Source organism: Gallinula chloropus (genome assembly GCF_964237585.1).
Source record: "Gallinula chloropus genome assembly, chromosome: 1".
In the NCBI taxonomy this organism is placed as follows: domain Eukaryota; kingdom Metazoa; phylum Chordata; class Aves; order Gruiformes; family Rallidae; genus Gallinula; species Gallinula chloropus.
In genome coordinates this window covers 70124461-70188789 of record NC_140085.1, presented here as the reverse complement: position 1 = coordinate 70188789, position 64329 = coordinate 70124461, and the positions used below count along the sequence as shown (strand labels likewise).

Sequence of the window (64329 nt, the reverse complement as noted above, 5' to 3'; positions counted from 1 at the left end):
TTCTGCCCCCTCAAATGCAAGGCTGCTGGATCCATGCTGGGGGAGGTCTGTGCTGCTTTTGGTTGGCTTCACCTAGCGCTGTAACTGATGGTTACAGCCTGAGCCTTGTTCCCTCAGGAGCCCTTCCCAGCAATGCCAGTTAGTGATGTGAAAATGAAACTTTGGTGACGAGTGAGAGACACGTTTCAGTTGCCTCTCAGGTTTTGTCTCCTGGCAGGGGCAGGAGTGGAGGGGGAACGAGAGCAGATCCCGCAAAGCAGGCGGGGGGGAGAAGGGGAAGCTCAAGTGCACACCTCACATAATGGCCGTGAGGGAGCAGAGCTAGTCTGACCTACTGGGATCAGATGTGGACTTCAGAGTAGGGTGAGGGATGCTAGAGTGGGGAACTGTCAGAGTGGCCAAGCCAACCTAGTAGTAGATGCCATTTAGGTGTAATGTTGCACACAGTTCTTGACAGATAGATAAAAGCTTTCTCTGCAAGAGGTGGTACATCCTGGTTGGAGAAAGCAGGCATGGACACTCATGCAGCTTGTTACTCGTTACACACAAATATTCTGCATTGCTTTTTCAAAGACTATGCTTTGAAATTATCTTTTTTTAAAAAAAAGAAAGTTTCTGTTACTGCACCTGAGTTCAAGATGTCATTACACCAACCCAGAGGCCTTGCCAGGTAAGGGTATAACCACAGCAGCCGTGTTCTACCACAGGGTCAGATTTTTGATGTATGGTACATTAGTGTCAGCCATTCCCTGAGGGGTATCACCCCCTCCTCATCAATCACAAGTTCCTCTGAATGTTTCAGGACAGGCAGAATCAGCCAAAACAAGTATTTCAGTAAGTAATTAAATTCATGGGAGGCAAGAGAAAACCCCCCAGCTCATCCCAGGTACCTGAACTTGCAATACTCACTTCAGGGAGGCCAGTGCTGCTGCTGTGGGAACAGTTTACTCACAGTGTTGGACACAGAGATGCTTGTGCAGAGAACCGCCACCGCTGAAGGGGGAAGAGTGTGTGGGACAGGGATGAGCCCCTGGTCCCGGGGAGCAGGTCATGCAGCGGGCAGGTAACACACACCACAGCCAGAGGCTTCTTCCCCCACTGTTCTATATAAACAGGTACCATTTCTGATTTTATTTCGTCATAACATACAGGTAATGCTCATGACACAACAAGATGAGAAACTCCCATCCCTCCCAACCACGTGAACAGCTTGCCATACACCGAGGACGTGATATTCACACTGAACACGGACACGCTTCCCCCTCGCGTTCTCCACTTTTTCTTTCCAAGCTTCTGCAGACCATTTCCAGCATTGTTCAGCTATGGGACACCAGTTTGGGCAGGAGCACCCTGCCACACAGGAGCACCCTGTCCCGCACAGGACATGGGGTTAAGGCTTCCTCCTACAGGGACCTGTCTCCTAAATATCCAGAGCCTACAGTTGTGATTCGTTCAGTGACTGCAGCGTATTGGCAACCACGAGGAGCCAGAAGACCAGATTTCAGTTCCTCAGAAGGTGATTAGCCATACACAGAGAGAGGGGAGAACAAGTGTGAAGGAGCCCAAAAGCTGGGAAGATTCTGTTTCTGCTTCTAGGGATTGGTTTGTGTTAACCCCCATTAAGTGGTTTAAGTCACAGCCAGGGGCCTTCACAGAAGTCTGGCTAAGAGCAGCGCTGCTCGATGGTTTACGTAGGGATATACACACACCCGGTGTGTGTATGTGCTGAAAATAGTTGTGAGGGAATCCTTTTCACTTGATACGTAAACAGACACAAGTGGCACTATGGTTAATGAACAGCCAGGACCTGACATGCTGCCCAGTGTGGTGTCAACCTCTCCCTTGCCTGGACCACCCCCTGCTGCCAGCAACCCCCGTGCAGGGCACAGACCCAACCCCTGGGTTCAGCTACTCCTGGTGCTACCCCCCCCCACCTCCACCCCATGTCTCCCACACTTCTTAGGATCAAGTTTCTCAATGCTGTAGCCTTCAGTGCTGCTTTCAGCACTCTGCTGTAGGAAAGGGAAGTCACATCCTCGCCCCAAAACAATGACAAAAATCTTCTCCACTTTTCAGTATAGTAAAACCTGAGATTTGAGTCACAAACTAGCTAAACAGACAGTAAAAAAAAAAACCAAAAACAATCAACCAAACAACAAAAAAACCCACAAAAAGGAAAAAAAATCCAACAAAAAAACCCCCAAAACCCCCCAAACAACCAAACCATATCCCAAGCTGCTGACTTGAATTAGGGCTTCAGTTTGCTGCTGACAAATGATGTCTGGTGTTTTCTAAAGCCGCTGGCCAGGGTTAAGAGTTTGTTACTCAGGATTTACAGTTTTCAGCTGCCTCCACTGACCCACCTGGGACTGCACGCTGCCCCGGTGTGCGTGTGCTGAAGGTGACCGAGGTACCACAGGAGCAGCTCCCATCGCTTTGTACCATCCCCTCCCCCACTGCTGACCCCCAACCTCCTCGTGGCAGCGCAGGCCCACATAACCGTTTGAGTGGCAGCACAGACAGCGAGCTGGAGGGCAAGCTGCTGGTTCACCCTCAGCCACACCACAAGAAGGGCCCTGCCTGACCTGCTGTGAAACACCCCCCAGGCAGCAGGGAAGGGATGTCTCCGTGAGCTGGCGTGTCCCCTGTGTGGTGGGGGTGAGGGTGCAGTACCAGTCAGCAGCAGCACAGCTACATGTGGCTGCAGGCCTGGGGAACCAAGCCCCTGTGCTGGGACAGAGGACAACAGCCAGGATCAAGTTCCTTTGGAGGCACGAGTGCAGAGGGGGAGCAGGCTTCACAGGATAGCTGTCTCTTCCCAACCCCCCTTTCTTTCACACTGCGCTATGAGATGGGATGCTGGGGGTCCCCTTCTGTTCCCCTTGGGCAGCCAGACAGACCCCTGGCTTTCAGCTAGGGGTCAACAAACCTCATGAGAAGCTTCTACCTTTGAAGCTCCATGGTTGGAGTGAGGATGTTGGGATGGAAAAAACCCAACCCCTTGAATTGCCCCCACCCCAACTCATGACTGGAACCGCACCTGAAGAGCAGTTCTTCAGTGGCCCATCCCAGCTCAGTTTTAGCTTTAAAAAAGCCAAAACCAGGCCTCCAGAAGCCATCTACTGAAGCGTCAACTGCCAAGAAAAGGATGTGGTGACATACCAGATGCTTCTCCTGCACGTAACCCTAAGTGTTAACCACTCCATTTACAGCTTAGAACCCAAAGCAGCTGCCCCTCTCCCAGAAGCCAGCTTACCATCAGCAATACAAATACTGCTTATCTTCGGTTTCAGAAGGCTGGAGGGAAGCATGGGGCACTTGCTGAGCCAACTGAAACACTTGTGCGTAGACAGCTTTGAAAAACCCCCTTAGAATAAAATCCGCTGTGGCTAGTCGGTACTTGTTCACATTGCTTAGGAGCTGACTCCCAGCAGCTGGCAGCCATAAAGCCCTACTTTACCTTTTTTTTTTTTGTATTTTTGAGGTACTGGGTTTTAGGGTTTTTGTCCCTCTGAAGCAGCTCTCTAGCGAATCACCTAAAGCCTATCCGTTAGAGCAAGAGTTACACCAGTATTTACACCTGGCTGAACGGCGCGTGCAGACCAGCCTTGCTGTAACCAGTCCCTACGTCCTTTGGAATCACTCCCGGTCTCCTTTCTTACAGGAAGGAGGTCTCCCTCCCTCCAGAGGTTGGCTCAGTGTCAGGGCTAAGGTGCACCGGTGAAGATGTGGGGCAGGAGGAGGGAAGAACAAGACTAGCTGTGATGGGTAGGAGTGTGTTTCAGTGGACCCCGAGAAAGGGCCTGAGACCAAGTGAGCTTCCTTTTTAACAACCACCGCAAGGGTGTGTGATCCATTGCTTGTCATCGCTTCCTCTGTCAGGGTGAGATCTTCGAAACGTCCTGCCCTTCTCCAGGAAAGGGGAGGAGAAGAACCCACCAGCACATTCTGTCTCCCCAGGCAGATGCTCGCTTGTCACTTCTTAGCTGAGTTACTCCAGTTCCTGCGTCCACACTGAAGCCTCGCATCTCTTCCCTCCCCCCCACACCCCCTTTTGCACAAAGTTTGTTCTTTTCAGATTTACAGGGACCTCTCAAACGCTGGGGGAGCGGCCCAGAGGGGGAAGCAGCGCTGTCAGGCACGCAAGCCTGCTGCCCCCCCCTCAAGACACTTCAATGATTTCCATGCTGCCCGAAAAGCTCGACTGACTGCCTACTTTGCCCAGTTCTTCTCTGGATCTGTTGTCTGACATGATGCTCTCCCCAAACTCCATCTGGCAGCTTCTGCGCTTAAACTGCTTTTCAAAGGAGCTTTCCTCGTGCCAGCTCCGCCTGGAGTCACCTCGGTCCCCCTGCTTTGGCCTCCTGCGCACGGCAGAGGCCTGGTCACAGCCCGTGGGCAGCTGACTGCAGCTGTAGGCCGAGTAAGCGGCGCTGCTCCCGTAGATGGCGGAGGCAGAGTAGAAATGCGAGGACTCGGCGGCAAAATACCAGCTGTTGGTAAGGGAGGTGGCTGAGGTCTGCGGAGCCAGGATGTCCGAGTGCCAGCCTTTGAGGCCCAGCCCGGCAGCAGACTTGGCCAAATGCTGCTGGCTGGTGGAGAGACCAAACAAGAAGTTCGTTCGGTAGTTGTCTTCCATGCTCCCGCTCCGGTGGAGGGGGTAGAGGAGCGACCGCTGCGCGGTGGCACTGCTGCCAGCTCGCCCCAGGTGTTGCCATTTGCTCTGGCTATCCACCTGCCGGGCGGTCTGGGGTTTCTTGGGAGGGTTTGCTTCCTCCTTGTCCGGGCTGGTTTCTGGGGTCTGCTCTGAGACCTCCTGAACTGGGGAGAACTGACACAACTTGCTGCTGCTCTCTAAAGCAGTGGCATGTTTGTAGTACTCCAGGGTGTCTTCAGAGGAGGAGAAGCCCTGAACTGACGCAGTCACGCAGTTGCTACTTGCCGAGTAGGATACTGATTTGATATCCAAAGAAAAGGAGCGCTTCAGCCTGTTGCTGTCCTCCAGCTTATCTAGGGAGACGTGCAGTCCGTTCATGCCCTGGACAAGTGGGACATCTTCCAGAGGGGACAAGTGTCCGCGCGGCACGCTGCCGCACTCCAGCGGCGTCTGTTCCGCCACCTCGGCGGTAGCGGTGATGCAGAGCTGGTTGGCGGAGAGGCCGCTCGGCCCACCTTCCGGGACCAGCACGTGCTCGCTGCTTTTCTCCAAGTGCAGAAGTTTCAGCTTACTGATGTGCCCAGGCTGCCCGCTCTGGTTCTTGAGCTTCTTCTCAAAGTCCAGAAGCTGGCCCAGGAAGTTGAAGTTGGGAGAAATGGTTGGCCTTTTCTCTTTCACGAATCTGGAAAGGCGGGACAAACAGAACAAGAGTTCATTGAAGGACCTGCTGCTCAGACCTCAGAGTCTCACAACAATCACTGCAGGGTTAACAGTCCCGTCTTAACTTCATGGGACGCTTGGACTGAGGTTCAGCCAAGCACGGGCAGCTTCAGGATGGTGTTGAAGGCAGCTTTTAAGCAAGATAACGCTGGATGCTCTCAATTCTCTCTATAGCTTTCTTAAAGGTGGCTCCAAAAAGGGAAAAGCAAGCACCTCTTACCCATTTATGGATGTCCACAACAAGGTTTGAGGGCATCATTTTCCCAACTTTACTTTAGCAGTGGGATCTCTGCTGTCTGTTTCTGACCAAGTTCTGCATGAACAGCATCGGAGCTCCAGCCAAGAGACCTGACCTAACCACCTTCCAAACCCTTCACAGGGAAGAAGCCCCGTGGGTTTTCCACTCCCCCCACATGCTGCTGTTATGGTGGGGAGCGGTCCCAACCCTGTGTTTTGTCCGGCAAGACAAAGAGCCCTGATATCTGCTGCCCTTCTGCAGCAAAGGCCAGGGATGTCTGTGTACACTGCTCTTGGCCCCTGCCAGGATAAGAAAGGAGCCAACACCACATTCAAACAAACAAACAAAGGGTGTTCTGGAGCTCCGTGGGGTTCAGCAGTGAAGGGGAACAGGATTAGCAAATCCCTGGGAGAGTTAATCTGTTTTCCAGCCCTGTAAGCAGCAGCCTGGCTCGCACACGCGTGCCACTCCGAGCACGCGCTTACGTCCTCGGTTGAACACGCCCAAGGTACAATGCATACTTGGAATGTTTTCCTGGCTCCAAAGGTATGAAAGGCGTCAGTATTAGAAGTCACGTCACGTCATGTCCTTCAGAGTTACCTGCAAAAGCAATACCTCCAACCTTTCTGACACAGCTAAAGTCCCACTGATTGCTTTTCACAGGCTCCAAGACACAAAGCTACCCAAATCCTTCCTCCTCTTTTCTTTTTTTTCTTTATTTTAAAAAAGCTTTCCTGGAACTATGAAGGTAGGAGATGACAAAGAGAATTAACAAGGGAACTATGTTAAAACCTCCAAGAGCTAAACCTAGTACAAACACACATACAATGTATCACTGGTAAAATTAAATAGGATTAAACCCCCAAAGAAATCTCTTGGGGGGTGTGTAGAGAAGGTGACTGTACAGTCATTGAGCACAGTGTGAAAAAAATTCGAAGGGGTGCTTGTGCATGAAGGTGTACACCAGCACACATGCAAGGAGGCACAAGAAAAAGACCAAATACAGCTTGAATTTATTGCTCTGTCTTTTTAAGTTGCCACACAAGAAATTATAGTGGGAATAGTTCCAGGATGACCTGGAAGTTCAGATTGCACAAAGTCATAGTGGAAACTTCCCCCATGAAGTGCCAACACTGGCAACTGGAGAAAACTAGTAGGTCTCCTTGAAAGAGATTTGTTAGCTTGGTATCCCACAGCACTGAATTTGGGGGCTTGTATTCCAGCATAAGCAATTTGCTCACAAGAATTCCTACAGTCTTCATTCGTGTTCACAGTTTTGTTATTTAAAGCAAGATCCTTCTGGCTAACACTGCAATTTCTGGCCCATGTTCTGGTAGCCTCTCCTCCTTTCTGCTTCCTCATCTCACCCCAAAATATTGGGCAGTCCTAAATTTAAAACCAGTGTTTTCAAAAACGCAGAGGGTTCAAGGAAGTCTGCTGCCATGCGGAAATCGCGCCCCACAGGGCGTATCCAGTGTCCCTAAGAGATGATGGTAGCAAACACACTGGTGATGTGGAAGGTGCTCGCTCCACCCGCTTCAGCACCACACACATTATTATAGCCATGCATCAGCAGTGCCAGCTACCAGATGAAGCCCACCAGAAAGCAGCCCATCATTTTCTGTACAACACAACAAAGAGGTTGAGAAGGGAAACAGAGACATCTCAGAAAGCTGCAACCATGCCACCTAGAATCTAGTAAGATGTTCGCAATCCGTTGGCTTTGACATGGGCAGGTGGGGGGTAGGAGGAGGGCCCCATAAAAATTCCCTGAAGCCACTAAGAGCCAGCACTTTATAATGCTTTCTGGTTGAGCTTAATAGCACCAAAGAAGCTTTCTTAATTCCTACACACTTCTACCCGCAGGCAGTTCTTTGAGAGCACTACCAAATAGATACCAAACTGAAGTCAACACCTCCAGCCTAGCATTTGTCATAGGCATGATTATAAATATCCTCAGTTCTCTTTCCTTAGTCCTACACTCTCCATTAGTCCATTCACTCTCTTCACTTCACAGAACTACAGACTGGTTTGGGGTGGGAAGGACCTTAGAGATCATCTTGTTCCAATCCCCTGCCATGGGCAGGGACACCCTCCACTAGCCCAGGTTGCCCAAAGTCCCATCCCAACCTGGCCTTGGACACTGCCAGGGAGGGCGCAGCCACAGCTTCTCTGGGCAGCCTGTGCCAGGGCCTCACCACCCTTGCAGGGAAGAATTTCTCCCTCATATCTCATCTAAATCTACTTGCCTTCAGTTTCAAACCCCTAGCCCTTCCCTGTCCTGTCCTACAGGCTCTTGTGAGCTGCCCCTCTGAACAGCTTGACGTGACATTGTCATACGCACGTCGTGACTGCACGTGTAACTGTACGTCCATACGCACTCCAAGTGTGTTAATGCGAGGTGTGTGATGGCTCCCCAACAGCACACCCTTGTTTTTGGAGGAAGCCTGCATTTAAAACAAGAGTGTGCAGAGGCCAGTGACCTACCAGATTAATACAACATGCCTGCCTCAACCCCGGTCATACAGCCTTTTTTTACCTTCACCTTAAGACCGAGCCCGTGGGCACGAGGATTAACACGAAGGGACGTTCCCCCCTTACCTGTAGGCTTCGTCTAAGGACATATCCATTCTCTTCATGATATACGCGATGGCGATGGTGGCAGAGCGAGAGATTCCAGCTAAACAGTGCACCAGCACGTGGCCATTGGAGGCTTTTGCTTTCTCTGTGTGACAAAGAAACGGGCAAGTGTCACACTCGGCAGCGTTACACCAGGATGGAATGTTTGCAAAGCAAGCGGCGTGATTCCCACCCACTCAGACCTCCCAAATGAACTGCTCATCCCAACTCTCATGGAAGCTTTTCCATCAGAAGGAGGGTGGCCAGCAGGGACAGGGAGGTGATTGTCCCTCTCTACTCTGCACTCATGAGGCCCCATCTGGAATCCTGTGTCCAGATCTGGGGTCCCCAATAGAAGAAAGATGTGGAACTGTTGGAGAAGGTTCAGAGCAGGGCCACAAGGATGAATAGAGGGCTGGAGCACCTCCCCTATGAAGAGAGGCTGAGGGAGCTGGGCTTGTTCATCCTAGAGAAGAGAAGGCTGCATGGGGACATCATTGCAGCCTTCCAGTGCCTGAAGGGAGCAGAGAAACAGGAGGGGAATCAACTTTTTAAAAGGGTAGACAATGGCAGGACAAGGGGGAATTGATTAAAGCTAAAGGGAGGAAGGTTTAGATTAGATATTGGAGTAAGTTTTTTACAGAGAGAGTGGTGAGGTGCTGGAACAGGCTGCCCAGAGAGGTGGTGGATGCGCCATCCCTGGAAGTGTTCAAGGCCAGGTTGGATGGGGCCCTGGGCAACCTTGTGTAGATCCAGGCCTGGAGGTTGGTGGCCCTGCCTGTGGCAGGGGGGTTGGAACTCTGTGATCCTTGGGGTCCCTTCCAACCCAGACCATCCTATGATTCTATGAAGCTTTAACTAAAGATCACTGACTTTCTGTAGCACCGAGTGCAGGAGGAACACACAGCTACACGCAGGAAGCAATGCTGCAGCAACAGCCTGCTGCCTTTTAAAGCACACATAAACCACCCTATTTAGGTGCCTGGGAAAGGTGACTGAGTGGCTTCTAAGTTTATGTGCAAGCGACAAGCCAGCGGTCACAATGGAACGATTGGGCCCGTTCAGATCTGGCTAACTCACTGCTCAAAGCTAAGGACAGGAGCCACAGGGACAGTTTCTTAATCTGCTCTCTGCAGACACACGTCAGGCATCTACCAGGTGGTCAGAAAGCAGACCTGTGCTCTTAAAAGGTGTCTTTGTTCCATAAGTGCTGGAACACACAGTGACAGAGTCTCTGTCATTTTACTTCTGTGCTTATAAAGCGATGGTGATCATGTAAGTAGATCCTTAGGGCGTTTTCATACCACCCAGAAAGCATTTGGGTCTTCTCCAGCCAAAGCAGCAAGGCAAACACACAAAGGAATCCAGAAAGCATTTTAGAGAGAGAATTTAAATGTTCTCCTCACCTATAAAATCGACTGATTTATCCAACCAAGGCAAAATCTTCTCGCAAAAGCTGTCGTTCACAGGCACTCTCAGGAAATGGGATTCTGGAATAAAGTCAGGCTTTGGACAAGTATTGCTGGCATTCAGGACGTAGCCAATATCATTCTGCTGCATCAGCTCCTAGGAAAGAGAGAAGTATTACGCCTAGAGAAGTCAAACGGTACCTCTGGCACATTGCAAAGCTAAAAACCAAACTGAAAGTCGTGCTGGAGTTGCTCCAGCTGTGTTAGGGACATTCTTCTGTGGAAAAACATCTCCTCAGCTTTTAATTTTACAGGCAACTTTTCAGGAGACATCCACAGCATGTCCACACAACATGCAGCCTGCAGAGCTTGTAAGAACAGAGTTAACACAGATCAGAAACGATGGTAGAAGACTCGCTGCCACTACAGAGCATCACTCCCAGGAGAGTGAAAGCTTTGCTACCTCGCTTTGAACTCTCACTTGCAACCTGACAGCACAGCCAAACACTTCCCATTAGCAGTTTACTGACCCAAATACGTGTTCTCTGGATCACCTGCCTGAGAATGAGGTTGCCCCATCACAGATACTGGTGAGAAACGTGAAATGAAACTGATGTCTCCTGTAGTCACCTCTTGACAGCATCAGGGACTTCCTTGTTTCTAAGGCAACGTGCCAAACTCACTCAGAGCCTTGAAAGAAAGAGCTGAGTAAGAGCTGAAGACCTTGAATTAGCCCATTTTCACCCAGCAGCAGCTGCAGTTTTACAGGAGTTCTGCTTTGTGGTTTGCAATTTAGTCTCTCATGTTTCAGTTTTCAGCCTTGAGTCCTCCTGCATCCCGGGGGTGGTCACAGGAACAAGCAAAGAGAATCAGTGTGTAAGAGTCAGCTGCTTAAGTGCACCAGCTTTCATGACTGAAAGTAAAATATTACAAGAAAGATGACTCTTTCCTGCACCCTGCCATACTCCCTGCATTTAGATTCGTGCAAAAGAGCCTCTGATGCCATAGGTACCTTTGTGCCAAAGCACATGAAACAAGTACTAGAAAAGTAGAGGTGGCTCCACCAAAACCTTCCACCTGCAAGTGAGCACCTCAACAGAGAAAAGCAGTTCAGCAGGTCAGAGTAATACCAATGGAATGGATTTTCTGGTCCATATATGATCTGTCAATGACATGAGACGCTGCGCTCGGACAGTGGTTACACCGACTGCAGACACTGGGGAGCTTTTGGCCAGATTTCTGTGGAAACTAATGTTGGAAACTAAAACAAAACATTAAAAAAATCATAATAAAAAAAATTTAAATCTGATTTTAATATTTTTGCTTTTACAGCAATTACACTAAAAAGAACAGTTAACATCAATCCGTAGGAGCAGCAGCAATAACAGGTTCTTACTCTGCAGGTTTCAACCGGACAGTCACCGGTGTGAAAACAGAGTCCTGAAGCCAGATGCTCATGTCTTCCCCACACATGCTGTTGCTGCCAGTATCAGGATATTCTGGTGGTGGGAAAGAGGGATTTGGCTATTTAGCCAAAGGGCCAGAACTCTACCTTGTTCGAGTCAGAGCAGTTTAAGTAACGCCTGATGTTTAAGGATACAGGCACACCTGAAGGTGCGTACCAGCACCTATGCAGATGGGGAGAAGGGGCTCTGTGCAGTTATTTACAGAGGGAAGTGCACACACCTGCTGTGGGCTGCATTTGAAACAGGGAATTCAGGGGAATCTCTGCTAAGCCAGCTGAATTCTGCTGTCTGGAGCAAAATGGGCAGCTCCTCCTCCAGATTTTCACCTGAAGTTCCTCTCCTCAGCATGTTCAGAGGTGCCTGAAGGTGTGGGCGCCTTCAACTAATGAACATATGTTGTATCACGAGCCACCATCCAAGGGGAACAGGAGCTGAGCAGCTACTCACAAATTATCAGAAGTACAATTAAGTATTTAAAAATAAAAAAGTAAAGGGGGATGGAAGGTGTCCGAGTAATTCTGAGCCTCCTGCTGCTTGCCCTGCTCGTCTCCTAGGTTGTGCGCTCAGAAAAGCTCAGCTTCTCACCAAAGACAGCAAATTCCACTGATTTTCCCTCTTCTCCCTTCCTTCACACCTCCCCAGCTCACCCAGCAAGCTCCCTGCAGCCCCATGCACCTTTCAGAGTCGACCTCATCACACCTTCCTTCACTGTGTCCAGCTCTCACACACCACTACACCCACAGGTTTAAAAGCATGTGCACTGTAAGGATGTAGTGGAGTATTTGGAATTGTCCAGAGAGGGAAGGTATTGGGAAGGGGGTTCCTGGCACAGGGGACTGGAGACTGCCAAGACCTGCAGTATCTTACGTGTGCGATACCCAGCATCGCTGCCACGCTGCCCTGGGCTACAGAGCTTTCCCCTTCCAGGATCCCAAGCTCCTCAACATCAACTTCTGTACAATAAATACCTGCCCTAGATCACTGAGCTGAAATACAACCCCAAACGGGCTCTCCCGCTGCTGGAAGGTGAGTGAGGAACAACTGGAAGAGCAGGAACGAACAGTACGCGCGAGGTCACCAGCGTTACCAGGTATAAAGGAGGGAGGCGACGAAGGCACCGCCAGCAAACGGGCTGCCATGACATGTGTCTGTTCAGAATACAGCTGAGGGGAGGTTGATGAATTTAGAAGAAGAACAGAAAACCTTACTGTTCCTTTTAAAGCACAAGCACTGGTGGGCTGCACGGTCCAACCATCACGACTCCCCAGCTATGCGAGGCTTCCTGGGGTGGAATTGATTAGTCAAAAAGGGAACGAGGAGGCTGCAGAGGCCAAGCCTGAAACCTCCCAGCCAAAAAACCACCCGAAAATGTGTTAGTGCTTGTCTTGGAGACTAAGGCTAGAAGAAAGAAGTTATGCTTCCTTCTGTTCCAAAGTATCAATCATTCCCCGTGCCACACGCTCGGGTGTAACAACCCTAACAGTGCCTTCATTGTAAGGCACCCAAGAGGAAGAAGTGAATTACGATGGGAGGAAGATCCAGAAATCCTAATGCTAACAACTTTGTGAAAGGAAGGTAAATGCTCTCTTGTCAGCTTATTTACATTTTATGACTTGTTTAATCTGAAAGTTAATGGTACCCTAAAAAATATTATTTTGTTCCAGGGAATAGAATCCAGGTCTGGAAGAGAAGTAAGAGAATAGTTATGTAAGCAGCAAAGCAGAAAGTTTTACAGTTTCCATACAGGTACAAAACATGAGATCTAAGCAGGAGGCTTGTTTGGGCTCATAACCACAACACAGATTTTTATTTTTTTTTCTTTTTTCTAACTTCCAGAGAGGCCACTGTGAGGTTAGAACTAGTTTGCCTTCCACAGAGAGCAACAGATCTCGGTAAAAGCAAACGCTCTTGCAACGCCACTGACACGTCGCACTGAGACACAAGAAGTGACATTCACTTTTCTGCTAGAAATTCTCTGAAGAACTTCCTCCTATTTGAACACTGAAAAAAAAAATCATGAACATTTTCATAATGAAGCATCTAGAAAGAAATCTCTAAAGGAAAAATAGAAAGAACCACCTAAGACTTTTCTGAAGTAAACATTCATGTTGCAAAAGGACACAAACCCAGCATTCGCCTTTGCGTATCTTTGATAAATAAAGCATTATCAGCAGAGATATTAACGGCAAATAGCTTTAGTATTCTTAAAAGGTCATGAATACAGCCTGTCCTGCAACAAGACAAGCATCTCCCTCAGAGATAAGCTGATAGAGATCCTGAAAAGATAAGCTCATCCTGATAAAACACGGTGAAAATTCACATCCTTGAATCAGTGAACCACGTACAGACTAAGAGTTCTTTCTGAAGGTACTTTTAAGGTGTTTAAGTTTCAGAGAAATCAGTATGTCCTGTCAATAGAAGGAATCTGGGAACTCACAGAGAGCATTTGAAGGCAAAAACAAGGTCAATATATATGTCTTCATACTTTTGGGAATCTTCCTAGAATTCTTCAAAAATTATTAAGAAAAAAAACCCCAACCCTCTGGGTTTGAATTACAAAAACAAAACACCCCACAACTACTCTAACCTTAACAGAAGGTTGGGCTCTTGTCCCCAGCAGCAGACAAACCAGTGAGGCCATTAAACCAGAGCACACAAACGTAACTGCTTCCCAGCTTCTGGACCACCCTAATAGAGACAGAACTGTGCTACTCAGCCCCCATCTTCATTCCTCACCCTCTCTTTTTGCATGGTCTTCACTCCCCAGCTTTCTTGCTGGTATTTCTGGGCACTCACTGCGGACAAAAATGTCATCCTTGCTCATTCTACCCCCCACCCAGTACCCCTGTGTAGGGGTCAGGCTTCCCCAGAAGCAAAAGCAAGCAGCAGAGCTCTGCTGAGAGCATTCCCAGCACGCTGGTCACTACCTACCACCAGCTCTGAGGTGAATTAAGAAACTGATGAAACTCAGGAAGCTGGGAATTGTCAATAGCTGGGAAAACATATAGTGCATTCTAAGAGATGGGAATAGTGATTGTTCCTACAGCTTCTCTTGGTTAATGAAGGTATAAAAAAGGTGCCATAATTAAAGATGGAAGCCACTTCAGCTCTTCCACAGGCAGGTACTGAAATTGAAGAGGCAAGCAGCTGCCAAGACACTAATGTCTACTTCAGTTCAGCCAACCTTTGACATGCTCAGAATAAAGCATCACTTGCTATTTCCTCAGAGAGGACAAAGGTACAAGCAACAAGCAGATCTGAAATCATAGGACTTGGTTTTGTCCTTAAACATGTAAGAGGACGTACCTTTGACATATGTGGAAAAGCTTCCAAAAATCAGCTGTCAAGGATAACACCACCAGGTGCTAAGAACTTACTGAACTTTCTGTGGACTGTATGCTGCTGTTTTTGTGGTTTTCCATGTGAAAAAGGGATGGACAGCAATCCTAGATCATAACTCCCCAGGGCACGTGAGGAAGTACAAATCTGACCAGTTCCTGGGGGTCCTACGTTAATTCTGAAGTATCTGCAGCTAGGGTGTTTCCTGATCTCTGATGAACACATGTCAAAATATTATCAAGACTGTAGATTAACTGGGAAGAGAGCCATTAACAGGTCTAAACTCTTCCTGTAGATGCCTCTGCCATGCTGTGGGTCACCAGTAGCACTTACAGTTTAACACCAGAACCGGTATGAAACCTCATAAGGCCAGCTCAGTGTCCAAAGGCAGAGTCGTTCCTGCAGCACTGGAGGCACAGGGGCCAGCTCCACTCCACACACATCAACACCACACTGATCCTATAGGATCAAAACATCTGCTCCACTCCCTTCTTGGAAAGGGCCGCCTGATGATAGGGGTTCCCTGGAAGTTATCTGCAGAGTCTCCTCCCCACCGCGCACGCTCGGTGACACGGCAGCCCATGGTCCTCGAGGGTCGCTGGCGGTGTCGGTGGTCGCACACCCGTGCTCGGGAGTCACGCACAATGCCACCCACCGTCTGTAGTGCAATTCACCTGTCCAGAACGACCTGCTGCATGATCAGCGTTCCTTGGCCTATTGTCAGGGTGGGGTAGGGCTGTACAAGAAACACAGCAGCATTGTTCCTTGCCATGGTCAGTTAGCTCCACCACCCCTTACCTCCCCTACCATTGCCTATTAACCTCAGTTGCAAAATTAAACATCAAAGAAGCCAATTTCGATTGCTCTGGTTACAGGTTTAGCCTCCTCTGGCCCTGTGGTGAAATTCCTGACCGCTGCTACCACTTGTGTTCCTTTCCCGGTGGGGCACACACACTGTTCATAGGTACTGGTTTCCTGCAAGGAGAGGGAAGGGAACAGCCTCTTTCATCCCTTTGGGATGACTCGCCACTTCAGAGCCACGGCGCTGGGGTTCTAGTCACATCCCAAACAGAGCAGCACGTCCCCGGCCCTAGAGGACAACAAGTTGCACCCTCACTGTGGCCTAGGACAGCACTTGCCATTCACACGTGGAAGCAAACAGCACAAAAGCATCTTTCTAAGGCTCTTAACATTTAACAACAAGGAATATTTTATCAGTTCTGTTCACTTAGTTCCTGCTGTCTTGGGTGTGGGGATCCCAAGTGACTTTTGTGTTAGACAAAGCAATCTGCTTTGACACCCACCTTGAGTGAATTAAGTTTGAATTGCTGACTTGGTACCTGGCAGCAAAGGCAGGGAAGGTTTTAAAGGACAAAGTAAGAACAAAGGCTGCTGACTACCCTCTGTAGATTGTTCTGCGTGCTCTGTAGAAGCCCAGTTGCCTTCCACATGACTGTTTGTGTCAAAGATCCCTTTAAACCAATTGTGAAAATAGCCTGTTAACCACCAGCTGGGGCGAAGGGAAAGCAGAAAACACAGTGAAAATTACAGTAATGGTCAAAGGAGATTAATTTCACCCAATTACAGGACTACTGGGACAGTTTCTGTCAAGCTTTATACACAGATTAAAAAACCCAGACAAGTCTTGCACATCATCAAGACAACAGAGCAGGGCGAAGTACTCCTGCCCTTCTCCCCCCACCCATGTATTTACTGCCAGCATGTGAAGGCTGCTGGAGATTCAACTAATAAACGGGGCCATCAGATAGCATGGGAGGTAAGAGGCAGCAGAAGTAATAAAGATTTGCTTGCAAAGGGCCCCAAAGTGTAGACTGTAAGCAATATGGGTTGGTCTCCTTATGGAGGTATGGAGTTTGTCATGTATTCCTGACAAACACAGGAATACAGACCTGCAGCAGTCTGAGACAAACTCCTTTAGACAACTGATAGTCCAGCACCCTTCAAGTGCTGCATTTGATGACTTTGCTGACTGTTTTAAGCATACCAAAACATCCTGGGCTATTCTACAGGAACAAAATTTATTGAACACACACATACTTAGAAACAGTAAAATTTTCTTAGTGCACTGCTGCCATAAAAGCTCATTTTAAATGACCCCACTGATTGTCCAGGTCTGAACATCTTATTAGGTGTCACAGATTTGTTTGCAGTAATCCTTCCTTATACAAGTCAAGGTATTCAAATGCTGTTTTTTCCAGAGCTTGAAGGACACACTAAAAACCAGACAACCTTCCTTTGTCCTACTGTAGCCAGGAGTACATTAACACCCCGATCTCACTGGAACCCCCTGGTCTGAGCTATACTCAGGAAGCTACCTCACCTGCTGTAAGGCTGCTGAGGAAGGTTCCATATTATCTTCTCTGAGATGAGAAAGAGAGGAAACCAGGTTTCATACTACATGTCACATGGATTAATTATATGGTCTGTGTATCATTAGTTCTCACCCAGCTTTCCCAGGCTTATGCAGAGAGAGCTATTACCTGTACCTATGTGAGATGACGTATGGCTGTAATGATGCAGTATCACAGAAGCAGGACAAAGACATGTGGCAACTATGTGCTCATCCAATTAACACAACACCCAGAACGCTCACCTTGTTGAGGACATCCCGCTGACACCCCAGATAGAGATGAGGCAGGATCCTGGTTGGGCCAATGTTGGAAACAGGTAGGCAGGGTTGAGAAATGCAGGTAGGGACGAGCGTGGATTTTCCTTCACAGAGACCAGGGAAAGAGCTGGAGAACTCGGCAAACCCACCTGTGAGAGGAACAGCATGTGTTTCATTTACCAGTTCTCAGCAAGCATTTGTTGCTGGAGATGGGGAGGCATTAAGGGGCAACACGAAAGTTTTAACCTAGGAACCGTAGGTGTGCCTCTTCCAGTGACACTATGGCTATGTGGGACCACCATCCATCCATCCATCCATCCATCCATCCATCCATCCATCCATCCATCCACCCACCCACCCACCCACCCATCCATCAGCAGGCAAGGCCTGGCTTCATACTCTCACTCTGCCTGGAACATTTCTTTCCCTCTCTCTCTGTTCCTCATAGGCTTTTGATGGTTCTTCCCATTCTTAGCGATAGGTGGAAATGCGACTTCAGAAAGCCAGCCACAACACCCACCACACCAGAACTGCACACACCTTTCCCTCTCTGCCCTAGCAAGCTGTTTTCTAAACACCTCCTTCTCCTGTGCTAGGTCTATAATTAGACTTCATTAAGGAAAAAACTCACATTTACTCAAATTGGTGAAAGCGTCAGTATGTGGCTACTAACACTCGCTTTCATCCTCACACTGGAAGAGGCTTCATCTTTCAAAACCACACCAAGCTGAGGCTTCTCCCTCTCAAGTGAGGGAGGCAAGGCAGAGAGGGATCTGCAGGGGAAGACTTTGTCCAGCCACACACTCCCCTAGCAAATCACCACAGCTCTCCACTCCCCTCACCCCTAGCTGGTTCTTCACCTGCACCAGTTACTAGGCCCTACCTGCAGTACGCCTCCAAAACATTTACACTACCACTTCCCACCACTGCATTAAACCACTCAGGAAAACTAGAGTGGAGTGACTGGTAACACATTTAAATCCACCTACAATCTCAGAAAACCCCAGTGGCCATCAAAACTGTTCCTAGGCCCTTTCACCTTAGCACAGCTGCTATGGAACACAAAGGGAATAAAAAATCAAGGCTGAGCCTAGTTAGACACAAATACATACACCACAGCCCATGCTCCATTTCTTGTTCTTGCCTGGCAAATTCCCAGCTTCCCTCATATCACAAGGGCTGTGTGATAAATCTCTGCTACCAATGGTGGCCCAACTGGCCTTACCCACAGATAGAAAATAAATCTGAAGAAGCCTCCAACAATGAACTTGAACTGCCATTAAACATGTCCTCAGAAAAGCCAGCTAGCTTCTTCCAAGCCTAGCTAAACCCCAAGCTCAGCTCCTTCTCACACTTCAGAAAAATCAAGCTGAAGAAGAGCCAGAGGTAGCTGCTCGTTCAACATACCCATTGGATGACAGGAGGAGTTTGCAAAACAATTCTCTTGCACACTTGCTAAATTTTCTTCTGTGTGGCATAATGTTTTCCCCTCTGTTATGGGAAGCAAGCCCTGAATTTAAAGGCACCAAATGCCTCTTGGAGAAATTTAATGTAAGACATGGTGCCCAAAAGTTCCTTGAGAGGTTGGGAGAAGAAGGGGAAATCAACTATCAGTCTTTGGTTTCACTTGCTCATTCATCATTTCTTGGGCAGCTTGTTGGCTGCTTTCTGGGGCCTCTGACACAGCTGCAAACAGAGAAGTGACTCTTCTTCCTTACAAAGCAGCACCACAGACAAAGGAAAGGTTTTAGGTCTCTGCTCTCTCTGCAAAGAGCTACATGGGTGAAGTTCATAAAAAGAACCTTCCCAACAACCTACGTCTCACCTCCATATGAACACTGCCACAAGAAGCTAAGATGCAAATAACCCCTCTGATCTTGGGAGATGGAACCCACACTCAGTCACTGCCAGCACAAAAAGCAATTATTTTATTTCTATTGAAGGGTTGGATCAAGGCAAATTAAGTGATTTGAGATGAGGTGCTTCAGCACTTCCTCTAGGACACCGATCCCTTCAAAGTCACGTTTCTTCTGCTCACGCTCTCCTGGTAACATGTTGCTTCAGGAGCTTTACAGCATGAATTACAACTACAAAACTCAAATCAGATACCTCAGACATTACATTACCCATCTTTACACATACTCCCAACTGAGCTCTCTTTTCCTTTGAATATATTTTAACTTAGTATTACAGAATTGTATCACAGAATTCTAGGGGTGGGACAGAACCTCAAGAGATCATCCAGTCCAACCCCAAAGAATCTTAGTATCAGCAGTGAAATGACTTCAAATTACCTGCAATCAGTGACTTGTTTCAAGCATGAATCTATCTTCCCTACTGTCTTCTGTAACCATTTAAAAAATTTAATACCTTTTCAACAAATCTGTCATTTCAAGGCTGTTCAGCCTTGAGAAGGCTGAGAGGGGATCTGATTAATGTTTATAAACATCCTAAGTGTGGGACACAGGGGGAAGTGGCCAGCCTCTTTTCAATGTTCTGTGGAGACAGGACAAGGGGCAATGGCTGCAAGTTGGAGCACAGGAAGTTCCGCACCAACATGCAGAAGAACTTTTTCACAGTGAGGGTGACAGAGCCCTGGGACAGGCTGCCCAGGGGGGTGGTGGAGTCTCCTTATCTGGAGATATTCAAGACCTGTCTGGACGCCTCCCTGTGCGACCTGTCCTAGGGAACCTGCTTTGGCAGGGGGGTTGGACTTGATGATCTCTAGAGGTCCCTTTCAACCCCTACGATTCTGTGATTTATGGCACACACAACAGAAAAAGCACATTTGAGAGCAGCGTAATATTAAAAATTGCTTTTAAAAAACCCCAATAAAACTCCATACCAATAAAACCCACTCTTGTATGCATCCTGCTAAACTACCAATTTATTCTAGTGCAAGAAAAATACCATCTGGGGCCTGGAACAACAGCAGCCATGCGTACAATCACTGTGCTGTCATCATAGGACTAATTTCTATTCTAAGCAACTATGCTCAATGCTGTTTGCTTGTGCTGAGTTACAAAATATAAATATTTTTCTAAAAACTATCTATTTTTTTTCTAAAAAACATATAGATAGATTTAAAAACAAATTACACCCCCTAAAGATGTGTAGGAAGAACAGGTATGTGTCTAAGACAGACTACAGCCCTCGAGTCCCCAGAGCTGAAGTCTACACACAGCCGACACCAGGGCTCTCTGAGGAGAGGGGTGCTGGAAGCACTCGGAGTCCTCGGTCGCTTCTGCTGTAAACAAAGCAGCCCAACCTCAGACAGACAGAGCAGTTTGTGAAATCAGTGTGCAGGTGGGAATGCAGAATAGAAATCTGAGCCTGAAAAGAAAGATGGGACTGGTTTGGTTTCTAATTCTCCGATGTGAGGACAACCTTTTACATCAAGGTAAAGTTAATCTTTAAATCTCTTTAGGTACCTCGGTTGGAACAGGGCTACTGCACAGGTTGTTTTAATAAGAGAAGAAAATACACTTTCTTCCCAGACCTAGATTATAAACAATAGGCCTTTCTCCACCACTATTTCAACCTCTGTGAATGATAAATCAATCCCAAGAGCATGCTGAAACTGGGGTGGAGCTGGTGGTTGGAGGGGCGGGGGGGGGGCACTGAACAGAGGTGATTAGCAGAGTTACTGGGTTAATAAAGTTTCACTAAAGTCTTTGATAAATGCAGGGCCTGGAAACAGATGATTGACACCTCCAAAATATCCTCTCCTAAATAGCCATGACATTTTCTGTATTCTTGATGGTGAAGCTGAGCTCAAACAGCTCTCTTGACATTCAGCAGGACGAAAGCACGTTGGATACAACACAGGATGAATGCATGGAGGGGAACATCTGTGCTGTTATGGACAGAGGAAGGAGGAAACAGAGCAACTTTCGTATATTGTATCTATAAAATGTATTATCTCTAAAAAATTTTGCTTGTGCTTAAAGAAATCTCCCTTGTTGTCCAGAGGCTTTTGAAATGTTTCATTCTACTTTTTTTCTGATATCTATGAATTAAACAAAAGGACTTCTATCACCACTCATGCAACAGCTCCATCTCATCTGAAAAGCTTTATGGTCAAGTAGGACAAGCAGCACAACACATCTCCTCCTGCTTTTAAATAGGCAGTTGCTTCAGGTGCACTATAGCTGCTTGCTACCAAAGGATAACAGTGCTCTCTGAAGCCTGTCTTACTTGAGCAATTGGCCCTGTCCAAGTTTGAAGGAACAAAATAATCTTGGAGGATGGTAAATTCCATCGTTATGGGAGCAAATTAAGGCAATATCAGGCAGAAGTGATCTCAGACTTTATCATTCAGTGGATCTTCCAAAGTTAAAGCAAAAGATTACCACGTAGCAGTGGCAAACTCTAACGTTCAACTGGTTGTCCCTTATGTTTCTGAGACAAAAATCAATCACTTAAATCCTGCTCTGATTTCAGACGATCCATCAGAAGCCTGCAAAGTTCTGCAATGGCCCCAAGGTCAGGCACCTCTTCCTCAGGCAGCTTGTGAAAATGAGCAAACCAGTGAAAAGATTTCAGTTCTAGCCAAGTGACAAGCATGCCCTGGCCGCAGGCCGTGTAACCAGCGGCACCGCGCCGCATCCCAGCGCCGGCTTGTTCTGTGCCCTTCCTGTGGCTGCCACTCACACACAACTGCCTACAAAACCACGTGCAGGCACCAAAAGCTGCCAGTGGTTCTTCAGCCTAAATCCCTGCCTGTGTGGCAGACAGCTCAACACCCCTTTGGTCTTTACAGTACAGCCCGCGTTTCTTGCTTACAAGCCTCCCCATCCATTAGCAGAAATTTGGCAAGATCCAGTGACCTACTCCATTACCCTGTTGCTATGGCTCTGTGAAGGGGTGGCTACAGACTTCCCTTTGATCAAGAATCAAAGGGAATACCGCTTCCTAACTACGCCTGTCCTTGGGAAGGTGTGATTGCTAAAGGAATCTTGGTGTTAGAAGTTTGGGCTCCTTTCTCAGCCACCTTGGGAAACAAAGTAAGGCCAAGCCCAGAAGGGGTGAAAAAGGTTCAACAAACTTCCACAGTAAAAGTTATTGTTTCTTATAGATTCATTGCATTAATCCTCATATACAAAAAACTCTCATCTAACTTTGCCAGCAGCAGGGAGAGGAGAGACAGAGAAGATGGGATCAAGTGGCATCAAGTGACAGCCAAAGATCTACTGACTGGGGAAGTGGTACTTTTCATTAGGGGAAAGGAATCCACCCAGATCCTTAAGGCTCTTTAATTTAACTACCAGGACAGACAAACCCTAAATGAATACTGAGGAATGGCTACTGAGAACCACAAGCATTTACATCAGCTCATCTCTGATACGTTATATGGCAACAGACCAGGAACTCTGCACCGTGCTGCCAGCTGCTGTGCCACAGCTGCAGGGACAGTAACTCTGCAGACCACCACAGAGGTTTACAAGTGAAGAGCCAGTTAAGCTCTAAACTCTTGATCTGAGCACTTAATGCAGAGCTGTCCAGTGCAGGTAACATTTCACTGACCTTACCCTATACTCAGTAAAACCATTCCAGTTAAACAACACCCCATGGATAGGGCATAAACCTGGGGGGAGTGCAGCAAATGTTAGGTGCTTCCTATGTTCATTCCATTTGATGCTGGTTTCTCTTCCTCCTCCCTGACTTCGTATTTCCTTCAAATGGGTCAAGCCATGCAAAGAGATGTAAGAAATTAAAATGAGGCACTTTTCACAGGATAATAATTGTGAAGCAAAAACTAAAAGCTTTTTCTTTGGTTATAGAAGGCCAGGTACTTGTGAGACAGATTTAGCATTGGGCAAAGCAAAAAGTTAAGCAGGAACTGCAATCTACTAGAATTCAGTTTTCAAAATGCATGTTTTTCTTCATTCACATCAACACCAACCCTTCCTCACAGTTTACCCAGCTTCAGCTTTAGGATATTATGGCTAGTGCCATGAAATTTTATCTGTTATTGAGGAGATCTACCCTGCAGCCTCCCCAACCCACAAGCCCAGTACCTCCTTTCCTCTCCTGCCCTCCATCTACCCCAAACACCTTCATTTTCAGCAGGGTGCCAGAAATGGAGAGGAGAACACCATTTTCTCTTCCCACCAGCTGTCACAGTTCACCGTGAGCAGCTCACAGATACTGATATGACACACTACAGGAACCAGTGGTTACACTAACCAAACAGGCCTGCCTCAGTGGCATCTCCCCCACCCACACACATTTGTAAGCCTCTCCTTTGCATGAACGTTGGATACTGCACAGATGTTCCCCTCCATGCATTCATCCTGTGTTGCAACTTGCACATATTTCTAATGCACATAAAAGCCAGTCATGAGGCAACCCCAGTATCTCTTTAAAGCTGCTTTTACAATTACTATTTTGGTTTTCTTTTTTTTTTTTTTTTACTACTTCTGCAGTTCCTTTCCATCCTCAAATGTTTTCAGGGTTCTGCACCAGTAGTTTGATCCTTAATCATCTAGAAATAGTTGCTCTCACTAATCAGGAAAGTGCACGCTGACAGGGTGCAGAAAGGAACAGAGACCTGGCCACGCTTCAGAGAGGAGGTGGATTAAGGCTTGAGGTGAAATGGAAGCACAGCAGCTGACATGCCCTCAACTCCACGGTGGAAGCAAGACATAAAAACAGGTGACCTTCCTGTTAGGTGTAACTTACTTTTTCTTTGTAACCATCCAAGTGTGAACATGACTCCTGCAAAGATGGGAGCTCTGGGCATATACAAATTCCAACAGGAAAAAAACCCCATAACCAACAAGCTTAGGCTGCACTTGTTCTGGGAGGATTTCATACTACCTCTTTGTAATAGCACTTATGAAACACAACTTGAAATGAAAGGGAGATGAGAAAATAGGTTTTCACATCACTGTGTGTGTCTCCTATACTCCTGTCAGCTAAAGCTGGAAGGAGAATGCCAACAACCACTTTTCATGCCCAGAGCCTGGCAGCACAGCCAGGGAGAAGAGACTCAGCTAGAGAAGAAGCTGGTAACTGAGATGAAGGTGCCAGCCAGCTTCCCCAGCTAATGAGACTGAGAGAACAGCTTTCAGCTCTCACACCAAGCAGGCACATTTTCCAGCCAAGTAATTTGAGGGGCCCTAGAAACGGAAGAATCCCACCTGCCACTGGTGCCCATCTCGTGGTGGATCCTCGGGCAGCTATTGCAGCCTGGCCCCCCAGGGGCCCACATAGCACTGCTTCTTGGCCACACCAGCAAATACACAACCAGCTCAGCTCCGCCCTAAACTACTTTTTAAGGGGAAGAGATTAATGTGAGGGTCTGCACTGTACCTGTGCTCGTTTCCATAGGCTTCACAAGAACTTCCATTATTTTTTTTTTCATTTAATTACTCCTTCTGTCAAACCTAATTGAAGCTGACCAACAAGCCTAAGCATCTTTTGTGGGTGACAGCAGAGTGCCAGACAACATGGCAACTCCTATGAGCTCAGCTTCCCTGAAACTTCAGGCTAGGAAGAGCCTGTGAAGTGTTTTATACAACAACCCCACAGATCCAGCTGGCTGGCAGTTCTGCATGCTTCACACAGGATGCACAGAGAGGTCCCGCCTTGTGCTCCTGATGGAGAAGTAACAGACAGAGAATGTGTCTGGTTTTCACAGGTCATGGAGTCTGCTGGTAAAGCCCAAGGACAACACACGCTGGTAAAAGAGAGAGAAAACTTTGACGTTTCTCTGAAGTGCCATTCAAATGAGATGCTGCGCCTTCCCCCTGCCCCTCTGGATTCTGACTGTTTGGAAAAGGCCAAAGGGAGAAATTAGCTTTCTTCAATGAATCCTTGAGAACAGACCAGAAGCAACTTCCCTCCTTTTCCCAGGAGACCTAACTGTCTGCCAGTTCATCAGCGTTTAGCTCAGAGCGGAACCCCATTATTTTAAGGCAGGGACCAGGAAAGGTCTAAGGCCAGAGTGGTGAGTCAAAAACCCAAAAACTCCATGCATGTACTAGTTAAGGATTGCAAAAAAGGAGCCTTGGAGCTTGTGGATGATGCAGAAGATTCCATCACCTCAGTTAAAACCAGAATTTGCATCTTCATTAATGGCACTAATTACTTGTGAATATTACATAGCCATATACTAATAAATATTATGTTGGCATCCCTTTTCAAAGGAAAAGAACAATAAAAATGTAACAAAATCTGCATCTGCCTCTGCAACGCAGTATTTAGAGCTTGTGATTTTAAGGAAGCCTTACAGACTTCTGCATCCACCAAAGATACACAGCAGAACACACGCACGTTTAGCTTCCCCCCCCCAGTAGGAATTCAGAATTTGTTATTGTACATAGTGATTAGTGCCAGGCACATAACGTAACATTACTGAAAACGATACTAAGAAAATAACCAGCTTTGAACGCTGCTACAGCAAAGAGCAAACACACAAAAGCTGCACTTCAACGCTTGCTTTGCCTCCAATCAGATCGGAGGCTCCTAACGCTGCGACTCCGCAGCACTTTCGCAGTCGCATTCCCATCCAACATTACAGTGTTTATCTAAAAGCTGCAGTACAGAGATTAATTCCCCCCTCCTCCCCCACCCCGTTGCTGTAAGGAAGGAAGGTTGTAAACTTTCTGATTCAGAAGTTTTATGAATCTACAATGGTTCCACTCTGCTCAAACGAGCTGCAGACCTCCACAGGCCATTACAATTCACGCATTCCAGCTCCGCTCCGCAGGGATGCTTGCCATTTTCCATTACATAAGCTCAGGCTTGGAGAGCCCGGGTTAGGAGCGCTGCCATCCCCTTGCCCGCCCTCCCCTCCCTGTCCCCTCTCATCAGCCACGGGGAGTCCTTCCACCGGATTCAAGGTTTCACGGTTTGGGAAAGCTAGGGGTGTTTTTATTGCGGCAGCGGCGGCGTTCAGAGAGCCGCCCCGCTATGCCAGGTGTTTTACAAGCACAGTAGCAAGGGAAGTGCTTTGCCCTGGAGGGTTTCTGCCTTTGGTAAGACAAGGTTAATAGGCAGGTTAAGCAAGCAAGACTTGGGGGAGCAGGGGGCGGAAAATGAGAATGGGGGCAAGTCCCCCCCCCTCCCACCCAAGTGGCACGTAGAAAAGTTAGTCTAATGACAAGTAAGGAGAGCACAGTGGACACTCGTACTCGCCCTTTCTGCCTTTAAAGATAAAAAACCCCACCAAACCAAAAACACACAACCCACCCTCGTCATAATTTCAGTCAATTAAGTTTCACAAGGATCCAGAGGTATCCAAAACAAAAGCAAACTTAACAAGTTATTCTTGGGTTTGAGAAATGTTATGAGAGCTCCACGCTAGTCAAACTTTGCTCTCTCTCAAAAGACAGCAAGTGGATACACATATGAAAGTAATAAACCCTACTCCCATTCTTCAAGTGCTTAAAACAATCATGGCACTAAGCGAGCACTCAAAGCTGTGTTTTTAAGTACAAGGGGTGGGAGGATAGTCACAGAGGACTCGCCGTAGCCAAGGGTACTAGTCTTTCTACACCCTGGTTAAAATTTCATGGAGAGGGAGACTTTTGAAGAGGGTGGTTCAGAGCTAAGCTCCACTCTCCCTCTCCTCCCCTCCCCACTCGCGCTGGCCGCGTTCCATGGATTTCAGGACCACTCCGGGAGTATTGCAGCCCCCTGTAAGACTCTCACCTCTTTCTTTAGAGGCTTACCCCTAATGCCAATTGCCAGCCAGAGTATCAGGAAAGCTGGCATCGTTGTGGAACTATCCTCCCTTCTCTAAACACAGGCGGGATATTTAACAGCTTATTCTCGCTACAATGGCTTCAATTTGCAGATAACTGGAGGATTTTAATTGATGACCATTGCTCCAAGGCGTGCTTTTCTCCCTGAGGCGCTCTGCAAAGACTGACTTAGGAGGAACGCTCTGAAATTCAGTCCTCCAGAACCAAAGAGTTACGGAGGACCAAATCCAAACGTTAAAAGATGTTCAGATAAGGAATGAGCAGCACAAACCACAGCTATCTCATGCCCTTTTGCAGTCCATACCGAGTATCCACCCACTTGGAGTACTGGACTGCAGGAGGGGAGAAAGCTCAGTCTTACAGCCCTGGTCCCTTCAGGAGATAGAAAAGACCAGTTCTACCTATAAAGGAATATTCTTGAGATCTGCTCCTTTGCCACAAGGCACAGTTTTTCTGGTGACAGAATGCAGAGAGAGCACTGGGCTTTCCCCCCCTCCCCCATCCATATTCGCTTTAGGCAAGTGGAGACAACACAGCGGTAAATGTACCCTAGAGATAATGGCATCTTTGTACCAGGATTCCTGTAAATAGGCTTCCAGTTTCAATTGGTTTTAAGAGAAGTGCCAGCAGAAACAAGATTGTAGAAGGATCCCTGACCTGCTTCCTTCTCCTTGCATCTTCCGTGCAAGTCTCCTGTTCCGTACGCACCCTTTGCAGGTGAGGGACAGGTCAGGAGGAAACAATGATTTGGGAAGTTTCAGCAAAAACCTGCCTTTTGCAACAGCCCCTGGCTAATCAGTCACTTCTTTGTTTCCAGGACCTTTGCCCAATCTCACTGAACTCACTCTGTTTGCTGTTCCTTTACATACTCGCTCACCTCATGACTTCATTCACTGTCCCCCGCGTATGTCACCTGCATTAGTCACTGGATAGAAAAAATAATCATCGGTGTCTTTCCGCTTATCAGGGTAGCTTTGTGCCCTGAGGCAGCTTATCAGCGAGCTCTTGTGAAAGCAAAATCCATTAAATCACATTACTGCTGACATTTTTCATAGGCAGAAAGGCAGCAGAGATTAGTAAGCAATTCACCACTTGGACCTCGATTACCTGTCAGCACCACTTTGTTTTTTAACGTGACGGCTGTACCCACAGTCCAACCGTGGGTTTGTGAGGGAGGCACTCAGCTCCCTGGCTCAGTGGTTCTGCACATCAGGTGTGGGCTTTGTGCTAGGCACCTAGAAAAATCTGTCACTCTCTACTAGTAGTTCTCTAGTTAGCAATTCCCTAAGAGTTAACCTGCTTAGTAAGTAGCGTGTCAGAGTTTATGGCCGCCTTCTTGAACAGCTGTCACCTGGCTGAAGTATGGCAGCTTCACCTCCAGACGTGAAGCACGTCTTCTACAGACAGGAGCTGGGCAAGCACAACCCTGGCTGCATCTGCAGGTCTGGTGGATGCCACTGGGTGGAAGGCACAGCTCCAGCTGGATACAGTCATGTACAAACCCATACCTCAGCATACAGGCACCGTACAGGCAACTCCAGAAGCTCACAGAAGGCTTCCAGTATATCTAACTCCTCTTCTGCCCGCTCACTTTATCATCTGCTATGGTATGGAAGTTTTCCATGTTGTTTGTTCTCAGTGGCACTGAATACCACGGTACCTTGAGTCTAAGTGGCAGTTCAGTGACAAAATACGGTTTGCTGACAAAAATACACTCTAGTTTTGTAGCAGCAAAAGGTTCTGTGAGAGTTCAGTGAGACTGTTCCTATGATCCTACTCTGAAGTTTAGCCAGTTCTTCCTGGACATTTATCATTGCGCCACATCCACCCACATCCAAGAATTCTTGCTTTTGGTTTCAGTTCAGAGCCAGTACAGTGTTTCTGTGTTTGGCTACTATGATTTTTAATTTCAGGTTGGAAATCTAGAAAGGTAGGCTTTTCTTGGTTTTGTTTTTGGGTGGGTTTTTGTTTGTTTGTTTTTATTTTTTCCAGAAAGGCTTCTGTTTGGCGTGAGTCTTCTGTACAGTGAAATAAAAACATCCCCACAACATAAAAACCCATGGCTCATCTTCGTCACAGGCAACATTTGCAGGGTACCCACCATAAAGACATCTGTGCTTGCTTAGGAGTAAACCAGATTAAGAGAAGTTGGAAAGAGCAAGTACAGCATGAATTCCATTGGCATAGGGGAATAAAATTTAAACATGGCTCTTGGCATTTACTGCCTTGATAATGCTAACTCATCAAGCAAGAATCATCAGTCTCTCTTAAATGCTTCTACAGAAGCAGAAACATCATAAAAACACTGTAAGTAGGAAAAGGACTCCATAAAAGTAAACGAAGTTCTCAAAATATGGGAAAAGAAGGAATCAAGTCACATCCCTGTGTTTAAGTCTTACTTAGCTCTGCAGAGCAGATGCAGCTATGGGAGTAGGGTTAAGCTTTCAGCACCCTCACTTCAGAATTTTGTGCACTGTTAAAAATTAAGGACCAAAGCAAATATTGAAATTCCTGAGAACATTCCCCACCAGATTATAAATATTTTTATGAGGTTAGATCAAGAGCTTGAACTAATTGGTAAGGGTTCCTTTGAGGTCTTTACATTAGTTACTTCAATGAAAAACAACCTCCAGGGTAGAGCATACCTTTATGCACAATCTAAATAAAAAAACCACCTCACTGAGTGCTCAGTGATGGGGGGAGGCAGGAAGAACAGATGTAGGAATTTCAGATATTCGTTAATCGCTCCTTATTCTATCCCAACAAAAAAATATTTTCCTGCCCCAAAATGTTTATTTAAGGTCACTATTTTCAATAAACCAGATTGAGTGGCGTAGGGAGAACTCCAGTCCAAAGGTCCTTCTTTCTACACAGTGCACTGACCCCTACTCTCTTTATGGGCCATAAACATTTATGAGAGTTTGTCATCAGCTTGCTGAGGCAACACATTTTATCTGGTTTCCTAGAGCCATGTATCAATAGCCTCCAAGGAACCCTCTCTGTAAGGCCGAATCTAGCACCTTCTCCTTCACGCACGTCCCGGAAGGCCTCCTGGGTGTGTGTTTGTTGAGCAGCTAGCTTTTTAATAGATGTAAGAACGCAGCCAGACTGTGAAAGTTATTTTCTGATGTAAGGATTAAAATCAGAGCACTGGTTAAAACCATCTTCCTTGTAAGAGGACACGCTAGAGAACGTTGAAAAGAGTTGACATTAATTATTTTACTACTGATCCACCTTAGTTGGGCATATTTCTCCAAATAAGCATTTCTATATCCTCACTATTAAGCATTTGCCTTACATTTTCCTTTAGTTCTTATACCCTCCACAACTGGTTTTAAAGCCATCAGTTGTTCCTGCATTCACAAACATCCCCATCACTAGCTATTTAAACATAAATAAGATTAAATTCTCCAATCTCTGCTAAGAGAAAGGCATTTGACACGCTAAAATAACAAACCCTGCCTTCTGTTGGGAAGTTTTTAACACATTAGATTCCCTTTCTCTCCCTTTAACAGCCAAACTAATCCTTACCAGCTGCACATGGCTAAGTTCACCTCAGCTAGCTAATATGTATTAGAATCTTGCATGAGGTTTTAGCAGCATTTTCAGCTTGAACAGACAATCACCATGTGCTAGAAATAAATTTTTAAGAAGAAAAAGCAATTCCTCACAGGATCATTAGGATACATGCAACTGGTGTTTGTCCAGACTGTGCACTGAGGAGCTGGAGAACACTCCCCTCCTGGTACTGTCCGTTCCTACAGGAGCCACAGGCAAGCCTGAGGATGGAAACCCTCTGACCACCTCCCTCCTCCACAGGGTTCAGCAGAGGAAAAAGATCAAAGCCATGTCTCAAGCAACTAATCCAAAGAGGGGCTGTAGAAGGAAGGGAAGCTTCATGATACTTTCCTTTACTTGGCCTTATTACAGATCTGCTGTCCCCACCCCCCTTCCCTGCCACGAGGTCTGATTCTTAGTTATTGGGCATCTTTGCTGCTTTCCATCATGAAAACTAGGCTGCAAATCCTCTGTGTGGCTGCATGGAGCTGTAATATGCTTCTTGTTCTTACCAAAAAATCTCAGGACAGGTGAGCAGAGTCAGGTATCCACACAATAAAATGATTTCTTAAGAGGCATGAACTGCTTCTAGACTGTTATGCTTGTCACATAACAGTTCTAAATTGAAGGGAGTACCAACCCCGTTATTTCAGGGCTCTTGCACTAAGCACTGACTGTGCCTGACACCACACATTCGGTGGCTCACAGGGAAGAAAAGTTACTTGCAGTCCACAACCCACAGGTGTAATTCTTACCAGGAGATCAAAGAGAAGCACCAAACACAGCCAAAACGAAACCCTACTTGGTTTTCTGTAGCTGCAGCTCACACAAGTACCAAATGTACCTGTCCAAGTGCAGGAATGATTGGTACACACTTTCAAAATAGTTGGGGAAATTTCTCTTGGCAACACAACCACATCCCTATCACCTTCATCTGAAGTCACTACAAACCTTGGTGAAACCTTCTTGCTAAGAGGAAGCATCTCTCTGGAGTTCTTTCTCTTTTCTTCATCATTATTCAGTCTCTTGACTGTAGTTTTAACATTTCAGAGACTGTACATAGACATATACACTTCATTAGGTCACTAACTGAGTCATTGCAATAAATTTCCTACTTGTATTTGTCATCCCCTCTTCTTAAAGCCCTGGATCTACTTCATGCCCCTCCTTGTTCCTTTTGTGAACACTGGGCCTACTGTTCCATGACAGAGGTAACACCACAAGCACACGTTAACACCAGCATATCCTGCATGAAAAGGACTTGAATTTCTACTGCTGCTTTAACCTAGGATTTAAAGGCAGAAAAGCAAAAGAAAAAAGGAAAAAAGAGGGTGAGGGGGATGAGGGAAAAGACCTAGGGCACTACTGCTTATGTTTAAAGAGTTATACAAAATAATCTCCATAACTCTGGGAGAGAAATTCTCATGTTCCTGTTGTAGTAATTACCAATTCAGCAAGGAAGATATTTTCCTCCTAGCACATACAATACTTAGGGACTGGGGAAGCACGTTTCTTTTACTGTATTTCATCCCCTCTCTACCCCAAACAAAACCCTGTATTTATCATTTTCCATTTCCACAGCATTAATGGTGTAATATGTCCCCTGTAAGATGTGATTTCAAAGCGTTATAATGAGCATCAGGCATAAAGAAAAACCTGAACTTTATACCAGCACTGTTGCAAAACTGCATTCAGCTAGAACAGCAGCACTTCGCTTCTCCTTAATTCAAGTGTATAGTGTTTTGGGTTTTTTTTCTTAGTATGTCATACCTGAAAGCAGGTACACAGAGCTGAAATTCTTCTCCAGTTTGCCCAGGAGCACGATCAGAAAGCAGTCAGATGAGAGAGAGGTCACATCTTTAGAGCTTTGGTCGTACACCACTACTTCCTGCTTGCAATCAATTTCAACCTGAAAATCAAGTAAATCAGAACAAGATGGGAAGAGGATTAAAAGCACCACATTATCACCTGCACCAGTGTTCTCACCAATTTTCTATGCAGCAGGTCAAATATATAGATTTACTGTGCAGCTGTAAGCAAAACAGGTTTTATTGTAGGCTTAATATGCTCAATCAAATCCAGTGCCTTTCCAGGGTTTGTAAACTGATTATTTTCTCCAAGCTGAAGCATATCCTGTAAGTTTCTACCATTAGATAACCATATGTCACTTGTAAAATGCTTCACCTTCAGCTAGGTTGGTTGGTTTCTTTAAAAGAAGGTCCTACCTCAGTTTCTGCTTCTAGGCTTTTCCTGTATAAACAGTGAAGAGACCTTCAGCTGCCTAAACCCACACATGTTTTAGCCACCTATAGGACTTTATTATACAATATGCTTTAGATAGTTACAGTAATAATACTACCATTACCATTATTAACAGAGGATTACCTTTTTAACATGTTAAAGCAAGAATGTAAAAGATTACTTTGGTAACCAACATCTGAAACGAGCACCAATGGATTACAAAACCAACACACACGTAGATACACCTTAAGTTTAAACAGCCTAGCTGCCTTCTTTGGACAAGTAATGTTATTAAATTCCCCCCCCCCTCCCCCCCCAAACCAACCAGTTACCAAAGCCCCATCAAACTACTCACATGAAAACCATTTCAAATGGCAGTAAGAACCAGGATTGACATAGCCAGAGTTTCTTTGCAAACAGCACTTGCTAAGCGATCACTGCTGCCACAGACCCCAGAGAAGCCTTCGAAGTGTGGAATGAGAATGCTTCTTGCCTTAATTAGGTATGTTTCAGGGACTGGGCTTTGCAAGATGTACAAGAACCCTGAGAGCATTCTTTCCAAGCAGTTTCTAAATCCCTCCCCATTACTCTGCTACTTAGGGAAAAGCAGGCTACAAGGAATCCCAAAGATAAACTCAGGAGTAGCCAACAGACTCTTAAATCAGCTAAGAGCTGGGCAAAACTCGGTGTTTAATTAAATATGTAAGGGAATTAATTAAATATGTAAGAGAAAATTATTACAAATTGCTTTCCAGGCACTCCTTTAAATAGATACAAGGAATAACAGGAAAATGACCCCTACCTTGTGTTTTGCTGAGTGCTGAATGAGCTCTGTAATCAAAACTTTGTCCTGCTGCAGCCTCCGCTTCATAAGCTTGGAGCAGTTGATGTTGATGGCATCCAAGATGTGGGACATATTGTATTCCACAAAGGGGCGGCTATCAATCAGCAGCAATTTTTCTGTACCACTCTCCAGCAAGGCCACCAACTTCTCGGCGACAATGAGTTGAGTCCTGATCATCTCATCGGCCATGACAACAATACGGCCTCTTTCACCACCTCCCCGTCTAATTTGCGGCGATGATGTAATGGCTGTGTACTCAAAGGCTTAGCCACACCATTGTACTAGAAGTGTATGAGGTCATGCTGGTAGTGACTGGCAAAAGAAAAGTTAAACCCATTTTCAGAAAGAGCTCTTCAGCTGAATGTCTCCTCCTGCTTCCAGTTGATGTGCCGTTACAAAGGGCTGGTTCCACAAAGCAGCCCCTCACATCTGATTCATCGGGGGATGGCTATGGAGTAGCCATTTCACAATTCAAACAAAAGATGCTTTCTGGCCACCGCTGCATTACATCATTCTTTACCTTTGCTCCCACCCATCAGCTTTACACCGGACTAAGAGCCTGTAAGAAGGGGAAGATAAAAAAAAAAAAAGAAAGAAAGAAAGAAAACAACAAAAAAAATCCCAAACCACAGATCAGATGAGGCCATGAAAAGTTTGCAGAACAAAACATTCAACTTTGAGGCTCGCTGCACGGTGGCCTGTACCATAGAACACACACAGCAGAGAGGGGAACTTCTCAGGAGCGTGTCTGCCAAACACCTAGGGAGAGTACTTGCAACTACAGTCTCTGAGCCAACTCCAATGCTCTTGCCTGGACAATTATCTTGTATTTCAGGCAATGTCTCCTGCCTTAATTGCAGACTTTTGTTGCCACTAGCTCTGCCTCTTCACAAGGCTCTGTTAGAATACAATTAAGAGAATCTGCCCTAAATCATGGGATGCCTTTCAATACCACAACCAACTGGATGTGTTTTAGTGCTTTGCTGCCTAGTAAGAAGTTGAAATTTACTTAAGATACATTGTTAAAGTTTAATGCCTTGGAAAATATTTCACAAGCCAGCACTGCAAGTTGGGGAAATGAAACTGTTAAAAAGAAAGGACAAATCTTACATCTATCTCTCTACTTGAAGAACATCGTTGAAGAGAAACCAGAAGAGCAAGACGCTACATCAGGTCATGAGCATTTTATGTGAATTAATCACCAGACACAGGGCAGAGGCCTTGTGAACATACTACTGGAAGGTAAAGCAGTGTGCACTGTCCCAGGCCCTTCTGGAGCAGGTGGGACAGTTATGTGAGGTGTGTGACGCTTTTCACATGTGCTAAATAAGATCTGAAGCAAACTATACTCTCATAAAATTAGACCCTGGCAGCATCTGAACTGCATCAGCCTAAGTGGTGGCAGTAAATAAATCACCTTAAGTGTTTCACCACCTATTTGTATTACTGCCTCACAATCATCCTCAGGCTTTTCAGAGTCTCCCAAAACATGCTGTGATGGAACAAGCCCCTGTAGGAATGCTCCTCAGAAAAGAGCCACCATGAGGCTTCATCTATAACGGATCTAATTGCACTTCAGAGTGTACAGGGCTGCAGCTACAGATGGAACAGAAAACAGGAGTCAAGGAGTCAATTTGCTTTGCTTCCACAGCTCAAAGCCTGGTCTTCTAGTGCAATCACAGGTATTCAGAGACAGCCATCCATGTAAGGCTGTAAACAGCAGCTCTGGAGGAAACACAAGCCACATGGTCAACTGCCTTGGCAATCAACTCCATCAAGAGGAGACAGCTGAGGGTGATGACATCTTCAAGGGAGGTGGCTGAGCTCATAGCTTAGAGCCTGTATGTGAAAGGACCATCCCGACAAGGGTTCCTCCCCTCATTAGGATGGCAGACTGTTTGGAAATGAGCAATCTGAACTCTAATTGGTGCAGGGCAAAGCCAGCTCAGTGAGAAACCACAGTTTGTGAGTCTCACACCATCACACTCCCTTTCCCTGTTTGAGGAAGTGACTTTAGGTCGCAAAACTACGCAATACCTCTTACAGAAGCCAAAGTGTGCCTTTGTGTGAGTCTTCTGTCAGTTCTGGCCCATGCCACCCAGCTTGTGAGCCAAGCAGACCTTCTACTACATTCTGCTGGCTGGGACAAAGCAAAGTAACACAACTGTCACAGAACCAAGTGGCCAGATGAAGAAAATCCAGTTGGCTGACACTCTTGAGGCAGCGAAACATTTGTCAACAGAGGCGAGTTATGAAGCTACTTTTTCCTGAGTTCTTAATGCACATACAAGTACATATGGGGAATCAGATTTTATATATTAAAAAAGGTTGAAAAATAATATAACGTTCTTAGTTTAAAAGGTTCAGGTGGAAAACCTGCATTTTACTTACAAAATGCTTCCATGAAAATGCAAAACTTACATGCTTCCATTTGAAATGTTTCTTGTGATCTCAATTGCAAGAGAAGTCACAAAATCAAAACTAATTTATAGATAATTTATTAAAAGTCCTGTTACAGCAACTGGTCAGTTGAGTTTAGTGATGGAAAATGCCAGGTCAGCAGATTTATTTGCTTGTTAAATATATAAATTTATATATGCAAAATCTTAAATAAATTTAATTCAGAAAAAAAGTGCAAACTTCACTTTAACAACCCAAAAAAGAAAATGGAAAGAAACTTGTTTTGCAAGCATTTCATGTAGAAGAACACCACGTTTCATACAAATAGCCATTAGGTTGGCAAAAAGTGAATTTCTATTTGCCCTGACTCTACTGCTACAGAGCCAGTCCTTTTAAGCTTTTCCATATAAATGGAAGCGTATGGCAGTGAAATGCATAGTACTCAAAACTACAAAAATATTGGAAAAAATTACTATACCAAGCCTTAATTAAACCTTTTAGGAAAAGACATCCTATCTTTGCAATCTGGTTGGTAGGTGGGCTCTCTCTCAAAGAACAGTCATTATATACCAGCCTCAGGCTCTCTTGTAGACAGGCTGGAAGGTCTCAAAAGACTATGCCATTATTATACATGGGGAGGGGGGGGATGAAACTTGATAGCTGGGTCCTTTCTTTTTCTTTTTTTTTCTCTTGGTTTTTTTTTTTTTTTTAGAGAGAAAAAAGCATTCTGCATTTTTAAAATTTCTTTTAACATGTCCTGACATGAATTTTGATTCTCTTTTATTCGTATCAACGGCTGCCAGATACCAAACCCACTGAACTCAATGAAAACTTTTCCACTGGCTCTACTGGGAATTGGCTCAAGGTCTTTTGTGAGCTAGACAGTTTGTTCGTGAACTAGACAGTTTGTTTTGATGGGTAAATTGCTGCTGACTTAAAGTCCAAGTAGTAACAGGAAAATAAAACAGCTGAGAAACTACAGCACTCTGTAACAGAGGCTGTTAAAAATATGCCATCTTTAGCTGTTCAGGTAACTTCTTATCTTCTCCAGGCTTACTGCTTGCTCTCTGTGCCTTCATTCTTGTATGATGGATCTTTGTTTCAGAAGACCCTCAAAAAGGTCACAAACCAGTCATATATGGTGACTGCATAAAGAGCATGTAAGGAACACAAGTGGACTACCAGTCAAGAATCCTTTTAAATAACACTATTACCTTAACTTACAGTTATGTGGTAAGTCTCTGAACTCATTGTGCCCAGGGCTTGAAAGCAATGAACTTAACAGTACTGTCATCTCAAGTTACTGGGATCAAAATCCTGTTTTGATAGGAAAAACTGCACCGGGCAGGGGAGGAACAGCAGTTTTATCAGTTACATGGTGGGTTTTTTTGTTTTAATTCTGGTTTTGGTACTATCAGACTTTGGGACTCTTCCTTGGGACCTATCTAAACAAGAGAAACTGGCAGCCTCCTGCTTTAGGTAAACACTAGAGCTTTCCTCCTCTTCCTGGTGACTGCTCTTACCATTCAGTAACAGTAAGTAGTAATATCTGTATCTAAACAGAAATATCTGTTTCTGTTCTAATCATAGTTTGTAAAATGCTAAAATTCAATTTGACTGTTCCCTTTCCACTGCACTACTCATGGCTTAGATCGCAATGGTATGTATTGGTTCCTAAGTATCTCATAAATGGATGCACTATAACACTTTGCCCTAAAAAAACTGTTATGTTGCTGATCTTTAAGCTAGGAAACCACCTTAGTCACAGGATGTTCTACACTCAAGTCAGAATTACAGAAAAGTAGTATGTGACCAAGCTACAAGAATATTGCACGAAGTCACTCACACATTGGTAATACTGCATGGTTGCTTCTTGTAGATGGCACTGCTCGTTACCTCTTCTTTTAAAGAAGAAATTTAAAACTTCACTCACTGTAAAACTACAAAGATCTGTTCCAGACTGGCATGGTATCTTTAAGGTTTCTCTGTGTTGGTTAAAGAACCAGAACAAGACCCGACTGTTGATATGGGAGATGGTAGGGTCTCCAACATGAACATGTAATGCTGCCACAGAACTTCAGGATCCTTCTTCACCTCAGGGATTGCTGTCCCCAACCCAGATGGCTCTCACAGGGGTGGGAAGCAGGCACTCACACAACAGGAAACCTGGCACTTCAGTTGTGTGTTTGATTCCTCAGTCAAAACAACTCACGTTTTGCACGCACTCCTAATTTCTGCTTCTACCACTCTGACTAAGCAATTCCCTTACATCATAGCTTGTTTGAGTCCTCAAGCTTCGGTTCATATGATAGCAACTATTTTTGAAGAGGCAGATGTAGAAAGAATATATTTTAAAAACTCTCAGAATGATGGTCTAACTCTGCCTCGTTCAGGAACGAGCAAAGAGCCTCTAGAAACCTAGCTACGATCTCTGAAAGACTTCTAGCTCACTTAGGATAACCTTGAAGCTGAACCTTAGTGTCACAAGCGCTCAGCAGTTTTGTTCCCGACGTCACTAATGCCTGCTTTGTCAGATGCCCACAGCAACACTCCCACATACGTCACCGCAAGCATGGCAAAGCGCCAGTTAAATAACTTCACAGCACCTGAACATTAGAAGGTCCTGAAGGGCAGCTTTTGCATACTCAGCCCAGGAGAGCTGAGTTTTAAAACCATGTAATTTTCCACTTTCACGAGGCAAACTCACACATGTATGAGGACAAACACTACCTTCTTCTCAGTCAAATTCCCCTTGATGTTCCTCAGGGTTGGACACTGGCACAAGAGAGAAACCCAAAAGCTGAAGCAAAGCCCAGAAGTAGGAGTTCCTAACCTGCAGGACACATGCCTGTTGGTACATGGCACGTCGGTTGTTTTCCAAGGAACATTCGGCTTTAGTGTTACTGAGCTGGGAGCTGCTGGTAGTTCAACAGCCAGTGCCAATGGACCACCACCAGCAGCAGCCCCTACTACCACAGCCACACGGGATACTCCACAAACAAGCCTACACAGACTCCTGCATCAGAGAGGATCATTGCTGACATTGAGATGTCACAGGGTGAAATCCCACTCCTGGGAGATGTTTTCTCCCCGCAAGATCTAGGACAGCCACAGGATTCCCTCCCTTACCAGCTTCAGAAAGATGGAAATAAATTGTTCTGGAGAGGTGCTTGTAACCCATCACAGACTGAGTGACAATCGAGGAGAGAGAGGGCTGATCCTTGCTCAATTTGCTACACATCAGGAGCGAGAAACATAAAGTGTCTATGGAGCACAAAAGAAATAAGATTTCTAAGTGAGTGAAGAATGACTACATTTCTTCTCAATTTAGGAAGCAACTCAATAAATTCCAGAGATCAACAACTATGTAATAAATTGTAAAGTCAAGGGAAAAAATGTAACCAAGGTTACAGGAAGCCTATGTCATCCTTGCCCTTGTGCAGACCACACAGGAGTGAGATTACAAATGCTCGTGATTTAAAAGAAGAGCTCTGTTAATGAGGGCTCATGTTCCTCAAGCAAGGGGAATGAGGGCGTTTTTTGGTTTTTCAGATGACTCAATCAAGTGTCATAATCTCACAAGCACATCATTTCTTCACACTGGTTAGGGTTGGAAGAACACAGACCTTCCCCCACCCTCTGAAGTACACTCTACTTTCTGAAGATAAGTCACCACACTTCACCAATTTGTGCTCCCCAATCTCAAAACTGAGACATGGAGAGTTAGAAAGGAAATCAGCCTCCCATGAATAAACTGCACAAACCACCTCCAATTTGGATCTTTAAGGTCATTCTACTTCTCTACCTACAGCTCAACAATATTTTTACCACCAGCACTCTAAGATAGCTGGGCTAAGCAAAGTGAACAGACTTTCCATTTATATAACAGTAAGATATTGATTTTCATACAAATAGTGGTATTTGAAATAATATGTCTTCTATTATCAAAACAAAACCAAAAATCACACCATCAAAACACCACATTTTGCTGACCTACACCACATAGCCCTCAAAGACATTCAACTTTCTTGCAGATATCATCCATGCACCATCACCAACTCTAAGCAGTAAGACAGATTACCATCACTTGCATTTACCAGGAATCCCACCTCTTTGACATTCACTGTCAAACAATAAACATTTATTAAGTATTATAGCAGGGAAACCTGACTGATAGCATATGAGTTTATGGAGAGCATTAGAACATGCTGTTGATATGTTACATCACTCTATTCAACAGCTCAGAGACTTATCTGGGGACTCCCTTCTCCACCCATACAAACAAGAAGCTTCTTCAATTTCAAAACACTTATTCATTGCAGGTTCACAGCATATAGTTCTGTGACACCCAGAATAAAAATTTACGTAATCCACTGCAAACAAATAGCTACAATATTTAATATTTTTTGTTTCCTATTGCCTGGTACTGTAGGCAACCAGGAAGAGCATAAATGTATTTTTAAAAGACGATTCTCTCTGTACGACTTCTAAGTCAAAGCAACTGAAAATTCCGAAGTACTTTCACATGAATTCATTATTGTTTCATGTCAAGACCAATTACTCACCTACATTTAAGTCAAAATCTAAATGGGCTGAACAGGACAGAGGGTGGTCCGTATACAAAAGCCAGCAGAGGGAAATACCTAAACATAGGGGGAAAAAAAAAAAATCCTTATTACAGGACAAAAAACCAGCAGGAAATAAGATTTCACACTTTCAGCACAGTCATTTGCCATAAAACCCTCCCAAGCATATGAAAAGCTAGGTGAGATTTATAAATGCTAGCATTCACTTACATAGAAAAGACCTGAAATAGAAAATTGTGTTATATTGATTTTCTAAAAGAAAAAAACCCACAGCAAATCTTCTTTAAGAAGAAAAAAAGAAAAAGGTTGGAGATACTTAAACCCAAACAACAAACAACCCACCCAACAGCAGCCTTCCAAACAATCTGCTAGAAAACCAATCTGTAACTAGCATTCATGGGTGATCTGTTTGCTGGAGTTCAAGCAAATTCACCATCTCCTGTTCAGTATCTATTAATATATGAGACTGCTGTAAGTAAGTTTGATTACAGCTGAATTTTACATGGACAGAGGCTAAAGAAACAGATCATACTGGGTAATTAATCCCACTTCCCCACACACTAAAATGGCCAATAGTGGAAACTGGTAACAGTGGTGTCAGCAATCATTAGGTGTAGTCATACCCATGCAACCTTTATACAAAGCACCTGCTGTTCCTACATGGACAAATTATAACCTGTACACGAGGATGTAAAAATAAACATATTAGTGTCAATTCCAAACTGTTTCCTGGGCAGCTAAAAACAAGATTCACATCATCACTATCAAGAGATGACAGCTCTGCTTAATCACTGTAACATAAACCATGAGAATACATTATTGCCAAGCGCTGCCTTGTTATGAAATCCAGGAGTGGCTCCAAACCACGTCGTAAATGATATGACAACCACAAAGAGCCACCGCAGCAGAGGGCTGAGCATATTATAACAGGCTGAGTAGATTTAAGACCCACGTCACCTCACAAGGAAAGGAGCTACAAGAATCACCTCTCTGTCTTTAGTCAGCGACTGTAAAAACCTTGCAGATGCCAACAGTAAAGCATGTGGCTAGAGCCCTTCAGACAGATAATTAAAGAGTTTGGTACCCAGACCATGCTCTGCTCGCTCACTCTGACCCAGGTGGTTGCTGCAGGAGGTCCCAGGATGGAGATCCTCTCGCCTGTCCATCATTAGCACATCAGCACACGTAAGCGAGGCCACAGGGTAGAAGACCCGTTGAAAGTTGTGCCAGGTCCATGTCTCCCTGTGCCTGCTCTAGCTGGCAGATACCTTTTCAGGCCCCAGGAAGAGGCTCTGCAGATCTCACTTGCTCCTTCTCCCAGTCCAGCACCAGAAGCCCAGTAGAAGTCAGCGGAGAACAAAGAGATCCTACTCATCGTGTTTGTCACTATCCCCATTTCTAATCTCACCCCTGGACATCCAAACTTACCTACCTAGTGCTGGGACAGAAAGCATCTTCCAGTTTTGTCCCTTAGTGCTTCATGTGCACTTTCTGAAGCTTCTCTGAAAGCTGCCCAGTGCTCTTCGCATTGACTAGTATCTACTATCCATGTCTCTCCAAAGTCCTTACAAATAAACTACCTGTCAGCTCAGGAATAGTATATACTATTTTTCTCACTTTAACAAATAGAAGTCAGTCACGAGTTTAAAGCAGCCCCCAAGAGCCGCCATTTCACCACTGGGCACACTTAATTCTGTTGAAGAGCTGACGCGACACGAAGCATACACTTAATTTCAACACAGTTTACTGGAAGAAGGTGTCACATTTTCAGAACGAAAATGAATCAGGATTCATTCATGATTGAAGACTGAGTTGCTGCAAGTTCAGCCATAAGCATTAAGCACATTTGGAAATTCCCTGGCAATGCTGTTAAAGGAACAGACGTTTCCTGTAATTTTCGGAAACGTTTTATATCTCTCCTCCTCCTTTTTAGCCTTGGTGGTAAGAAGGGGGAGGGAGGGAGAGAGAGAGAGAGAGAGAGAGAGAGGATACCATTTTACCATTAAATGAAATATGAATGAGCCACCCAAGTTTAAAGTGGAAACTTCAGCTATTTGTGCTTAGAAGAAAGTTTTTTTTAAAAGTCTTTCATCAGTAAGAGGCCGGGATATTTTTGCTGACTTTAGGAAAAGAAATATACATCCTTTCAATTAAAGTGAATTACAAAAGGATATAAACTTGCCTTTTTACTTACTTCTGGCAAATAAGAAGTCCTCCGGGCCTTATTTAAATACCTTTTTCTATTTTCCAGAATTAGAAATGGAAGCCTTTTTAAATCCTCTCTTGCTCGGGGCCTTCCCTAAACTGCAGCTAAACGAACCCAACCAGTCAGGTCACACAGAGCGTTCCTCCCACAACTACAGAGTTGTGGTGCATCAGACCGGCTAGAAGCCAGGGAAGAGACTGAACAGTCAAGCATGACAGCATCTTTCTAAGGACTTCAGTTCCCCACCTCTCTTTTTCCTAAAAGTTTAATCCTGTTCTTCCCTAAAAACCTGATCTTGTATGAAGTACCTAACATAAAAATTCTGAAATTGACAGTAAGTTATAACACTATTTATGTATGTAATGTGAGTCTGAAGAGACCCAGCCCAAGGCCACAGCATGTAACATTAAGAATTCACAAACAGAATTAAAAGTAGAGGACAGCTGCCTACCCTTACAAAACATACCATGAGTACCATTTGCTTGAGTTCTGTACACTGAACGGTGAAAATTTATCATTTCTTTGTGACACCTGCAAAGTCCATGCCTGCCGGTCTCTATCAGCAACTGCATTTTAGCATTCAATTCAAAGGCATCAAGTACAGAAAGGGAAATTCTTAAGGGGCTGAGCTAATTTATAAATCCTCAAGCTGCTGACATGCCAGCACCTCCTTACTCTTTGTAGAGCAGGACCACTTTACAGCAGCCCCTTTCACATCACCGAGGTTTCCATCTACTACCCAGTCCTCACATCCCAGATCGACTGACCATGTTCTGCAGCTCCACAGACCAATACAAATCATGATTTGTATTTCACATGGGGTCATCTTTTTGCCAAGAAACAGACTAAGAGGAGGAGGAGTGCTCTGAAGACTACTGCTAAACAAACATCAAGCACAGCAGTTGTAGCAGTCTGTGCTCCTTTAAAAAGCTTCCCGTGTAAGAAGGTAAGATGGAGGCCCAGAGCCTTCAGGTAATGGTTAGCCTTTAAGTTTAAGGCCTTTTGCCTGTAGGGGTACTTAAAGGAGGAGACATTAAAATAATACAGGCCTGCAAATAAGGAGCCAAAAATTTAACAAATCATAATAAAAGAAGCAACTCTGATCTGCTTTGTGGTCACCATATAATGAAAACAGAAGCTGGATCTGAAGCCTTTGTACAAGAACTGGGACAGATTAAAGGCAGACGGTAATGACGGCAATTTTATTAGGGAAATAAATCAGAATAGCTCCTGGGCAAGGCAGGGGTGAATTTCTTGCAACAGACTTTTTAATGACTATTCTCTTAAATTAAATTGAATGACTAAAGATCACAGTGAGTCAATCTTCTTTAAGAACAGAGATGCATAAACTGAATTCATGGAACGCTGTGGGTTAAAATGTCCTGGTCTTTCACCCATTTGAGGAAATGACACCAGTTCTCCCGGAAGGCAACATGCACATTCAACCCCTTCACATCAGGGCATGAGAAAGTTTGGAAGGAATTTCTTCCTTTTTTTTTTTTTTTTTAAACTGTCAACATTAATACTTTGTTTCTTCCTGCTTGTGCCTGAAAACACAGGGCTATACTGCACTACAGGCATGTCCTGTCAGCTGTACAGAGAAACATCCAGAAGTTTTAAAAAACACAACAAACACCTAGTAAGCGTTAATAAAAATCTGTTCTCAAACTAATTAAAAAAAAATCCAAATTAATATTAGAGTCAAAGAATCTTTAAGTTTGGAAAAGACCTCTAAGATCATCAAGTCCAACTGCTGTGAGCAGTGTATGCTACATAGCGATGAAGCACACAGTAGCATCTTCAGAAGGGATGCTGGGCTCAATAAAACATCTCCACTACAAATACAGAAGCTCGATCCTAATCAGTAGGGCAGTTTAATTTGGTTTCTCCTTAAATGACATTTATATGGCAAGCAAACAGATGGCAGAAAACAGCGAGTCCATAACCATGGTACAGCCCAACTGTCTTGAGGATGAGGTAGAGAAGGAAACATAGAGGTATATGGTGTGCAGCAATGGTTCTCATTTAGCATTGTGGACTGATTCCAGTTGTTAGATGCTCCTGGTTTTTCAACAGTTGCAGTAAACCTGTTAAAAGTCCTCCTATTCTGGGCTGTGCAGACTAGGAAGGTGTTCAAGACATGACATGGAGTAACTGCTGAATTGCAGCTAAGGCCCAGGGAATAAATAAACTCCTAAATCCAGACAATTGGGAAACAAATCTCTCACCGTGGTGCAAGATCCCTGATGGCTCACACGCTGGGAGCAGAACACATTTTCATGCCTCATTTGTACCCACAGAAGTAATTCTGACAGCCTGCCTATTACAGCTGCCTTCAAGTTTTTGAATTGACAAGACGGTACCAACAGGGCCTCAGTTCAGGAACAAAAGTAGAAGTCGTGGTAACTCACTGAACTGCGCTCCAGGTAATGTTACCTGGGTACTTTTTCCCGAAGGATCCTTTGAATATGAATCCAAGTTAAATAAGACCTGCAGCAGTGCCATAGACATTTCTAGCATAGTAACTACACAGCTGAAAAAAGAAGCCATATATTTCTTTAAAACAGAAGGTGAGAGCAAAGGGTAACTTATATTCACCGTCTGTGCCTCTTACATCACTATAAACATTGCCATTTAAGTAGAGGAAGAAGAGTGGCATAATCACAAAGTATATTAAACCCCCTTAAGAAACGACACAACATCACTGCCATTACAGCTCGTTTGCAAGAATTAAAAGGGACCAGGTTTCTTTAAATTTTGAGCAAAAGCACGCAATACCAAACTGAGGGAGTAAATTCTGTTGTTATTACCCAAACTGCACCTTAGTCAAAGACCAAGGTCAATAAGAAATGTTCTGTAGCAGCCTTGCTGTGTTTCTAATGAGATCTTGAGTAGCAAGGAGAAACAAAACATACTCCCTTCGATTTGTATTAGCCTGTTTGAAGTGTGCTTACACGTAAACACGGCTCCATACAAATGTATAAACAAGATTTTACATTTCTCCAGAAGTAGTAGAGACACTCTCTTTTACACAGTCCTTCAACAAGCAACCAGAATGGCAATGGTTTTGTTAAAGTCACCTCATGAGAGCTCAATATACTTCTGCAATAACTGAAATAACATATCAAGAGAACGGATCAACTTCAGTGCATGTGGAGTCAACTAATAAATACCTGGAAGCAAGTATATAATCTACAAGCTGCAAAAATCCTTCTATTTCTTGGGTATTCAGCAATGAAAGATGCATCGGTTATTTGTCAATGATCACAGATACATCATTAAATAGCACTGATTGGCTTTGTTGTAACTCACTGATCATACATATACTGTCGTTGATACTGCTGGCAAGTGCTCTGACCATTCTCAGACAGACTTCCAGTCTGCATGTGAGCAGCCCATAGGAAGAGTTATGCTTTGGTACGCAATCCTGAGGTTTTACCTCCGGGAAACTGATCCTGAAGGATAAAGGTATTCGATGGGTGGTCCTTAATCACTTCCTTTATGTGAAGATTGAGGTTGGAGTGGAAAAAGAGCCAAGGAAGGAAGTCCACAGCACCCTTCAAACATACACACACACCTTCCTGAACAGTTCCTTTGACATTTTGGAGGGTTAACTTGTAGTTTAAATTGAGTAGTCAGAGGTTGGGATAGAAATAAACAGCTTGCACAAGGGACACACAGTGCTATTAAGTTTTCAGAAGTGACTTAAAAATTAGGTCAGTCTAATTTGTGGCTGATACTTTGTTCTTTCACTACTATGAACTCACAATGATGTCAGCCTCATGTTCAAACATGCCACATTTAACAGTGTACAGGCTTCCTGAGAGACTCTCTCAGCCTTCCTTTGTGCAAAAGGCTTCTGCCAGATTCTTAGCTCATACTTCACTGACTCAGGCATGCCACTCCAGTTTCAAGGGAGTTAACACTGGCTTCCTGTCAAATACTGCAGTTTGGGGGGTTCTCCTCCTCCTTTTTTTTTTTTTTTACTTTACTAAATAAAAGTTTAAGAACATATGGCTGTATTCAGGTTACCATTTTAGGCCTCACCTTCATCAGACAACATCCAGAAATGAACTGCCCATTACCATGTGTGGGAAACAGGTGCCGTGAATCAGTTCAGCCCACCTCTCAATATGAAGAGGCAGCTTAGGGAAAAGATGGAGAGACACTTTTTACCAGGGCCAGTAGTGGTAGGACAAGGGGTAACAATTTTTAATGGGAAGAGGGAGATCTAGATTAGTTATTAGGAAAAAATTCTTCCCTGTGAGGGTGGTGAGGCCCTGGCACAGGCTGCCCAGGGAAGCTGTGGCTGCCCCCTCCCTGGCAGTGTTCAAGGCCAGGTTGGATGGGGCTTTGGGCAGCCTGGTTTAGAGAAGGGTGTCCCTGCCCATGGCAGGGGGGGTGGATCTTTAAAGGTCCTTTCCAACCCGAACCATTCTATGCTATTTCCATCCTTACTGATCTAAAAATACCCAATGTCCCTGTATTATACTCAAATTCAGCTAACTCTTCAGGATGCAAAGCATCCCACTGAAATGGGACTTCATATGGAAATGCTCCTTATGCAGCCACCCCAAAAAAATTAAGCATGCTCACATACAGGAGCTGATCTGTCAGCATAACTTCTAATGCTCAAGGAAGGTATCTTTTCGTTATTATTTTTGACACAAAACTTGCTGTGGGTTTTTTAAGCATGTTAGCAAAGAGGACAGCTTGTGAAGTGCAATGATACTGTAAGTTTGTCCAGCTAAAAAACTTCAAATAATCCTTGGACCCAGCAGTATGCTTTTGCAAGCATCTTTAAGTTGACTCAAGCAAAGCAGCTGTTTCAAGTACCACTTCTGCTTGTTTTGCTTGAATGGCAAAATGAAACTGAAAAATATAAAGGAGAGATTCTAAAGGCCATTGTCAGTCCCTTTCACTTCTCCCCTGTCAGCATGACACCCATCCTGAAGTACAACCCTGCCTCTCTCCCTTACTGCTTTTCCCCTCATCCTCTCAGATAGACCCAACCAGCATTTTGTGTGGCTGCTCCCTTAACTTGAGGGCACAAAAAACCCCTCTCAGGTGGGAGTAAAGGAAAGCCATCTAAATACACAACAGGAAGTAAAAAAAACCCAAAACAGGTCACTGTTTGAAGTGGACCACCTGCAAGCTTGTTGCTAGCATGCCCAATTCTTACCACTAAACTCGTATTTATACCCATCACTAAATGCCTAATGCTTTGTGCATCTCACCTGCAGTCACTCTGCTTCCCACTGCAGCGGCTGTCACAGAACACTCAGTTGCCCACAAACACTCGGCTGAGGCAGAATTAAAGACAGGAAAGAAGGGAATGCTGCTACAGCACTTCTTGTGGGGCTACACTATGAGATACACAATACTAGCCCAAACCCTCCCATTCTCTTTTTCATGATGCCACATTTCCCCAACTGGTACAGATGATTTTTGTTTGTTTGTTTTAAACTTTCACGTCGGCACATTCAAAGTGATATTACAAACCCACGGAATAGTGCTACCGCCTGAATCCTTAATGTGGTTAGAAAAGCATCAACTCTGTCCCACAAAAAGACATGTTACCTCATGGCCATTCCCAGCAAATTCTTAAATTCCAGCTACTCCACAGAATCACAGAATCATAGGGGTTGGAAGGGACCTCCAGTGATAATCTGGTCCAACCCCCCTGCCAAAGCAGCTCCCATATTGCACAGGGAGGCGTCCAGATGGGTCTTGAATATCTCCAGAGATGGAGACTCCACAAGCCCCGTGGGCAGCCTGTCCCAGTGCCCTGTCACCCTCACTGTGTAAATGTTCTTCCACATACTGGTGTGGAACTTCCTGTGCTCCAACTTGCAGCCATTGCTTGTATGAAGAAAACATCCAAACTTGGTTCACAAGAACTGCAAATCCAACAGATACCCACTATCACTGCTGGATCTGCAACTGCCCAAGGATACAGGAAAGGCAACTCTCGTGGGGAGAGTTGACATCTTTTATGAGAACAGGTAATATGGAGAGGTAAGGAGAGGGAGGGCATGAACTCCAGAATGCACAAGCCCTTCCTCACACACACGGACACGAAACAGAACCAAACTGTGACAAGGAAACAAAAGTCAAGGCTTCCAAAACATCTCAACATCCAGCCTGTCCTTCCCAAACAGGAAAAGAAGTAGTCCAAAGCACATCCCGAAGTATGTCATAAATTACTCAGTGAATCATATTCCTCATGGAAACTGTCTGGCTGAAGCCACACCATTGAAAATAAAATGATAAAAGGCAGAAAGAAACCTAAAGTACATCCTCAAAGAAATAACACTCCCCCTCCTCAAATTTTTGTGACTTAATACCAAAACAAGAAAATCCTGGAGTCACTACAGAGTTACTAGATTTGCCTACATTCTTCACCACAAACAACCTTTTTTCTGGATTATCAAGTTGTTTATTATTAATATTAAGCTCAATCTTCTAGATTTAGCTTTATATTCACTGCTTTTGTTTCAAGTTTTAAATAGGGTTTGCATTCCTGAAACCTTGCCTGTCTTCCCCAAACTAATCAGTTTAAGCAGAAAAAAAACCCCAAAACTCTCCTTACAAACCCTTCTTACAGACTATCTGAAAAGTTTGCATTTTCTGAACAAAAAAACCCCTGAACTAAACAATGCAACAAAACCCAACCCAAAAACCACCAAACACCTCCCTCCCAACAAAACAAACCCAACCCAAAACAAAGCACAGAAAAAAACCCTTATGAAAATGAGAGTTTCTTTAAAAGGATTTTTCAGGTTACTGATAAACTTTAACCATTTCCAGCTACAATTAAAAATGTAGCCCATTACTCAAAGCTATGGAAGATTCATTCTCCAACGCTGTGAGGAAGCAATAACTTAGCTCTTTAAAAGTAAAACCAGTTTTACTTTCCTTCAGTTCCAAGTTGACTTAAAGGTGTCAGTGACAAAGATATCAGCTGATCGCACTTCCCTTTATAAAGTCATGACAGCAATAGGTTAGTCAAGGCGTTTGTTAGCTGGGGGGAGGCTTTGGTAGTGTTGGTGTTTGAGGGGGTTTTTTAAATTTTATTTGGGTCACAGAGAAATGTTAAGCTATCTAGTTTGCCACCTGGAATTGTGTATGCAGTCAGGTTCTCCATGGGAGCTCTGAATGGCATGAGAAGACTGACCCGGATGGTCTGAACGACGGACTACAAGGAGTCATGGCAAAAAACACACCTGAGAGAAGCCAGTTCCTACCAACAAATGCTAATGCCAATTTCTACCAAAACAAGAGTTTCAGATGTGCTGATTTATGTGAGAAAGCTTTTCCAGGAAAGGACTTCCTCCCTGACTGCAACTGCCCCCTCTGATAGGGCTCTATCACAGGTCAAAACAGAAGCGGAGGTTGCCAAAGAAGGGAAGGAGAAGCATTCCTCCTACCCCCACATGCTTCTTCCTCTGCAACCGCATCACCAGGCTCAAGCTAGAGCAACACGTGCCTAGGGCACGCCCTTCCAAAATCAAATAATGCACAACCTGGGAGCTGAGCAAAGCCAAGCACAAATGCAAACAATTTTTAGAACATTGGAATTTTAATTTAGCTTAGACTGCTTTCAAAGAGGCAAAATAAAACCCCTTGTGACTTAGATCTAGGAAAAAAATATATCAGTCTACCTATAGCTACAATGCCTATCCAGCACTAAAATGTTCTTCGTAATGTTGTTCTCATCATCAACTTAAAGAATGGTTTTGCCAGGCTTCTGACACTCTGTTGAAAGCATAACCAGCTGCAGACAGCACAGGTAGTCTGTATATGGAGTTGGATGAGGAGTATGCTGGAATAACTGACAGAGAGGAAAAATACACTAGTGCCCCCCAAAAATGAATCTGGCCACCAGATATTAAACCACAAAATCTAGAGCTGTCCCCAGGAGTCAATACACCTCTGGCTTTAAAAAGACAAAGTGAGCGCTGCCTGGATGGGAAAGGGGGACTTGTCCAGAGAATTCCTGCTTCACTGGTACAAATGGATGGTGCCTGCTGCATGGGTCTAAAGATCCAAAGCCCCGTGGCATAGCTCAAAGTGCACCACTGCCCATCATGCTAGACTGACAGAGTTATTTCAGTGTGTTTAAGGTAAAACTCAAGTTAGTAACTTCTTCCAGCACGAGTCTGTAAAGTCACATAGGAGAAAGCACCAGCTGCTCACACAGTCTCAGCACAGTGTCCCTGCTCCTGCAAAGCATGATATGGACATTTTTTTACATATGCACCTTCCTCAGGGTGATATTTGCTCAACTGAGGAGTAATTCTTTAATGATCCCATCTGCTTTGCATTCCTGTTGAAGAAAACCTTATGCAAAAAGGTAAGGGCTTAGCTCTGAGTCCTAGGCCCAAATACCCTCTCGCCACTGTGGCACGGCCTGCCAGGTCACCATGGTTTCCAACAGACCGACCGTACCAATCCCTAAGACTCTGTCATTAAAAGAAAAGCTTTAAGCCTTACAGTAGGAAGTGAGCTCCATGCTTCTCCCATCTTGTCAAGCTACACTGTACAAGCAATTACAATTAATAAAAGTATTCTTAGAAAGCTTAATGACAACTTTGGAGGCATGGTTTCTCTGCTTCAGGTAGCCTGGAATGAGGAAAACATCCGGCCACAGAATTTCCCTTGCTGTACTTTAGCCCCCTTAGAAACACAGAAAGGCCTCCCAAGGGAAACTGCCCCACTCCAGTGGTACAGATCTACCTGGGAAACATCAGCTTCTCTTTCTGCCTACCCACGGACACCTTTACAACCATCACCTAAGCTGATGGTTGTTCTTTAACCACAGAAAAACATGATCCTACTCTGCATTAACTATCTGAAGGCATTTGAGGTGTTTCGTTTGAAAGGAGTGAACGAGACAAAGCTCACCAACTCCAAGAACATCCGTGAAACACACTCATGGTGTTACTCCTCAAAAAAAGATAGAGACATGCAATAAAATGGCCCACTCCTCTACTGCCTTTTGTACCATGTACCATATGTAACTCCTATGACTTAGGGCTCCTAGGCAGGATGCTGAAGAGCTCAGGTAAGTGTCTTTTACCGCACTGCTATTTTTGACAAAACCATAGTCATATCCAAAATGCTTCTAGTGGACAACTGACATATAGTAAATGATTTACTAACTCAGCATTCACATTTCTTTTTAGGGATAAATGATCACAGAGGACCAGACTAACTAAGAATCTAAATATGGGTACCATCTTTTAGCATTTTTAAGGCACGAGGAAATTCTCCTGGGGCCTGTCACAGACTGCCTATCCACCCAGCAGGCTTAAAGGCAATTCCCATACTAATCCACCCAACCCTTGCTCTTTTCAGACATTTAAATGCATTCAGGTCTATCCATGAGAAAGCTTTTCTAACAGTCATAGTTCCACGTCTAAATCCAACAATTAGACTACCTGTAGTTTCAGACACAGACAAACTTGCAAAATCTGTTCTCAGGCTATTGCTGCCCCAAGCAGGACTGGTGTGCTGCATCCACCATGGCAGGAGGAGTCAGAATTTTACAAAGAGAGCAGCCAAAGTGCAAAGAGCCTGGAGGCAACACTGCCATAATGTTTAGTGAGACAGGTATCTTCTGAGTGTCTCACAAAAACGATAATAAAACCTTAAAGTGGGTAATTATAAAGATAGTGGCAACTCTGGACCACCTTTTATGCTTCACAGGTTTTAACTAAACCATAAAGGACAAGAGATTAAGCCTCCTGGAAAGTCTGATAATTTTGTTAACTTATTTACATTATTATCATGATCAATTGTGTTTCAATTTTAATTTTTTAATCTTGAGAAGAGTTACTTAATCCATTTTAAAACTATAAAAATAGCTAAATTGTTTGAGGTTGACAGCTAAAGAGATAAATGAATTTGTGGCATCTTATATAAACAGTTCAGTGAAAACCCAGCATCACCTATTAGCACTGGATAGGCTTTTCAAAGGCAGTCAGATCTGAAAATTCAATCAGAGAACCTGCCAATTGGTGGTAGCTTTGAGTTTCATTTAAAAAAAAAACCACCATCAAAAAACCCCAACAAAAACAACCCACCCTGAAAGCAAACCTCAGTTTAACATACACAGGTACCCTGCTTCACAAAGTTCAGAGAACACGGTAGCAACACTGGTCCAAGGGATGCACCTGATGGAACAGAAAGAAGTTTACATAGACTATGTTTTGTGCACTGTTTGGAACCACCACATGTAAACCCATCACTTTGACACCTCACCTTGTCTTAGACTGCTGTCTCAAAATTTAGATCTGCTAAAACCTCCACAGCAAACCTAACCATACATTAAGGAAACAACCACTGCTTATAACAGAGTCTCAAGAGAAAAAAAGTAGAAAGACAGGAATTAACACCAGAAGTTACTTAGAAAGGTGGTTTTGTTTATTTAAGACTTACTTTGAAGATGTCATCTTGTGCATGACAACTGTTGGCAGCCATCACCAAAAATAAATTCTTGCTGTTAAGAGAAGTAACTATAAAGACAGGAAACTCAAGATGTTACTACATTTTATTCTGGATTTTAACCACCACACGCTGCAATAAAAACAGTGACAGAAAGAAAACATCATTAACTGGTGGGCAATCTAGAAAAGCATGTCACCAGCTAATCTCTTCACCTACAAATCAAGTCACTTGCATGTTTAAATAATTTCTAGCATTCTCCTGAAAGAGCTCTGAAATCCACTACTGCTGAGATGCTCCCTTTTTACATTCCCTCTTCCCATCAACTTGCTTCATCTCCAGATGGATTTATACCTTGGCTTCTACATCAGAGTTGCATCTTGGCCCTTTTTTTTTTTTTGCTGGTATTAGGGCCATTGAAACAAAAAGCCGCTCACCTAGGCACAGGACCTCTTTTTGCTAGTAGCACAGTAGCATTTCCTTTGGCCTCGACTATGTTGCTTGCACTTCTGCAGAACGCTGCAGCAAATACAATTTTCCAGACCTGTTCCTTTGACCAAATACATCTTTATTTTCTTCTTAAGCCCCATAAGGTAACACAAGACCCTGACCCATCTCACACCCCTTCCAAATGTTTCATCAAAACCACTACTTTGCCACAACACCTACAAGGACTTTGGCATCAGTACCAAGACTATTATGTCAACCAGAACTGCCAGAACACCACACCTCTCTGTCTCTGGGACCACCAAGCACAGTAAAATCCATGGGCTGTGACTGGCGTCTGGGGTTCTGTAATAAATAATCTGTATTACTGCATGGAAGGGATACTCTAAAAAAAAAAAGTGTATATTAAGTAAAAATAAGCTGCGAGTTTAGTTTTAGATGCCAAAGCAAACAAGATTAGTACTCCATAAAGAAAATAACAGAGTTATTTACCACATTGGAGTTCTACCAAGTATTTGATACAACCAAGCTAAAGCTGAGGACTTTAGTGTATTTTCATTACAACTTGTTTTTGAGTAATTTGGTCTCAAGACAGCACTGTTTTCTGCAGGGAAAAAACCCCCCACCATCTCCAATACCTTTTCTCTACTTCTGGAGTAACACTTCTTAATCATTCCATTTCACAAGAGTGACCTTAACAAAAAATAAATGAAGAAACAAGTATTTTGATATCAAGTTCTGTTTGCTCAGTGTTTCATAACAATTTTATGCTTGCTGAGATGCCATGTCATTCCAGACAAGAGTGTATTTCAAAATGGAAACCCATCAGGAAGGAATTTAGAGAATCGTGCTCCCCAAATGAAGGGAAGACAGCTGACACACAAGCTGAGAGCACACTATACTATTGGCCCAGCCTCCTTTACTCCTTTAGTTGGTAAAACAACGCTGGCATTACATATGAGTCAACCAAAGCGCTCTGTATATAAGGAACCATATGTTGCTATGAAGATGGATGAGGAACAGCGTTTGCCTAGGGGAAAACAAAAGCAAACAAACCCCCCAAAAGAGTCTGTATGTGGCTGTTGGGAGGAGGGGAGGAACAACAGGAAGGAGGAAGAAATCACTACAAGCCTAGTTTCTTTAATTCAGGAAAACAGCAGAGCTCTTGCAATTCCTACAAACTAAACAAGGAATCACACGGTTACTGTGGAGAAGGGGGAAGAGTCAAGCCAATTCTGTTTGGAGAAGGAAGTAAGGGGAACACCATGCCAATTACAAGAGGAATTTAACTTGAGGAAGGAGAATCTACATTTCAATTTGGCCTTTGAACCACCGCAGGACACACTAAGGGACATTTTTGGTTCTGTGTTTGTTCTCTACCTGGAAATATGAAACTAAGTTTTCCTTCTGCTCCTCGCTAGAGCGATGATCTTAGTACTACACCAGGAAGCCAGCCTACTGTTTGCATGAGCTCACCACTAATTGACAGTGGCCATGATACGACTGAGCTCACCACATTCACGGAAGGAATCCTACCAAAACTAGTACCACACCATTACATTTCAGAAATGGTGATTAAGATGCCACTGGTCCAAAAGATCCTCAATTCAAGGAGAGAGAGAGGAAATTAAAAGCTGCATATTTAGCTCCCAGCTGAGTCGGAAAGTTGCGGAAGGTATACATACCACTTCACAAGGAAAGGGAACAGGAAGCCAGGGAAGAAAAGAGTCATTATGTTTAAATGGTAACATTTTCGTGAGGTTACACAGGCCAAATGAGCATAGCCCAGAAAAATGTGAATCCAAGCCTGGGCAAAGAAACAGAAAGCAGAATAAATGACAGCAGATTAAAAACAAAAAAAGAGAGAAAAGAACTTTTAAGAGTATCAGATTGTAAAGCTGTATCAGAACAATAAGAAAAATTGTAAGAGCTGGTGCTCAAAAATGGAAGGGTGCAATTAAATTTGATACTGGCAACTAGATAATAATAGCTGAGAGTGCAAAAATAGGTTTATTTGCAGAACCTCTCCCACAGAGGATGCCTGCAAAAGATAAGTTTAAGATAGACTAAAATGATCTACTCTCAGGACCAACAAGTCAAATGGAAAAAAGGAAGGAAAAAAATAATCTACAGTAAACCACCACAACCTCAGGATTTATGAGGGAATTAAATAATGCAAGGGCTCAGCAGTTAACAGAAATATGTAATGCTCATTAACATATGCTGTTTTAGCATAGGCATAAAGTGTTTGTACATCTTATAGGTGACAGAAAAAAAGAAAGAAAAAAAATCAGTACTAGAAAAACTGGTTTAAAAGTCGCCCCACAGAACCTCTGGCAGACCTGGTGACAGGGGTAAAGGAGCATAACACAACTAACAGGGGAGGACACAGAATCACCTTTCTTGGTCCAACCCAAACCCACTGTTAAATTTGCCTATGTGTCTCTTTAAGCGTGTTGACTCAGTTGTTCCAAGGAACTTTACGCAGCCTGACTAGAAAGTCCATTTTGTAGTCTGTAACAAAGAGTTTCAAGAAATCTGAACTTTAAGAAAAATTAAGTATTTTCAACTATAGGCACAGCCCCACCCCCCACTGCTGAGGGGATGGGAAAAAACCTCAAAGGAGAAGCAAAGAAGAAGATGACAAATTGATATTTACCTTTGATAGAACCAATACTGGATGAAGTTACTGGAAATAACCACGTTTCAGATTAACACTTTAGCTCTGCACCTGAGCAGAGCCCTGCCGACAGCCAGACTACTTTGGCTGACTTGTTTGTACAAACCCACACGTGAATTTGGTGCAAGTCAACAAACCTCAGCTTGCACAGTCTGGGGGAAAAAAACATCTCTTCCCTGAAAGCCAAAATGACATCAGTAGCAAGACTAGCGCCGACATGCTGTAGGGACAGCAGCTTCGTCAGCAGGATGCTCTGTATTCCTATATGCCCTACACATGTTCTTCTACACCACCATCTCTTCCACTGCGTAACAGCAACACAAGCAGCCACACAGCAACAAGAGCTCTGCAGAGCTCCAGCTGAACCAGCAGAAATGCTCCTCCTCTTGGCAGGACCTCCAGAAGACGATCCTGGTATCAGCACACACTTACCCAAAGTATATGTAAAAAACACCCAAAAAACCCCACATTATTTTGAAAGTATACAAAAAACACAGTGTTACAACTAAAAAGAAGTGAGAACTCCCTCCTACCCCAATGGAATGGGAGTACTACATCATGTCTTAGGTTTAATCAACACCTCTCCCAGAGCAGTGGGCAGAGGTGACACAAGCAATTAACAAGTGGTGAAAATGAGAGTTCCAAATGACAACTCTGAAGACCCTGGTACTGTTTCATTTACTATGAGGTGAAAAGAAAACAAAAATAAAAAACAGATGGTAAAAAATGAATAGGTATTATTAGCCATCTATTATCAAAGCATGAGAGATTTCTCCTTTTACTAAGTAAGTATGATGTCAGGTTTTCATTTTGGTTTCCTCTGAAAGACCAAGTAATGATCAGAAACCAGAATTCAAACAAATACATCACTAGTTCATGAACGTGCAAAATTCATCTGCCTACTTCAGATAGCTGTAACCACTAAAACTACATCTAAGTGTTCCACAAAGATCATGTATCCAGATCTTCTCAATCCATTGTGCCTTGACATAGCATAAGAATGCTTATCTGCAAGGCTGTTCTGCTTCTCTAGCTAATTAATTACTTTTCTTATCATATTAAACATTGAGAAATCACTTTGAATGAAAGCTTTGTAAGATATAAACTGCTCTGGAAAAAGCATACATGTATATATACATGCGTTCATGTATATATAGATACACAGTCTGTAGGTGGGTGTATGTATATACAATACACACACGTACATGCATCCTGCCCGTTTTAAAGGAAAAGCATCCTGAGAGAACTCCAGTTCTAAACTTGGTGGCAGACCAGCAAGACATGCCAATAGAGCACAAAGCTCTTGGAGCTCTGGGAAGCCAAGCCAACTTGAATGCACAGCCACAAACAGTTGTCAGGTTTTCAGTTTGAATCGATGATTCCAGTCTTGGTTTCCGGTAGGAAAAGCCATGTAATGAATACATTTGTCGCTGCCTCTGCAAAAAGACAAGCTTGGAAAGGAATTCCTCTGAGTTTCAAGAATTCCCTCCAGACTGCCACAGGCTATGGGATACAGGTAACTCCAGTCATGACTTTGCTTGTGGGCCAAGCACATGGGAAGCCCCCAGACAAGGGCAAAAGACAAGTCTCTGAAAGAAGAGGAAATTCTTTTTGCTGGAGCACACCTGGCTAGTAAACGACTAAATCTCATTCCTTCCCCCTCAACAAGCGGACGTGACAACAGGAGTCAGAGTCCATCATGACTCTGGCAGCTCCGAGAACCGACGTTTCATAGCCGCACACGCACCCAGCCAAGAGGGCAGACACTCCATGGCGGCTTAAAACAAGCCAAGCCACGGCTACCAGAGAGCCCCCGCGTCCCTTACACCAACTGATGTTCATTCAGTGAGCTGACTCAAGGAGCTCTATCAGTCACACACTAACTGTGCAAGCAAGTAGAATAAACAAACACATAAATTAACCACATCCAAACAATCCTCAGCTATTTCTTGTTCCTGGCTCTGGCTCACTGTGGGATCCCAAGAGCCATTCAAAGCCCGAGTTTGCAGTGACAGTGGCTGGGGAGACTGGAAAAGAACAACGGTAACTGTGAGCAGCCCCTGCCATAGGAAGGCACGCTACACTGCACTAACTTGAGGGAGCTCCACCAGTTTCAGTGTATCCACGCTACTGTCCTCCTATTTCACTTCTACTGCTACTGAACCTATTTATTTTGGTCAACACGGGTAATAGCAAACGGGGCAGAATGCAGAAGAGAGGATGGTTTACAGAATATTGTATTTCTAAGACTTTATTTCTATGTGTCAAAAGGCAGGTAATTTAAGGTCTGTCATGAAGCGAATGACCACCTAGAGTCTACTAAGAAAACAGCATGATGGATTTCTGGTCTGCTTCAAGGAAAACACAGTTTAGCTCAAACAGCAGAACAGGCAACTTGTGAGTTCAGTCTCTGACTTGGCCTCAAGTGAAGTACAAGCAGTCATAACTGCTCTAAGCAGCAGACTCAGGGCAGCAGCCGGAGGCTGAGGGGCTGTGTCAAGCAGCTAGACTCAGTAACCTCGTCTACTAGCACAGCTGGAAAAAGACACTCTGTCAATAGCCTTGAGACTAACTGTTCTGCTTTCTGCAGTTAGGTTCAAGTTCCTTGTGGCACTGACTAGCTGTGCTTACAATGCCCACACCAATAGCAGCACATATAGCCAAAAAAAATGTTAGAAGACAAAATAGCAGGGGCCGGGGGAAGCTGGTACCTTTGTACCTGCAACTCTGTCGGAGGACATCAGCCTTTTGAACTGGACACATTCTGGAAGCAAAGACAAAATATTCCAGCTTTTTTTTTTTGCTTTTTTTTTAAAACAACTGAAGTTTCTCTTCCACCTAGAATAGCTGCATACATATCCAGTTCAAAGAAAAGCCAGCAATAAATTACTAATAGCATGAAGGAAAATAGCAACTCACAACAGAAGTGCTCAGAGAGATCATTTTCCCCACTCCTGCCCACCCTCTCGGTTGCACTGAAAGACATGTCTTTATGTGGACTCAAGAGCATGCTATTTGAAGCCTCAGCCTCTGAACCTTACAAATTTCCAACATGAAGCTATGGTCTCTAGCGCAACACTCTGACATCAATTCATTCTTACGTGTTTACAAATGCCAAGTACACAAACCCACACAATACTATTCTCCCAGCAGCCACCACATATTCAAGCCCAGCATTTCTGGGTTTTAATAGGTATTTTTCAGTTCCCTGAACTATAAACCAAAATATAGGCTCAGAAAGAAAAAACACACAACTCAGTGTTAAGCAATCCTTAGGAAACATTTTCTCAACACACAAGTAGTATTTACTGCTATGAACCCATTGAAAGTTACATCTTTCCCTGTACTTCCTATAACTTGACATTAGACTTCATTGAGACAGCTTGTCAGTTGGCTTTTCCTCATACACAGAAAAGAACTCCTTTGTTATCTACTACTACAAGCTTATTACTAGCCAAAGTGGAGTGATGCTATATTGTTGCCACATTAGAATTACATTTTCTGTGACTCAAAAGGCTCATTTTTGTGTGTAACTAATACAGAACCTTATTTTTATTTTTAAAAATATCTTTTACCTCTGTCAACTCCTTTTTCCCCCTTTATTTGCCCATATGGTATATTTTCCCAACATCTGACTAATACCTCTTTTTTCCCATTATTCCCTACTTCTTTCTCTCTAGTTCTGTTCCTTACACACATCTCCCTTTTCAAGTATTTTCACAATGACAAAATTTGACCATAATACCACACAGGTTTTGAAACTGGGAACAGCGTTTCAAGCTCCAGAAAGTGAAAGCCTGAATATTTTCCCCCTGTAGCACAATTTTCAGTAAAAGCAGAAAGGTCACAGCTCTGTCCACAGAAATGAGAAGATGCCTTTCAAGTTAACCATTTAAACATAAATCAGAACTAAATCTGCAGAATTCCGAATCCTAAAAAGCCTCTTTTTACTGCTGATCAAGCTGAAAGATGTGTTTGGCTTAATTAATTTACCACCATCAAAAACCAGGTCAGTAAGTGATAAATCACCAAGTAAGAATAATGCTTAACTGTACTGAAAAGCTGTATCACCAGGTACGCCAAATATTAAGCACTCAGTAGAAAAGCCTCACTTTACTGGAAACCGCATGAAGATTTTTGTTAGCCTACTTTATAATTTAGTCAAGCAAAGATATGCAAAAATGAGCTACTACTGGCCATCTACTCCAGTATCAGGCAGGTTGCAGGTCAGGGAAAGCATAACATTGAGGGTTTGGGGTTTTTTTTTCCCTCCTTAGGACCTCTAACAGAATTATCTGGGTTGGAAGGGACCCCAAGGATCATAGAGTTCTAACCCCCCTGCCACAGCCAGGGCCACCAGCCTCCAGGCCTGGATCTACTCAAGGTTGCCCAGGGCCCCATCCAACCTGGCCTTGAACACCTCCAGGGATGGGGCATCCACCACCTCTCTGGGCAGCCTCTTAACATATATCATATGTTTTGGGGTTTTTTTTTCCTAAACCAAAATTGAACTGGAAGTCAATACTGAGGTATAACTATTTCCTGAGCATGTGCACCCATAAAAAAATTGAATGCTCAACATCCCTCCCAAGCTAATCCATAACAAATTCTTGGCCTTGAAATATTCAAAGACTTAAATCATCAACTCCATCTTGAATTTTATTTTTTTAAATTATTCATCAAGCAATGAAAACCATTTTTCTGTCATAGTAGACAGGCTCTGGGAGGAAAACAGGGAAGGAAAAAAAAAAAGAAAAAATACCATTGAAAGACTTGGCAGCTTATAAAAATTTGCAAAGCAAACACTGCATCACTCTAAGCTAGCACTGGCTAACAGCCTCACTGTACCCAGCTCTTGTTGTGTGCCTGCCACTAAACAGCAGGTAAGAAGAGATAGTCCTGAAGCTTCCTGCAAGGACAAGATCTGAACCTTTACACTGAATCAGTGCCCCCTTTCCCCACCCAGCTCCCTTATTGCATTACCTCCTTATTGTCGAGTGAAACCGTAGACAAAGTGAGCGACTGAAAAGAACATTCTGCCTATTTTAATGCAAAAATCTTGAAAATCCTCACCACAGCTCAATTAGAAAGATTAGACAGTCATTGGTCGAAGCCTCTCAAAAACTTGTAACTAAAAGAAAAAGATTTTGTTTTAAACAGCAGCTGTATTTTCACTTAGCTATGCAGACATTTCATAGCCACTTTGCCATACTGGCTTATGTCTGGGTGTCTGAATAAAAATAGCTAATGTGCTTGCTTGTTACGCCATTAAATAAAGTGCACAAAGGAATTGCCAGTCCTGTTTTTGCCCATGAAAGGCAATGGTCATTAATAGCTTGTATTTGCAGAAGGCTGTCAGAGGAGCAGCATGCCTGAGCTTCCTCCACTGTTTTCTATAGGTTTGGCCATACATGAGGCAGGAGGGGAAAAGACACTACACGTTTCCTCATTCCACAGCAGGTCACACCTGTAGGAGAGCTGGCAAGTCATGCAAGCCTCAGTGCAGGAGAAGGGTTTAAGTTCTGTAAACCTGAAGGGGCAGAAATATGTGGGTCTCTTTCCCAAGATACTCTCTCCATGAAATGTGCCGTGACAGGCAGCTATTTTTACGGTTCGCTTCGCTGTCCTGACCAGCATCTGGGAGATTTCCACTTGTACCACTATTCTTTGTCATCCATTTTTTGCTTGAAGGAGCTAACTTTCTTTCAGTAGTATTTTGAGAGGAAACAAGACAACAAATGGGCTGCACGTGCAATCCTATCTGGGCTGGATAAACAGACTTTTCAGGCATCTTCAAATAGGTCCACCTGGAAATGGTGGCAGACAGGTGAAGTGAGCTACACTGAGGAAACGGGCCGTGTCAACTAGATGGTATGCAGACATGGATCACCTAGCAGGCAGAACAAAGGACTGAGAAGTTGGTGGCACCCTTACAACATGTCAAACATGAAAAGCAAGGGATTTTCACCAGGTGGAAAAGAGAACCCACCCCACTGACCAGGAAAAATGTATCAACATATATAATCAGATGAGAAGTTACGTGCAAGAAAAAACAAACCAAAACAAGGAAAGGAGGTAGTGAGAAGCAAACCGGTAGCAGAGGAAAAGACAAGCACACAAGCAGCTTTATTAGGTTGTCTAAATGTGCCCTAAATAAGTCTCCTACTGGCTAGAACAACATTGAAGTTTAGCAGCTCTCATAAGGATGATGCCCATTTGCCTTCAGCTGCCATGTCTTCCCAAGATACAGGGCTACAAACCTACAAGTCAGCCTCTGTTCATTACCTCTCTTCAGTAAGTCCTCAGAGCACTCGCTGTGTAAATCTTGGGAGCTTATAGAAAACTGAAATGGTGTATCAGCAGCCTGGGAGAAAGGAGAAGGTGGTACCAGGTCCTGTTGCTGTGAGAAGGGACTTGCCATCGATGAGGAAAACCAAACAGGCAATGGGAAGAGAGATGTTCACAGCTTAACCTCAATTTGAAGGCCAACCTGCCCCACACCCAGGGCCTTGGGACAGGCAGGAGGGAGCTCCACTATAAAGTGGTGACACCATTTGCTGGAATACTTTTTGTCCTTGCTTAAAAACTGACAAAGCTTTATGAATCTTTGTTGAGACCAAGATGGAAGTTTATTCTGTTTGCTCCCCAAGCATTCCTAGTAGGAGGCCTCACACCTAAATTACCTTATTTTAGGGAGGCACTTCTGACTATGATGGTATTAGAAGCGAGACATGTAACACAAAGTTTCTTCCTCCTTCAGGTCTCTTCCTTCCCAGTTTTCCAGAGTTCAAACAGACTCCCATGAAACTGTCAGGGACAGCTGAGCTGGAAAGCAAGAGAAAATAAGCATAATTTTCGAAGAATGAATGTATGAAATCCCAACACCTAAGCCTGTTTCCACCTGTAACAAAATACTTGTGGAAACCGTGTAGGTGATAGGTGCTATGCTCATTCCAGACAGCATTAATACAATGAGTGGAAAGTAATCTCACGCCTGTTCTTTAGGCAAATGTTCTTGGTTACAACCCACCTTTGAAATAAAGGTAGCAGGGCGGCATGCTGAGAGAAGTACCTCTGAAGTGTAGTTCAGACTCTCTGCACATATTTGGAAGATGATGTTTACAAGAAAGATGCATGGCTTACATACTGTATAAACTAAATGAAATACACACTACCAAGAAAGTCACTCCCTTGCAAGCACCATCCTGCAGGTAGAAACCCAAGTCCTAGCATGAGATTTGAGTCTTTAAAGTCAGTGAAGCTAAAAGAGGGAAGGTTTAGATTAGATATTAGGGGGAAGTTCTTTATAGAGAGAGTGGTGAGGTGCTGGAACGGGCTGCCCAGAGAGGTGGTGGATGCCCCATCCCTGGAGGTGTTCAAGGCCAGGTTGGATGGGGCGCTGGGCAACCTTGTGTAGATCCAGGCCTGGAGGCTGGTGGCCCTGCCTGTGGCAGGGGGGTTGGATTCCTACACCTAGCAATCAAGAAGCAAAGCCAACACTCAGGCTATTAAAACTGTGGTGTTTACATCCCTTTCATTATGAACTACTCAGCTTTTAAACATGCTTTACTAGGGGTTCAGCAGGACCAAAACGCAGTACCAACTCAAATTTATTTGTGATAGTGTGGGGGGAGGGAGAGTTGCTTTCCTATTTTGAGAGCAACATCTATGCTACACATGCAGAGCCAAAGCCTTCTAATCCAGCAGGCTGAATACATACTAGTTATTCAAACTCAAGAACGTGTGCATAAAAGGAACTTCATACAATTAGTCTCTGTTGTCCTCCTTGTTTTATGCTTTCTGTAAAGTCCTCATTCCAATGTTGCTACATTACACACTCAGACCCATCTTTTCGCCTCCCATAATGCCCTCAGTAATATAGAAACCATTAGGCAGACAGGCAAGGAAGTCTAAAAAGAGAGCGTTTGTACAAGCCACCAATCTACCACTTAGTCAACAAACAGGCTCAATTAATACATTATTACAGTGAAGCACAATCAAGTGAAGCACAATGAAAATGGATAACAACATTTTAATCTCAGTATTAGAAATCATGTGTCGGTTTTCAGCCCAACTGATGTAATGAAAGACAGTTACAGTTTTATGAAGAAAAACGTTTGTACTATTT

At 44.2% G+C, this 64329-nt stretch overlaps 1 protein-coding gene across 1 annotated transcript; it reads right to left on the bottom strand.

The window, feature by feature from the left end:
- Positions 1 to 4060: 4060 nt before the first annotated feature.
- DUSP16 (dual specificity phosphatase 16) lies at positions 4061 to 33649 on the bottom strand. Its single transcript, XM_084261761.1, has 6 exons — positions 33392 to 33649; positions 32119 to 32257; positions 17063 to 17226; positions 9641 to 9800; positions 8217 to 8340; positions 4061 to 5339 (listed from the first exon to the last, which is right to left on the bottom strand). Exons 1-6 carry the CDS (start codon positions 33620 to 33622, stop codon positions 4163 to 4165), a joined length of 1995 nt encoding a protein of 664 aa, XP_084117887.1. The 5' UTR covers positions 33623 to 33649; the 3' UTR covers positions 4061 to 4162.
- Between the last annotated feature and the right edge of the window lie 30680 nt (positions 33650 to 64329).

Excerpts from the sequence above, each read along its gene's own strand:
- DUSP16 (XM_084261761.1), bottom strand. The coding sequence starts at position 33,622 with ATGGCCGATGAGATGATCAGGACTCAACTCATTGTCGCCGAGAAGTTG. Across the intron at positions 9,801-17,062 it reads AGCGGGATGTCCTCAACAAG|GAGCTGATGCAGCAGAATGA; the intron begins GTGAGCGTTCTG and ends TCTCTTTCCTAG. Across the intron at positions 8,341-9,640 it reads TAAATCAGTCGATTTTATAG|AGAAAGCAAAAGCCTCCAAT; the intron begins GTGAGGAGAACA and ends TTTGTCACACAG.